The sequence below is a fragment of the Leguminivora glycinivorella genome, chromosome 17 (assembly GCF_023078275.1).
Source record: "Leguminivora glycinivorella isolate SPB_JAAS2020 chromosome 17, LegGlyc_1.1, whole genome shotgun sequence".
Lineage (NCBI taxonomy): Eukaryota > Metazoa > Arthropoda > Insecta > Lepidoptera > Tortricidae > Leguminivora > Leguminivora glycinivorella.
In genome coordinates this window covers 12,934,666-13,002,946 of record NC_062987.1, presented here as the reverse complement: position 1 = coordinate 13,002,946, position 68,281 = coordinate 12,934,666, and the positions used below count along the sequence as shown (strand labels likewise).

General features: G+C 36.7%; 6 protein-coding genes across 6 annotated transcripts; 1 reads left to right on the top strand and 5 right to left on the bottom strand.

The window, feature by feature from the left end:
* The first annotated feature begins 8,279 nt into the window (after positions 1-8,279).
* Positions 8,280-9,757, top strand: LOC125235457 (histidine-rich glycoprotein-like). The gene is made up of 2 exons (XM_048142027.1): positions 8,280-8,333; positions 8,730-9,757. The coding sequence occupies exons 1-2, from the start codon at positions 8,322-8,324 to the stop codon at positions 9,291-9,293; spliced, it is 576 nt and encodes a 191-aa protein (XP_047997984.1). The 5' UTR covers positions 8,280-8,321; the 3' UTR covers positions 9,294-9,757.
* Positions 9,758-13,622: 3,865 nt separating this feature from the next.
* LOC125235456 (transcription factor SPT20 homolog) lies at positions 13,623-15,505 on the bottom strand. Its single transcript, XM_048142025.1, has 2 exons — positions 15,447-15,505; positions 13,623-15,048 (listed from the first exon to the last, which is right to left on the bottom strand). The coding sequence occupies exon 2, from the start codon at positions 14,921-14,923 to the stop codon at positions 13,628-13,630; it is 1,296 nt and encodes a 431-aa protein (XP_047997982.1). The 5' UTR covers positions 14,924-15,048; positions 15,447-15,505; the 3' UTR covers positions 13,623-13,627.
* A 3,786-nt stretch (positions 15,506-19,291) lies between these two features.
* LOC125235318 (putative mediator of RNA polymerase II transcription subunit 12) lies at positions 19,292-21,574 on the bottom strand. The gene is made up of 2 exons (XM_048141856.1): positions 21,503-21,574; positions 19,292-20,847 (listed from the first exon to the last, which is right to left on the bottom strand). The coding sequence occupies exons 1-2, from the start codon at positions 21,512-21,514 to the stop codon at positions 19,360-19,362; spliced, it is 1,500 nt and encodes a 499-aa protein (XP_047997813.1). The 5' UTR covers positions 21,515-21,574; the 3' UTR covers positions 19,292-19,359.
* A 7,091-nt stretch (positions 21,575-28,665) lies between these two features.
* On the bottom strand, positions 28,666-29,788 carry LOC125235374 (pollen-specific leucine-rich repeat extensin-like protein 2). Its single transcript, XM_048141925.1, has 2 exons — positions 29,685-29,788; positions 28,666-29,573 (listed from the first exon to the last, which is right to left on the bottom strand). Exons 1-2 carry the CDS (start codon positions 29,694-29,696, stop codon positions 28,776-28,778), a joined length of 810 nt encoding a protein of 269 aa, XP_047997882.1. The 5' UTR covers positions 29,697-29,788; the 3' UTR covers positions 28,666-28,775.
* Positions 29,789-35,722: 5,934 nt separating this feature from the next.
* LOC125235269 (regulator of gene activity-like) lies at positions 35,723-37,516 on the bottom strand. The gene is made up of 2 exons (XM_048141773.1): positions 37,386-37,516; positions 35,723-37,299 (listed from the first exon to the last, which is right to left on the bottom strand). The coding sequence occupies exons 1-2, from the start codon at positions 37,395-37,397 to the stop codon at positions 35,965-35,967; spliced, it is 1,347 nt and encodes a 448-aa protein (XP_047997730.1). The 5' UTR covers positions 37,398-37,516; the 3' UTR covers positions 35,723-35,964.
* Positions 37,517-46,192: 8,676 nt separating this feature from the next.
* Positions 46,193-62,391, bottom strand: LOC125235607 (putative mediator of RNA polymerase II transcription subunit 26). Its single transcript, XM_048142205.1, has 3 exons — positions 62,335-62,391; positions 47,422-49,498; positions 46,193-46,938 (listed from the first exon to the last, which is right to left on the bottom strand). The coding sequence occupies exons 1-3, from the start codon at positions 62,353-62,355 to the stop codon at positions 46,193-46,195; spliced, it is 2,844 nt and encodes a 947-aa protein (XP_047998162.1). The 5' UTR covers positions 62,356-62,391.
* Positions 62,392-68,281: the final 5,890 nt, after the last annotated feature.

Genomic DNA, 68,281 nt, shown 5'->3' with positions numbered 1-68,281 from the left:
TCTACACAACTTGAATAGTTTGATGTGATTTAAGCAATAGAAAATTAAATTAACAAAATCTTTTGTATTTAAATACATCTATTGTATTAATTTTACTATAATGAAGTAGAGAAAATGAAGTAAAGTTTTGTAAATGACAACACCGGACAATAAATTACTGAATTACTGAATATCTTTTGTCGAAAATTGTATGACCGATCAAGCGTACCAACTTAAAAACAATGATAGTTTGTGTAATGTCACCGATAGAACACCTTTTGGCGAAGATATATGTTATCTGTGGTTAAATTATTTTCTCTAATCTATGTCATATTTACCGCTAAACCGCTCTGTTCGCGAAAGAATGGCAGATCCGTTTTTGTTTTCTATAAGCTCGTCATTAATTACGTGATCTACAATTAGAATTATTTAAATATTTGTTTTATTTTAATCGGCTTAAACAAACGACAGGCAATTCGGCGCCGACGCCGGTCATGTGCCGTCCATATTCGCCATTTTGTCATTTGTCCTTTAAGTAAGAAAATGCAAACAAAACATTATTTGCCCTAAACACGCGTTACTCTCAAATAATATTGCCGAATGCCGACAAAGTGATCTTGTTTTATCAAACTGAACTCCGAACTGCAATTGCAATGTAATTTTCCGATAGCGAAAGTGAGGTTATGAAATTGACATGACATTTAGTGAATGCAATGCAATGGACATGTGTTTTGTTGTGTTTCTCATCAAGATAATAGAAGAATTTAGTGCTCATACTCATGATCTAATGAGCAAACAGCCCATGCAAAGGATGTCTTATCGGGCTATGCCTCAATTGATAAAGTGAACTAATTGCCTACTTCAAAAGCAGTTTTGCATGAAAGGTAAGCTTTTGTTTTATTATTTGATGTGTTTTCAAACAAGTCGTCGTTTTCGAAACCCAGCAGAACATACTTGCGAACTACAACGACTAGACCGAATATATATGGTGAAATGTTGCTTATTTCATTGTTCTGTCGTCAGATAAGTTATTGATAGTAAATTTCCCACGTTAATTTCTGACTTTCACATTCCCTAAGAGGATCTAAATGTACGTGAAATAGGCCTAACTGTCAAAATAGATTTGTTACTTTCAATGAGGTTCATATGGTTGTTTGATTTTTCAGTCAACATCTAATTGGAATTTACAATGCCCGATATTTCTACACATCTGCCACAAATTCCATGGAAAACAATACCCACAGAAACTGAACATACCTTGGTTAACCGGTAAGCATTAAAATTATATCTTTGACTAATTTACTTGACCTAGGTCTCCTAACTGTACTTGGAACTTGTAATGTTGTTTCCGTTCCAACCAATAAAATTTCTCAAGCTTATGGATTATGGAAAGCAATATTTGTAGGACCTCAAATGAATGTCATGACATTTAAAAATAGGCATTGAATTTTATCTAAACTTTAATTTTGTATTTTTCAAAAATAAAACTTGACGTCTGATACTTAAATAAAATTATGTAGATTAAAAATCCAGACTTAGCATAGATTTTATTTCTGCTACATTGAGTTTAAACAATGTATGTATTAATTTTCAGTATATGAAATGGGTAACCATCCTCGAAGAACATCAACCAGCTGTCGGCAATGTGCAGGTGGACTGAGGAATTTTCCAGTGTATCCTTTATGGACTGTACTCCGTCTTAGCACTATTCTCAAGTAAGTACAAAAAATCATAGCCACTAAACAGCTACTTTTTAAACTTAATTAACTCTACTTAGTGAGTAAAACGACTCGGCAGGAAATTTTACATAGAAACATGGATATGGTTGTTCTTCTTTTTTTTTCTTAACCATGAATGGCCTAGATAAATATAAACAATCTTAATGATACATATTTACAAATAAGATTCCTTAAACATACATACACCCTTTTTTAACTAATCTTTCAATATGTACAATTTCAGGTTTTACCCGAGAGGCCACGCTTCAGGTTGGACCGTCTTCCATATATCTACTGACTTCATATAAATGAAAGGTACTTATGTTTTATTATAATAACACGTTCTAATTATTAAATTTAAAAGTGAACAGCTCATGGCATCATTATCTAGAAAATTTAAGTGAAGCGTAAAGCAAAACGGCGAGGCATGAGCGACCGGATAAAAATCAAACTTAACTGACTCATCATCATTTTATTGGCTAAGCAAACTTATTACTAATTTATGTCCTAGCTCATGTAGATATGAACTGCAAGGCAGGGGTTCTCAAATTTTTTTTTATTTTTAATTTCCTTTTTGTAAATTTTGCTGTATGCATTGTTTTTTCTGACACAATATTTCTCATGGGCGTGTCTTAGTTCCAAAAATTAAGCGACGCGCCCCCGTGAATAGATAAACGAAATAATATTGAACCCAATTTGGCAGGACCTAACTCTAAAACTAAACCCTTTTCTTACTCTATCTAATATTATATTTCTAATGTCTGACTATTTCCTTTCAGTGTCGCTGATCTGCACTACCAGCTCGTTCAACGTCACTGACCACAAAGTAATCCGACAATCAGATCGGACCTGGTCATGTTAGGTAAGTTTACATTCCTACTGCGTACCACATACTACATACGATTTCTGAACCTCAGTAAAATATGGTTTTATAAAGATAATAGTGCTTATTATTTATGCCTACTTAACAGGAATATTACAAATTTCAATCAATTTTCATGAAATTCATTAAGCAATTGTGACAATGATCAAGCAGTGGTGGAGTTAAGGTATGGCAAGGTACGACCTCCCAGATGCTGGTAATTTCGTAGGAAATCTGGTGACGATTGTGTAGCTATTTAACTTAACTAATAAAATATGTATGTTGGCATATGCCTGATCCGTGAAATATTGCGACAGTGTAAAGTTCCGTATAAAAGCTGTGTACACAATCTAAGTGAGATAACATGTCATGTGTACCAGTTGAAAATATTGTTCATACATACATACTTGTTTGTACTATAGCAAAAATATATACTTATAGAAAGTTGAAATTCGCACTGTGCATTTAATTTATTGAAATAATTGGCAGATATAGGCTACAGTGACCTCTCACGATCAAGAGGGACGTATGCTTGTTTACTACGGATATAATATGAAAATATATGATGACTTATAAGCTAATGAACTAAATTAGTCCTAACATGATTAATACGTATAACCTAACAGACAGACATTTGTTCTCATAGTGAAAATATTCAGTATAAAGACTTTGTCAATTTATTGTATGATGTATGAAATCCTGTGAGACAATACATATATTATAGAGTTACAACTGAAATGCAAACAAACCATCCACCGAAGGAGGTACTGTCATAGTATAACATGCGTGTAGCTATTCAGTATTCATAGAAAAATGGCGGGACGCCCCATATAATATTGTACTTCAGCGCGACAATGAATAATCGCGCCCCCATAGCCATTAGACTAGAGCCTATCTTCTTGTATTACTAGGTCTTAAATCTAGGGCTTAGGTATCCTAGGTTATCTGAGATAATATAGTCTTACACCTAGATTATGATAACGACCTACTTACTGTCCTAACTAGTAGTTATCCTGCCTATAAATGAAATTCTGTATAACAGACGTCTTCCAGGAACATACATAACATCAGAGAGTGTTCATGGACTATATAAGACAGCATCGAAGCTATCCGATCTCCAATGTAAAGCGCAAACGTGATGTAAAGCTTTCAAAATAGCCCTGAAGATGGCAGAACCTGCTATGAAAATGTACTAGACATATAGAGAACTATTTGTTTTAACATGAAATTCTATTGCTATTGTACATAGTGTACACACTTATGTTTCCAATTCCGGTCACTAGGTGGCAAACTCTTCTAAAGTGTTACAGTTCCGCGCCTCCGGCCTTTTATTTTAGGTACATGAATATTTTTTCTATAAGTACCTAGTATTTTACGTACTAGCCCTGCCCATCCCACAGCTAGAAAAACATACATTAAGGCACAGAATAAATAATAGTACTGCGCATAGGCGCAAAGGAACGTCAAGATGTGCCAATGCCAACAATTGCTACGTAGCAATGCAACCCGAATGGTGCTAAAATTGCCTAATCGGGACAATATTTAGTTCAACCACTGCGATTATGAGCTAATTTCCTAGAAATTAATTTTGTCTAACTTTACTACACTACTTTAATTTTATTATTTTTATTTTTCAGAATCCAGAGGTAGGAGATGAACATACAATTGATTCTGCATCGATGCATGACTTCGCTCGGAACGCGGCAAGAATTAACAATGGAAGAAAATACTACAGACGTGTTTATTAACAATAAAGTTATTTTTGTTTTTATGAAATAGCGATTGAATAAAAATATTAGGTATATGAGTTTTATTTAGAGATGAAATAAGTCAGAAATACAGCACACCCACTCGTTTTCACAACAACAAATGTAGCCTGGTAAGGCTAATAAAATAAGGTTATTAAAATTCTGGTTGCTCGGCACCAAAAGTAACCTTGCAACGGCTACTTCCTATTATTTATTTGTAAACCTTGGTATCCAAGATGTGTTCTACAGAGCACATCTTAGATCCCTTGGTCACGGAACCAAATGTAACTAAATCTCCGCTCACCTTTACTTATCTACTTACTTACTTGACTAACCATTAGTATAACTATCCCCCCTTTAAATATACCCCGTAAATTTGGCCTTGTGATCGTCTAGCGTGAATAAGTAGAACCCTTCGATGTGAACCGCGATAACCTAGATCCTTTAATGAGTATCAGCTGTATTTTTGACTAATTTTTAAAATTTTATTTATTTATATTTTAAAGAAGAATAAAGGTTATTGTAGCATAATAATATAGTGTTATAGAAGAGTAATTTATCAGATTTAGGCCTAGAAAGTTATATGTGAGAAAATTAATGACGTGATGAAGAAATTTTAGAATAAAAGTTAGTGAGTGAAACATACATGAAATAAATATTAAAAAATATTTTAGAAAACATCGGCTACGCTCTATTTTCGATTCCGGTTTGGGGTGAGAACTTGCGATACCGTCTGGAATCCTTAGGCCCAATCAAACCACATTATCGGGCATCCTAAGCAAGTAAGCCTGAAGGGCTATCTATCTACAAACTAACCCCTTTTTATTTTGTTTCTTTTTCCCTAGCTAAACCCCCCTTTTCCCCAATACTGCTAATAGACCATAACTTCTCGATCTTTCTAATGTTTTATCGAAACACCGAGCAGTTGCTAACTTTTATAAGAAATAAGTAAGTCAAACTTTTCTAAGCTTTAGACTTTCCATCAGTGGACGGCGCTCGCATGCCACTGGGCCCTATAACAAACCTATGCTTTTTATTCCAAAGAATAGTTTGTTTCTCTAACCAACTTGATAGAATTTACCTTGAAAACCAGTTAGCAACACTAAGTGTCCCGCAGCCACACCGAAAAATCAGAAATTGCTACCACAATTATTAATTTCACTCAAATAAATTAAGTAATAAGAGATTTTATAAATTACCAGTTTTACCACATATTTTAAGATAGTAAACACCACATTTAAAGTCCAATTAAACCATTTAAATTATTTCTCCACAATACACGTTGACCAATTATATTCCAAGACCAATCATAAAAGAACTCTACTTTCATAGAAATAGTGTGTGACTCTACCCTATTCCTATCATTTTCCCTATTCTAGCATATCTGAAACACAGACCGTCACTTACCATAGATCTTGTGTTCAAAATATGCACAAGTGTATCCCTACCATAAGCTGTACAGTTCAGCCAGCGAAGCTGAGATAGGCAACCTATAGGCTTGAGTTCTTATCCCCCCCTCTGCTCTTGCCCGCGGGCTAGGGTAGCAGAGAGTAGATCGCCCTATCCGTGTATATATCCAGTATTCTAGGACACACCAGTACCAGCCACATGAGAGACCCAGCTGCGATCAACTTTACTTAGATGTGGATCGATCACAACCGAAATCCCCAGCGACCAACGCCAGCATAGACTAGAGCACCGAGTAAATAAATATATATATATATAGGACCCCAGCCTCAAATACTGCCGACTTCAGTGAGCAAGGATTACTCCTAATGTCTTTCGTCAATCGTGAAAGTCCTCACTTCCATCTAACAGTTGGACTCTTTGAGACCGGTGAGAAAATACGCTTTTGTAAGTAAATAAAAGCGCCCAAGCCCTCCACTTGGAACAAAAGACCCCTAAACGCCTTATGTTTAACAGCCGCAAGGTATAAAGCGCTTAGCCGGACAACAGTCTGTCACAAACAATGATCTGGCTTATAACTTTCACTAAATAACCCCATGGAAAATTACTAAATTCAATTTTACTGACCAACTAAATAAACGAATGAAGTTTCCTTTACGTGCTATAATCTAAGCTTAGTTTTGCAAGAATTACTCCCTACAAAACCAAACACAGACTTATCTCCAAGCACCAGCCATACATCGACCCAGTCTTTGTATTGCTTGACGGCACTCATGAAACAAAGCACAGAAAACTTCACTATACACATCAATTTAAATGTAACACTACACTATAAATAGAACACTAAATTAACTCCACAACTGACAGTAAAGCAATTCCACCACAGGTCTAAATTCAACTGTACGACGATATTGTCCCCGCACAATCAAACAGAGACACAATTTCAAAGTTTACAATCACTTAGAATAATTTCCAAGTAAAAACAAACAGAGAAATAATAGCAGAACAACTTCACTCACCAGTATAACACACGAAAGCCAGAGACACTGTTAGTCTTGTAGATATTTTAAGAATGACGCGCGTCGGCTCGCTCCGACCCTTTTATAGATTCTATCTCCGACTTCCGACTTCCGACATCCGACTTCCGACTTCTGACATTCGACTTCCGACTTCTGACATCCGACTTCCGACTTCCGACTTCTGACATCGGACTTCCGACTTCTGACATTCGACTTCCGATTCGACATCGGACTTCCGACTTCTGACATCGGACTTCCGACAAGATGGCTACTCAATCGTGTGCTTTGTTTACTAAGTCTTATGCCCTATGCATTAGAGTTCACGATTAACACACGGATGTTTGCTTATCAACACGTGCCGAGTACACGTGTTTTAGAGAGAGACAGAGCTATTGATATTGATACCTATGTAGTCCAATAGTGGAGCGATTCGCAAATATTTTTACGCAAATATTATTTTGTGGAACATTCTTATTTATATTGTAAGTAATTTCGCAATGAAATATTTTATCTGTTACTAAATGTTACATTGAATGATATACTCAGGAAGCATAATAACCAATATTAGTCATTATTATTTCTTTGACTTGTAAATGAAATCCAGACATAATATCGGAACGTTACGCAGCTGACAACTGTCAGTGTCAGTATTCCGTCCATGTGAATGTAGTTTGTTGATAAATATGTTTTTCCAACCTGTTTTGCATCAAATAATAGTGAATTTTATGAGTGAAGACGTGACTATACATGTGATTAAACATCACAGATATTATTTGTTAAAATATCCAATGAAATCCCAAAGAAAATATGCACCAAATAGTTGGTCAAGGAAAAGTTGATTCGGCGTAAGTTTTATATGTAATAACGAGTCAATTTCCTCGTCATAGACGCTTGTTCTGTTACAAAGTCATTGTTATGTGTAAGAATTCTGTTTTCAATCAATACTTAAATTCTTACTGAATAAGAAGGGGCAGTAATTAATAAAAAGTCTAATAAGTTATGTGTCAAGATTATGAAACAACCATAATAGTATAAGTAGCTTAGTGTAGGTAGTACTTAAAATCAAGGCATCTTCCCAAGGTATCTTTGCCTACAAGAAAATGACGAAAAAAGCTCGTAATTCAAGAGCTTATTCGAAATATTTGTAGAAGAATACAAATTCTATGAATTCTAATTTACCTATTTTCTACGGCTCTATTGTCTTAGTAGTAATTAAATACCAAACTAACAAAAACAACCAAACAATACAAATAAACTCAATTATCAAAGTCTCTAAGTGAATCAATTTGAATACTTGGTGCCATTATGTATGCTAATCAGGTTCTTTGGATTCTATTACGGAACAATTACACTACAAGTGAGACGTTACATGATAATGGAAGCAAGCTCCTCCTAATGTCTTTAATCGACTACTTTTTCCATAAATCTCTCAACATTTTCTACCTATTGTTTCGCGACGCTTGACAATTCGAGCATACGTAACGATCACTCACACACTGCCGCAGAGAAACGAGGTATATAAGCGATGCAAATTACAAGTGCTAGCATTACCCACCACCCTCTCACACAGTAAGGTCCTCCAACCAGCATGCAGTACCACGTGCGTAACCCAGTGTATTTATTAAAGTGCCAGTGACGGTCGTGTAATCTAAATCAAACCGTGTTGTGAAACAGCCAAAAAATCTCGTTCACGAGCCTACATCCATATCAATTCTACATAAATTAGCGTTAACACTAGTGACTTCGTTATCAAAATTCATTTATGAGTGGATTCCATGTGCTTACAAAACGATCTTCCTGATCGGCATACATTCGAGTTTATAGGAAGCTTTTCCTTTCTAGTTATGTAACGCGTAGGGTTCCTTGCACTTCTCAGTGGTGCAAAACTGGTTTCAGCATTATGGTCGCGCTCTGTTTGTTTAGATGCATCAGATTGCAGAGGGTATTTTGGATATTTACTAAGGTCTTTTAATAATATCTAATTAATTATTTCCAGATTTTCTTGGGATTCCTGGCCGTGGTGGCCGCTTACCCCGGTGTAATCCACGAGGAGGCACCTCAGATCGAGGAGAAGTATGACCACCATGCGCTCATAGGTGAGTCAGAGCACCACCATCATGTGCAGCACGAGCACGCTAAGTCACATCAGTCCATCAAGTTCGAGCATTTCCACCCCGTCCCTGTATACGTGAAGAAAGAGCACAGCCATCTGCTGAAGCACCCCCTCGAAAAGGGCAAGCATGAGTCCAACCTGAAGCAGATCCACCCCGAGACTGAGCACAGCCATGGTCACGGTCTCGTACTTGAAGACCACAGGTTCGACACTGAGCATCTTGCCGCTGCTCTTGAGCACGGCGGCCTTGAGCACCATGGAGGTTTCGAGCACCACGCCGCCCTTGAAGGTCATGGCGGTCTTGAAGGCGGTTTGGAACACCATGGCTTTGAGGCTGCCGAAGGTCTGAAGGCGTACGCCGAGGCGCCCTCTTCCCATGAGGGTTACTACGCCGAACACGCGCACGCCCTTTCTGAAGACAGCGGTCACGGCTACGGCGGATACTAAAGTTTAAACTATAGGTGATTCCTTAAGGGCATGTCAAAGTGGAGCATTCCACCGACTGATATATTTAATTCTATCTTGCCTGTTGATTATTAAACTAAGATCGTAGCATTTAGTTGCATCGATCCGGCTTAAGCTTTGATAGTACGGCTTCGAACTCTGAGTGACAAATGTACCTGATGTAGATTTAGTAGTAAAATTATTAAGCGTTCCGTGAATTCTTGAAAAGTGATGGACATAACCAGTTTGTAAAGTTTCAAAGATATTTAAAATGTAAAGAGAATATTACTTGTTGACCTGTAAGTTGCAATAGACTTTAGAAAGTCCCCGGACTCACACTTGATTGACTGATTTATGTGTCACTGTAGTTGTTTCTGCGCTTAATACTCGTTAGTACTTAATTGTATAACTTGATGCGACCTTTGAGTCTCAGTGAAATTGTGATATTAATAAAATGTTGGTTTTTTAAATTGGACTTTTATTTGATGTGAAGATGTTTTGAATCAACTTCGTAACCTAAGAGTTAAGTGTCTCACGAGAGTCACGAGTGTTCTTTTCTGTTTGACTTGGGTCCCATTACAAATATGCACCTTTTATCAAATTTATTATCTGTTTATGGCAGTGAATCAACCAAAAAAGTTAAATTCGTGTTTCTTTGTATAGTATAATTAAGTTATTAAGTAATACCACTACTAGGAACACATAAAATAGACAAGTTGAGACAGCCCATTCAGACCATAATTACTGATTAGCAATGTTTACGGTCGGCCAGTCTGTTCAGTATGGACATAACTCACCCAGGAATTCACTCATGTAATACCAGTCCGTTATGTATAAACAAATGATTGAGAAATTTACATATTTATATATGTAAATTGCATAATTAGATTTATATTGTTGCCATTTGGCTACAATGCATGTATTTTTTAATAAACATATTTCTATATGTAAATTGCATAATTAACTAGACACAAATAAGTACGCGGCTCAGTTAAAATAAAGTTAATGTCTATGGAACTAAAACATTTTAAACTCTACTTGCGTACCTATAATCAAAATTTACCATGAATAATAAAACGGGTGAATTGCATAATTTCATTACCTACATTATGAAGTAAGTGTTGGAGTTGAAATTGCCCAATTTGCTTTTAAACTGTCTCGATTTAGCCGGCAGCATGGAAAGCTTTCCATCGTGTAACGAATCTTTTATTAAATATCTAAGGTGCATTAGGGTAATTCCGAAAGTCGCATAAAAATTACCATTATTTCCATTATATTAATATTCCCCTTTCGGAATTACCAGAGCATTTTTGTCATTCGGAATTACCCTAATGCACCTTACCTAAATATATCAAATTAAACTACAGAAAACTTTGGAACAGTTCGCCGAGAATGAGTTATGTACAAGTATTGCTGTGTGTCATTGAATTAGTTTTTGTGATATAATTTTTAGTTACCTCAGTTAGTCGATGACCACTTAACTAGGTAAACACGGAAAAAACACTACTAGTCCATTTTTTTGAAAAATGAGATTTTAATCTCAAAATGTAAAGCTTTAGTTACTACTTCTATTACCGTTGTATTTATAAATATAACTTACTAGTTTTTTCCCGCGGCTTCGCTCGCCTTAGAAAGAGACAAAATGTAGCCTATGTGACTCTCCATCCCTTAAACTATCTCCACTTAAAAAATCACATCAATTCGTCGCTCCGTTTTGCCGTGAAAGACGGACAAACAAACAAACAGACACACACACTTTCCCATTTATAATATTAGTATGGATTTTTTCCTTCTTTAAACACACTTTTACTCAAACATTGTGCCTTTCAAATCGTGATAATTCAAAATGTTGTAATGTTAATATTATTCGCTTCAAAATTTATTTTGCGAACCGCCAAGGAGTGGAATGCCCTGCCTGAGTCTGTGTTTCCACATGAGTACAATCCAGGTCTCTTTAAATCAAGAGTAAATAGGTATCTCATAGGTAAGCGTGCTTCACCGTAGACCGCATCATCACTTACCATCAGGTGTGATCGTGGTCAAACGTCTACCTATTCATACTAAAAAAAATATATTGATAGTTAATAATTTAAAATGTGTCAATCGCCGTTTCACTACACACCTTAAAATAATAAACATGATTGTGATGGAATATGTAATCGTGGTAATCGTCAACAACAATATTCTGCCAAGTTTATGTCTTAGGCAAACTATGTTACACAATTTAATTGGTAAGTAAATCGTTATCGAATATGCGGTGTTCTGGGCTTGTTGCCAACAGTATAACCATTGCAACTCGTTTCATAGTTATCTCTCTCTATCGCTTTTCCGTATTGGTGCTACAGTTGCTTATCGCTCGCCACGGAGCGTCAACAATTGTACTATTGGCCATAGGGACTCTGTTGTTCTTAAAGCAACATCATTAGAACACAATACGTTGAGTTGGGCCATCTTGGCCTTCACGCTATCGCCCGATGGGCGCACGGATGGTCCACATATCCAACAGGCAATCATTGTAAAACGCATTTTGTAAAACACATTGTTTATGTTACAACAGTTGAGATGTAGAATCTTAAATTTGCCTTTGAGATATGTTTCAAAACATGTGATCGTACGTTCATTTTAATACCTACCAATGCACGATTTTAAACTTACTTAAATTAGAAATGTAAAATTGGTTTTGTCTAATTATAGAACACCATAATTTAAGTTGATGAATTAGTATCATGCTTTGGTAATCAATAGGTACTGTAGGTTTAAAATTGCGAGACGTAACGCGCAAATTGTAGCACCCATAATCTGGGTCGTTTCGTATATACATACGCCTCAGTGTAGGTATTTGCACAATTTGCGACTAATATTTGCTTTATAAGAGACATCGCGGCACCAGTGTAACCATTTCGCTATGCTGCTAGCAATCCAAGTTTTCGATACCATAGACTTTTAAACTGAATGTGTTTAGAGTCAGTTGGCAAAGATTTTGACAGCTTAGCTGATGTAAATAATGTTATTTTAAATGTCAAACTTCGATTAAATTATGACATGACGTCTACCCTTGCAGAGGCGAGAGAGAGACTATCTTGGCTAGAGTCTAGCCTGCTCAGAAATACAATCAAACGAAATGAGAATGACTACATGTGATGTAATACAGTATAGATCTAAAAAAAATCGCCTTCATAAATAAGCGCGTTAGAAAACACGGAGAAACTAAAAAGCAAAAAATAATAAACCTTTGAACTCAGATTTCTTATCGGATTGCTATAATCTAGATTATAGCAAATTTAGCAATCCGATAGATTGGATTTCTCCGTGTATTCTGACGGGCTTATTTTTGAAGGCGGTTTTTTTTTAAACTTTTATTTGTTTCTCGATTTTTAGTGGTTCCTATTAGAATAGAATAGAATAGAATAGAATAAACATTTATTCGTGAACACAGACAAGACAAAGAACACATAATAACAACAAGACAGAAAGTAATGAAGTGCCACGAAATGGCCTCATCTCAGCGTGTTGCTGGTGACTTCCAGCGCTGATCTTCCGATGAGACCATCAAGTGAGAAAGATTCACGGAGGGTAACAGACAGAAGAAATGCAAAATATATGTGATACAAGAAAAATGGACTACAGTTAAAAAGAATAAAATTGAAAACATTACAAGAAAAATAACAACAGGCTGTGATATAAGAATATTGATATTGATATTATGATAGTCCGAATATGCGTACAGTAGTGAAATAATTATCCTTTAACTCCTAACCATTCAGGAGTTGACCTTCCATCACCAGCTCAGCCACATAAAATTGTTAATACCATCAGGCGTAAATAAAAACATTAATAACATTTGAAGAGCTCCCTCGATTTCTCCAAGATCCCATCATCAGACTCCGACTTGGTGCCAATGGGACCATCTCGGGGTTATACCCGTTAGATTAAAAAAAAAATTTGAAAATCGGTTTACGATTCTCGGAGATATCGAGTAACATATCTTCCTCCTTTTTTTGAAGTCGGTTAAAAAGTACATACTAGTATTATAGGCCGGTATTTTGTCATGATTATGAGTATTATGACATTTGATTAATATGCGTTGACTGAGTTGTATCTATGAGGACAGGATAGTTCTTATAATAAGGTAGTAATCGTGACGCCCAAGTAATGGCGATTGTGAATTTAGATTTACCCTGTACATTTGTGATTAGAAGTGCCTATATAAATGAAGCTGCACAAGTTTCGTGAACAGGGAGTCGCTTAATTTTATAGTAGGCGTTAGAAGCGTGGTAAAGAAAACAACACACTTACAATAAATATTTTATTTAACCAGTCTCAAAAAATCAGTCAACTTAAAAAATATATATATTATTGTTTCCAGACATGTCGTATCGTAACCTTCTCCGGTTTATGAAGACTAGTTCTGCAGGATTCTCTTTCCTAACTTCAACAGGAACGATACGTTTTACGGTGTGTAGTTTGTCGACAGGGATGTACACTTTTTTCCCGACTATTCCTCGTACAGGCTTTTCCACTGCGTAAAGCACGGGTTTTTCCACTTCCACCGTTTCCGACTTTACTATTGGCACTATAAAGTGTCTGACTTCTCCGTTCTTTGGGACTGGTATGAAAAGTGGGAATGGAATATTCACGTGCATATTGATTACATGAAGAGGGTTCCGTCTTATTAACCTAATGTCTTTATGAATGACAACAGGCGGTGATTTAGCAATATTTTCGGCATGTATTCTTGATGATTCTCTCTCTAATTTACTTTCCTGAAGTATCTTTTCAGGATCCATGTTCTTTGTGGAACTAGTATATGAAGCATATTGCTGATCATTTTCGTTTAGAGGGCTAACAATGGGGCGCCATGGTTCTTGGGTAGATAAAAACGTTTGTTGCTGGATTTGGTTTAAACCCTGTAGTTTCTGCTGAACATTTTTTTCTTCCATATTTTCATAAGGAAAAATATTGAACTTCAGATCTAAAAAAGGATCTTGCTGAATTTCTATGTTCTTTTCTTTCCCTTGTCTTATTTCTTCATCCAAATTTACAGAATGAAGTTCAGAGTGGAGTATCTCATTTTTTGTTAGACTTTCTGGCATCTGGTTTGAAAATGCATGAATATAAGCATTCTGATCCTTCAGTTTTGTGGCTGCATGTTCTATTAACTTATTTTCTTCTGGTTGCTGCTCGTGTCGATGTTGTTGTAGTTGTTGTTGCTGTTGTTGTTTTTGTACCTGTTGTAGTAGTTGTTGCTTTTGCTGCTGCTGCTGTTGTTGCTTCAGAAGCTCGACTTTAACATGATCTTCGTTTTCAGTATTTACCTCTACTGGTTGCATGTGAGAAACATGATTTTCTTCAGCTCTGGTCATTTCGAGATTAGCGTTTGTTTGCTGTGCAAGATGCAACTGCATTTCATTAGCTTCTAAAATGTCAAATGTATTTTGAACCACTTTTCCTTCTTCTCCATTAAGAGGTATTCCTGTTGCTGGGTTCTGCGGTGTATAAGCAAACGTGGAAGCAGATAGTGTGGTTTGTTCCTGCTCGTATTGGGCTTTAAGAAGTGCTTGTTGTTCAAAATTCATTGGTGGAAGCCCATGTCCTGCCTCATATTTTTTTATCTGGCTAGGAGTTAGGTACATGATCACTTCTTTGTATATCTGGGCATATTGCGGTTGTGCTCCTCGAAAGACTGAAGCCCCTTATCTTGAGGTCTAGCTTTGACAGTAACAGATCCGAGGTATAATATTGACAGAAGCAATTGGATCTGAAACATTTCACATAATTAATAATGTTATTGTTATAGATTACACTGAATTGCCGACAGCAAATAAATATGCGTCTACAAGTTGCAAATTGATCACGCTCCTTAGCGTATTGTATATTATATATATACTCGTAGCTATATCGGCATCGCGCTTCCGTTTTTATTTTAATGCGACAAAGCCAGTTGGGTTTCAATCGGCACAGAGCGTTAACGATTGTGACTATTGCTAGACCGACAGCATACTTATTTTTGCTTAGCCAACAATTTCGGATATACTTTCCCTTCTGTTTTTTATTTTTTTTATTTATTATAAACTGGCCAGTGATTGACCTTAGTCGTTACATATGTTTGGTGCTAATTAAGAATTCCATTTGTATATCATTTTTAAAGATACTCACGAAAATGTCCATGCCTGCAGCGCGGATGATCCTGATAGTCGAAGCGCGTTCGATCGTCTGTCGGATATAAGCTAAAACAACAAATTTTATACACCGCATACATATTCGAAAACAATATATCTTACCCTAACCAGCTCTCCATTTTAGTAATAGTGCTGTGACTGTGTCGATTAAATCACTGAAAAGAATTAAATCGACTGTTTATAACCTCAATGTCAAAAATAAAATGTGCTTTATACAAACGCAAAATATTTAAGTTAACAATTACCTTGTTAAGATGAGAAATAAATGTTTATTTTTTTTCGTAGTTTTTTTTTTATAACGTTCCTATTATTTACAAACTTAAGACGCAAAATAGCAGGGAGAAGAATATTCCAAGCATAAATAATACGTAATAAAATTCCCTAACGTCTTAAACTAAGTTAAAAATAATTGTGTTGAATGAAAACTCAATTACTGAAATTTTAAACGATTATTATTGTAGGTGTTTAACAACTACACTATACTTACGTAATTGAAATAAATCAAGTTTATTTAGGTATTTATTTAGTGGTTTCCTGCACGATACCGGAACAGTTATGTTTACTGGCTGAGAATATCGGAAGTAGGAGAAAACTGTAATGCCTAAATAAAATATTTAGAAATGTTAAATTATACACTACACTAATATCATTTCTTAATCACCTTGTGGTGAGGAGGATATTTTCATAGAGAGCTTTCAGCGGTTAGGTTAGTACAATTACTTACCTTTTGAATGAATGAAGAATGGATAAAACGGAAATAATATAGGTTCCTCATGTCCTGCTTGTATGTCACTTCGTTTAAAGAAAAAGTTCAATAAGAAGAAGAAAAAGACAAATAGTATTTTAATTTTAGTATTTATATTTTTCAGAAAGGAGATCTCCAGGAGAATCCAGCTCGGTTGGGCGGCATTCAATAAACTTGCGGACATCCTCAAACCCGCTGATATTCCACAGTGCTTGAAAACTCGCCTCTTTAATCAATGTGTCCTGCTCACCATGACCTACGGTGCCGAGACATGGACGCTCACTAAGAAGGCTGTGCATATGATACGAGTAGCACAGAGAGCCATGGAGCGCGCCATGCTCGGTATTAAGATGCAAGATCGAGTAAGGAATACCGAAATCCGTCGTCGCACTAAGGTGCAAGGCAAGACGTAGGTTTCGTTATTACCAAACTAAAATGGAGTTGGGCGGGACATGTTGCTAGGCAGAGTGATGGCAGGTGGACCAAAATGTTAACGGAATGGTGGCCGCTAACAAATGTAAGTGTCTGGCATCCGTTGGCTCGTTGGGTCGACGACATCCGAAAAACTGCGGGTCACAACTGGATGAGATTAGCCCAGGACCGGGAGAAGTGGCGTACTAGAAGAGAGGCCTATGCTCAGCAGTGGGCGATAAAGGGCTGATATGATGATGATGATGATTTATATTTTTCAATGTAATATACATGTGATGTGACACAAATCACAACATTCAATATGTATTTAAAAAATTTAATTATTATTAAATTATTCTCTTTATTCATTTTAATTCTTAGGCTAGGCTTTTTTATTAAATTATTATTATTTTATTATTTTTTTTTCCGCGGTCCCGGGTTCGAATCCCGGTAAGGGCATTTAATTGTGTGATGAGCACAGATATTTGTTCCTGAGTCATGGATGTTTTCTATGTATATAAGTATTTGTATATTATATATGTGGTTGTCTTGAGTACCCACAACACAAGCCTTCTTGAGCTTATCGTGGGCCTCAGTCAATCTGTGTAAGAATGTCCTATAATATTTATTTATTTTATTTATTATTTATTTATTTTATTTAAATTTAACTTTAGAATAATTTTAGATTTAATAGTTTAGTTTTATTTTAAAATAATATAATGTTCTTTAAGTTAATATGCAAATGTGTACGAAATCTTGTCTGAAAATAAAATAAATATATTGTTTAATAATAACAAACAAGGTACTAAAATGTAGTTTGATTTAATAGAATCGGAGATAATCGCTCTGAAAGTTGTGCCCCCTGTCGTTCCTCTCTCTGTTGAATATCGAAATAATAATATTATTTCAAGGATACATATATACTACACTATACAGTTCCAGACATTCCATAAGATTACCTACATGTCATCCTCCTTGCGTTAATCCTGGCATTTACCTTCTCATGGGAGCCTGGGGTCCGCTTTGAGAACTAATCCCTAGATTTGGCGTATTCACTAGTTTTACGAAAGCGACTGCCATCTGACCTTCCAACCCGAAGGTTAACTAGTTATTGGAATTAGTCCGGTTTCCTCACGATGTTTTCCTTCGCCGAAAAGCGACTGGCAAATATCAAACTTATTGGTACGAGCCCGGGTTCGAACCAGCGACCTCCGGATCGTAAGTCGCACGCTCTTACCGCTAGGCCACCACCGCTTACCTACATAAGATTATCTACATGTATTTGTGAAAATCAGCGCCACTCAACCACTCCTTGACTCAACCTGCCAATATTTAAAAAGGAATCGTATCAACTAGTATCAAGCTTATGAATACCATACACAATTGTAAGATAAGTAAAATTGAAAATTATTGCACTCATAATCTGGGTATTTTTTTATGTCTCGACCTATTTGCGCAATATGCGACTAATACACATCTTAAATAAATAAATAAATAAATATTGGGGGACACCTTACACAGATCAACTTAGCCCCAAACTAAGTACTATGGGTGCTAAGCGACGATATAGATAGATAGATAGATAGATAAGAACTTTATTCATTCCCACAACATACATGGTAGATAAAACAAAAGATAAAAGGCATGCATCTTAAAATAGAAATTAAAAGCTAATTACTTAGTTACATTTTTAAAAGAATACAAATTTTCAAAACCATGTGTCGTATATCTTATACATACTTAAATATGTATCATATACATACTTAAATAGATAAATACATACTTATAGGTATACATAGAAAACATCCATGACTCAGGAACAAATATCTGTGCTCATCACACAAATAAATGCCCTTACCGGGATTCGAACCTGGGACCGCGGCTCAGCAGGCAGGGTCACTACCGACTGAGCCAAATGTTTATTTTGAGTGATCTCCTTGAGTTCCTTGTACCCATTTTGTATGCTGTTAGCAATCCGAACTTTCTACATAACATAATAGACTACTAAACTGAATGTATTTAGCCTGCTTAGCAATTCAATCGAACGGAAGGAGGATGAATGGAGGTAAATACCTGAAAAAGTGGTTATCTGTGTATGTACTGGTCCGGTATTTTGTTATGACAGTTGATTGATAGGTATACTGTGTGCCTGTGAATTATGGTTACGTTACGAGTAATGTGATGTTGATAAATGTAAACGAGTATTTAACTGTATGTAATGTTCCCAAATAAACACGATACTGCTCGGTTAATAGTGATGGTGTCAGAAAAATAAAATATATCGTGTATTGTAACTCTGGCATGTGCCTTGAATAATTCATGGATTCCTAAGATGTTATAAGCATACATCGGGGTTTTGGGAGCGGGAATGAATTTGTGTATTTATAACTCTGTTTATAGTAACTTGAATTACTGAAATATAGATTAATCTATGTATCTGGCTCCAAATGTCTGGCTAGAAATGTTATAGTAATGTCTGTTGTTCATCGTTTTCACCCTTTTTGGGCTAGCGTAAATCATTCCCGCTCCCAAAACCCCGATGTATGGTTATAAGCAGACATTAAGTGCCTAGAGAAATCATACGGCGTAAACTGCGTGATCATGGGTTCTGCTAGTTTCTTCGTAGGCGTCAGAAACTTCACAGGTAAGGGAAATAAATGCAAGAAATATTTTAAGTCTTTTATTCAATCAGCCTCAAGAAAATAGTCAACTTATAAACTAGCTAACCTATAAATTAGTGTTTCCAGACATGCCGTATAAGTGTGAGCTTCTCCGGTTTGTGGACAGGAATTGCAAAGGGAATCTCTTTCCTAACTTCAACAGGAACAATACGTTCTACGGTGTATGGTTTATCAACAGGAACGAAGACTTTTTTCTCAACTATTTCTGGTACATGTTTCTCCACTTCATATGGCACGGGTTTTGCCACTTCCACTGCTTCAGTCTTCACTACTGGTACAGGAATATGTCTGACGATTTCTACTGGTACCGCGTAAGGTTGAGGTACCTTAACTTCTACGGGTTTCGGGATGGGTACGAAAAATGGCGCTGGGTATGGAATATTTACGTGCTTGATTACATGAACAGGGCGCCGTTTGATTATGCTAATGTCTTTATGAATAACAACAGGAGGTGATTTGGCAATATTTTCAGCGTGAATTTTTGCTGCTTCTCTCTCTAATTGAATTTCTTGAATTATCTTCTCAAGATCGATGTTCTTAGTAGGAATAGTGAACTGAGGAGCATATTGTTGTTGATATTCCTTTTGGGGGTTTATGATAGGACGCCAAGGTTCTTCAGCAGGTACAAATAGTTGCTGCTGGAGTTGCTTTTGACCCTGCTTAATAAGGTCATCTCGTACTTTCTGTTGAATATTTTGCTCCGCGATGTATTCATAAGGAATAAGCTTGAATTTCTGACGCAGTAAAGGATCTTGCTGAATTTCTATGTTCCTTTCTTTCTGTTGTCTTATTTCTTCATTAAAATTTACAGAGTGAGGTTCAGGGTGGAATATCTGAATTTTTTGTAGATTATCTGGCTTCTGGTTGGAGATGAAATTAATATAAGCGTAGCTTTTTGCAATCTGCTCCTGTTGTTTCTTAGCCTGTTCTAATAAGTGTTTTTGTTCTTGTTGTTGCTGCTGTTGCTGGTGTTCTTGTTGTTTTTGTAGCAGTTGCTGTTGTTGTCGCTGATGTTGTTGCTGATGTTGTTGTTGTTGTTGCTCTTGTTGTTGATTCTGCAGAAGCTGGATTTTAATCTGTTCTTCATTTTCAGCATTTGGCTCGACGATAGGTCGGATGTCTGAATAATGATCTTCTTCAGCTTTCGTTATTTCAATATTAGGATTATTTTGCTGCACTAGATGAAACTGCATTTTATTGGCTTCTAAAATATCAAGGGTGCTTTGAATAATTTGTCCATCTTCTTCATTAATTGGTATTCCTGACGTTGGTTTCGGTTGTGTATATATAAACGCAGGCGCAGGTTGTGCGATTTGTTCTTGCTGATACTGGGCATGTAGATGAGCCTGCTGTTCATAATTCATTTGTGGAAGACCTTGTCCTGCCTCATAATTCTTAATCTGAGAAGGAGTTAGGTACATGATCACTTCTTTGTATCTCTGAGCATATTCTGGCTGTGAAGCCTTGAATGTTTGAGGCCCCTTGTCTTGAGCATTGGCCTGGACTGCTCCGAGGCATAATATTGACAGGATCAATTGGATCTGAAAATTTTCATACACATACTTAACTATTTTAGAATGGGCACCAAATGATTAGAATTTATTAAGAGGCATTGGATATGACCTAATATTATAAAACCAAAAATGTTGTCGTCTTTCATGAAGTACGACATAATCATAAGTTAGTAGCTAGCTATTGTCACCTACCCAACAATATCAGATGTTGGAATAGATAATTAGAACACATAATCGTAGCAATTTAGCTATCTATCGTGTAATCTGTTGGCATAGGTACCTACATTATATTATTCATACGAGTACCTGCATCTGCCTTAGTCAATGGAATGGCCTAATATTATAAAACCAAAAATGTTGTCTAGTACTTCATGTAGTACCACATAATCATAAGTAAGTAGGTAGCTATTATTACCTACCCGACAATATCAGATATTGGAATAGAAAATTAGAACACATTTTATTCGTAAGTACCAATTTAGCTATCCATCGTGTAATCTCCAGTAGGTCATTAACATTTATGCCTAAATTTAAAAGTCTCCATTAGATCTATACCTATATCGATACCCTCAGAAGGTTCATTAACTTGTCCGTTATTCAGTTTTTGCTAAAAGCCTATACCCCCTAGGTTTCCTAATAGACTTCAATTTTTAATCAACTTTTTGTTCGTAAGGATACTCACGGAGATGTCCATGGCTGGAGCGCGGATGATCCTGATGGTCGGGGCGCGGCCGATCGTCTGTCGGAAGTAAGCCAAAACAACAAATTTTATACACCGCTTGTGTATTCGAAAACAGTATCAGAATCGTAACTAGCTCTCCATTTGAGTTAGTGTTGCGATCGTGTCGATAAAACTAGTTGATGAAATTAAATCGACTGTTTATGGTAATTTTTAACGTCAAATTGAATTGGACCACAATGTTAGCAGGAATAATAAAGATACAATAATTCGTAAAAGTCTTACAATGACCCGATAAAAAAATATTTTGATTGCATATAAAACTAATTGGTCACATGACAAATCAATGAGATCCTATATGGTACTTATAATATAAGTTTAACACTACACTCTATTTCAGTAATTAACATTGATTGTGTTTATTTAGGTACGAGTCTGCTATGCTGGCACGATACTGAAAAAGTGATGTTGGAGAAGAGATTTATAAACAACTGTTAATAAAGTTTGATTATCAAATTGATTACCAAAATATGTATTGAAAAATGTTTCAAAGTCTGTAAGGAATTTTAATTATTTCATTGCTTTGACTCTCTTGTAGTGGGGAAGTTACCCTTACCTTTTCTTAACGAGTTTACCATTTATTCATCACAGTTAAAAAAAAGCACCAATAAAATGTGTTAAATCATTAAGGGCAATTTCTTGAATAAGTCAGAGGTCTTGTAACTTAGTGTACTAACCTACATTAGGTACTTGTTTGTTTTTATAACATGGTTGTTGTTTAAAATATTTTTATTTTTATTTTATATATATTTGGGGCATCAACAGCGATACAAACAAACAAATGCTTAACATTTTAGAATACAATACAGTAAGCCAATGAAAGATGTCCACAAGAATAATAATCAACTTTTTTCGTTACTTCTTCATCATTCACACGGGGCTCATTCTAATAATATTCGATATGGTATTTTATCGATAACTATCGATACGAGCATGTTCCCAGCATATCTCTTCATAGATTTTATATAATATGTGTAATAAATGCGTTTATGACGCAATTTTCATTAGTTGACATCATTTCCCACTTCTCAAAATTCTACTTAATATTGATGAGGGTTAACTAAATGAATAATTAAAACTGAGTTAATATTTATAACCCAAAAATCTAATTGCATATAATTAAGTTCGCTAAGGTCAGTGTGGGCAAGACCGTCTACCCGGAAAGACCTTCTATTGACTATAACTTTTTTGTTTATATATTTACACCTCTCACACCTCTGGAGGTATAGCAGTTTTTCATCCTTAATCCATTGGTCTTCAATACATATCCCTAGGACGAACACTAGTTAACAATAAACTTGTTTCTCGTTTAGAACTCGAACATCGAGTTCAACATGGTTCCGCAAAAAAATAAAATAAAATAGAAGCAGCCGGAATATTTGTATATCATGTATGTAACGCAGTGATTTAATAACCGTTATTTCTGACTAGTACTATTATTCTACTCAAAACGCGCTCAATTTCTAGTTTTATGTTCTGAAATATGTAACTTAGAAATTGTGCCTAGTCAGAAAGTCCGGCATAAAAGAGAAAGGCAAGACCGGCATATGATAAACAAGGAGTTGCCAACCTTTTTTAGGCTTTATTGGAAATAAGTCGAGTGTAAACCATATCAATATATAGGTACGTTTTTGGCTTATGATAGTTGTACCGTTTTTGATTTTAACTTCGAAATACAGTTTTGATAATGATTCGTATGGTGTTACTAAAATCATTCGAAAGTATTAAGTAAAAATAAAATATATGTGACATTATTGTGAAGAATGATAAGAGGTTAACAGAAGTAAGCCTACACTGCATTATTCATCATCATATTTAAGTTGGTAGAATTATCGTAAGCTCTAACCGTTTTTTATTATTATTGTTTAAGTATATTTAGATTGTGAAACATGCGGCGACTAATATTTCAAAAGAGAGTTGGGTTTCAAGTTGGTTATTATTTTTATAATCAGCATTACCCAACAGGGACCGTATGGGTACCCTTTAAAACGGTTTTGACACTTTTGACCGACTATTTTACGGGTACCTGACCGTTAATTGACATTGCTGGCTGTCACTTTGACAAAAAGTCGTCATGGGTGTCGTCAATAGGTTTTCGGGGGTGGTAGCTCAAGTAGGTGGTAACTCTGGTAGTAACTATAGAAAAACCAAGCATTGCTAATAAATGTTACCAAACCAATTCACGACATCTTAATATCCTATTACCTTTGCTTAATAAAAAAGTTTCAAAAACAGATAAGTATTTGGATTTATATGAGCTTGTAATGTCGTGACTAAATTGTATCGCAGGTGTTCGTTGGAAAAACAGTATTATGCAATATCTGGACCTGAAAAGAAAAGGTTATGAACCCCATCTACGGGACATATGCCGGTCTTGCCTTATAAATAGAAAAATGCTTATATGTTCAAAATTTTAACATTAGTTTATTAATTATCTAGCACATTCTGCCCTGTTATTGCGTAAAATAACAATGATCATGATTTTGGAACCTAGTCTCATATGAAATTACGCGACAACAAGCACTAGACGGTCTTTCTGTACTCATCGCGGGAGGACGGTCAACCCGCCGAGCCTTATAAAATGTGATTTTTATGACTTAAAAGTACCTTATTTCACCAAAATATTATAAAATCTTTGTAAAATATAATATTTGCTATCTCATAGGACCATGCGCATTACGCCAGACTACATTAATTATAGAGTTTTATCCACTCAAACTTTATTTCAAATAAACTATGCCGGTCTTGCCCGCACTGACGTTATATTAGTCTAAAATATTGGCAAAACTCTTCATTTTGCAAAAAGGGTTATTAGAGTATAGACTTTCGGGCGCTATTTTTACAAGCATTTATTTAATTTTCAATGTATATAGAGGTACATATAATGTATGTAATGTAGGTAACTGAATCAAAATATGCCGGACAAAGAACGCTCTGATTGAAGACTATCCCCTAGGCGATTAGTAAAAGTACTTGGAGTTTCAAAACTCTCTTTTCTATCGCAAAACCATTGCTGGGCTGCCTAGGCCCCTAGGCCCGGGCCTGATGTGGGCCTAAGGGGAAATCCGGGGCCCTTGGATGTGGGACTGATTAAATAATAATACTTAACATACTGGTATAACGACGAAGAGGCAAAGCTTATTTTCCACTCATTAAATCTTTGATGATATAACACGTGGCGCCAGCTGTCGCCCCCATTTAGTGTAGGCCGTTTTAAAGAGGCTGAAAGACAGCTCTCATTTCCTGTGCATGGATTCAGTGCCATAACAACATTTCTCATAAGACTGTACTGATCAGTCAGTAAAATCAAAAATATTAAAAGTGCAGTCATTCTTTAAGAGGACATATTAGTTTAGCCTCTTTTCAGATATAAGAAATAATCAAAGGCGCGTTCGTAGCGAATAATAAGGACAGCTGCAGCTCCGTTAAATAATCTAACGTAAATAAATCAAAAGCCAAGTTTTTTTTCTTCTTCTAAAACCTGAAATCAGTGAACCTCTATCAGAGACTTAAAAAATTAATACAGTCTGTATAAAGGAAAAATCAGTTAAAAGCGTGTCGGTCTATGCTCAATGTAGGGTTTTGCTACCTGCTGTTTAGTCAGAAATGGCTTAGCGGTGGCTAAATATTGCAGTGAAGAAAAAAATTGTCCTGAAAAACATATAAAACTTACCAATTCTGTGTTCAGCTACAGGACAGGAGCTGAGCTAATTTTTCGGCATGACATAGTTTACCTAGGTCATTTGAGATTATCCTCCTTCAGGCGGCCTTCCTCCAAACGGGCGGGCTTCCTCCTCAGATTCAGATTCAGATTTATTTATTTCTCAAAATCCATACATATTTTTAATTAGAAACTAACAAAAACATGCACACATAAAGAGATCGTCAAGGCAGGTACACTAGGTTCGCATTAAAAGCTAACAATCTTACAAGTAGGTATATAACCATTTTTTTTTTTTAGTTAGGTTCACATTTACTAAGAATTATAACTTACTAATATAGACATTTAACATACATATATAATTTACTAATACTTAATTGGAAGTCACGAACATGGCTAGGCACATTAATATGTATTATTTAGGTATTCTTTTATGCTATAAAGTGTCTTGTCAAGTAGTAGCTGTTTTACTTTGCGACGGAAAGTGTTGAAGTTGGTCTCAGTTTTTATTACTTTTGGCAGTTTGTTGTAAAGTTTTTGCCCTATAATTTTAGGACACTTTTTAGCAATTAGCCTCTTGGAGACCCTAACCTAACCTAACATACTTTTCTGATAACAGTACATAATTATGTTTAAGGGTCACAGTTCTAACCTAACCTAACCTATTTTTCTGGTAGCAGCGCATTGTGTGTAGAGGTCACAGTTCTAACCTAATCTACTTTTCTGGTAAATGATAGATCTAATTAATTGTACAATTTTTTTTATTCTAACTGTGCTTTAGAAAGAATTTGTGTTATACTATACAATTTATTTATTATCGGAAATAAGCATTATACTCAAAGTATATTATAATACATGTTATTCGAAGAAATGATCATTATACAATTTGTTAGTATATTATTTGTTGTTATATGATTCAATAATTATATCAAATTATCGTTATAAGGACTAAAAATATATCAAAAAAAATTATATCGATCGATACGCACCCGGTAATTTCTACCAGCCAGCTCAAGATATCAAGTTAAAATTTGTATGAAATTACTTTGCACTCTTGTGTTTTCGAATAGCAAAGTAAGCCTTCACCAGTTGGTGTGGTGAAATAGTACATTTCGTTATAAGTGCGAGAAGTATGTGACATTCTCGCACGTGTGACGAACGACGTTTTTTAATACAGTTGCGAAAAAACACTACTACAACGAAATAAAACAATCCGAACTAACAATTTTCCCATGGACATTGACGGATTATTTGACAATTCAAAGGCGTATTTTTGAAGCTTTTAAACTTGCGTGCATATTTAATTTTTCGAGTTTGCTTTTCATCTAACATAATTTATTTCATTGGGTGCCATAAAAACATAAACATTTACGATTTCGGACGATTGTTTAATGTACAACTACATTTTAATTTAATCGATTCATTTATGCCCCGACGTATTGCAAATAACGTAAAATAATTATGACAAATCGTGTAACATATTGAGGATTTTGAACGTGCATTAAGTTAAAACATGGTAGACGCCTCTACTTTGACAGTAGAAGGCGCGTTTCGTTCCAATCATGTTCTGTTTACACGACTCATTATGACCGATTTTTCAAAGTATAAACCATTTTATAAATTATGTTTAGTATGACTAAAAGTAAACAATTACGTATTAAATATTAACGTTTTAAATATTAATCACTTAATAGTATGTTTATAGTTTTATTATGTCTTAGTAAACTAGACTAATATGAAAACAGCTCGGTAAGTAGTCGTAAAATGGAACGTATACTTTTTACGCACTAGTTCGTAAAATACAACTTCTCGCACGCTAAACAGCCAAAAAACGGGCACTTTTTGAGCAACTGTATTAAAAATTAATTTAAATGTTAACCTAATATACAAGGAAGACTGGTCTGTTTAAGCTTACTGGGGGCTATTATAACTAAGTAACTTTAATTCTGATTTATATTAAATTAGGACACTTTGTTCGGTTCTCGTTTGTTTCCTTTCTTGTAGTGAATATTTTAAATATATGATTTTAACTCTTGGAGACCATATACATCTCTAAGGAGAATTAGATTAAGTATACATTTTATCTTTAGTTGTGACATTTAGAGTCATTTGCACCTCTAAAGTAATTTTAGACTTTTTTGTATTTGTACTTTTATATTTAGAGTAGTTCTTGGTTTTGATTCGACATTTAGAGACCTTCTACATCTCTAATTAATTGTAGTAGAGTTATACTTTAGTTAGAACTTAGAATTAGTATAGTATCAATTGTAATTTCAATTCAATTTTAAATATTTTCTAAATATGTAGGTATATGTGACGTGTAAAAGTGCCCCTGTGGCCTATTTGCTAAATAAATTATTTAGATTTTTGATTTTTTGGAATTAAAATTAAGATACAGTGTTAGGACTCATTAACTAAAAACGTTGAAAATGTTGGATGGCAGTGGTTTTGCGAGTCACAGATTGCAAATCACTACTAATAATTTCTCTATCCCCTTTCTCCCCGTAGGTGTCGTAGAAGTCGACTGTGGGATATGGATTAAATTGTGGCGTAGGTGAAAGGCTGGCCAAATTGTGGATTTCTTTCAAACCCTTTTTGCCAAGAGTGGCACTGAAATTTAGTAGTTCGTGTGCTCTGCCTACCCCTTTATGGGATACAGGCGTGATTATGTATGTATGTATGTATGTATATTTGTTCATAGGTAGGTACATGCTATAAATAGGGTGACTTAAGTATGAACTATTTTCGGCTATTTGAATTGTTTGAAATCTATAATATGAAATCCCTTGGTTCCCACAATACTATCAGGAGGATAGTAGCAAAAGAAACTCGTTGTTTTTCTTTTAGATAACTTGTGTTCTAAATAAATAGTAATATTTGTCTAGTCTAGACCGAGTCGAGTAACTTGTCAAAGCACTACAACAAATTGGGACCTTTTGCTTGGATGATACCTACATATGATTAGATATTATTTAGTGAGAATTGTTTTTGCTTTATATATGAGCATTTTCAGAACTTGGCACCCCCCAATTAGCGTAAGTTGTTGACAAAAGTTAACTCACTGTCAGTTTTGTGACGATAATTAAGCATGAAATTTCTATAAAAATATTGTTTTTTTTGTTAATAATAATAACATAAACTTTAAGCAATAATCTACGTTCAGAATGTGTAAGAAGTAAATTTTTAGACAGATTTTATGCTTAATCTCGTCACAAAACTGACTCGACTGAATCGAGTTAATTTTTGTTAACAACTAACGCTAATTGGGGTGTCCCAAATTCTGAAAATGCCCATATATTTACTAAATATTATACCCCCGTTCTCAATGCCGTATGTAATAGGTACATACTACTCACATTTTGTGATTATTAGGTATTTGTGATTATGTTACTGCTTTATTATATTTTAACTGACGGAAACTTGTTACAAACGAAAACTATGAAACAATTGTGTAAGGTATCTTTTATTACGTATATGTACATCTTAATACTATTATTTACAGGACTATTGACTATTTGGTATGATCACGACTATTACATCCTATGGTTGTAGTTTTCACCAACCGCAGCACTTCTTCTTTTGGTAGTGGGTGACGTGTTTGATGATATGGATGTGGTACGGCTTCCAGATGGCCACTGGGACATGGACGTGTTTCTCGATCGGGACATGGACCTTCCTGATCACTTCGTAGGGCCTGTCGACCGGCACTGGCACTTTCCTGATCACTTCAACGGGCACTTGTCTCACAACTTCATAAGGTACTCGCCTCTCTACCTCGACGTTTTGCGTTTGGTACACGTTGTACGGCACTTGTCTGGGGACTTCAACCTGGACTGGGTAGGGCTGGGGCACTGGCACTCTGACTTCCTGACGAACGGGCACGGGCACGGGTTGCGGGACCGCAATTTGAACGTGACGCACTACTTCGATCGGGACGCGACGGATGACGTTTTGCACGACAGACTGGAGCTCGTATCTCGACGCTGAAGCGACGGGTTGGCCCACTTGCACTGTCGTTCCGATGACGCGAGGCTGGCCGAGATTGAGAGATCCGCTCGACACTGGTGGCGCTGGAGCCGCCGGAGGGCGGGTCTCGTCGAGGATGAGGCTGCCTTCCTGATCAGCGGGCGGGCCGTAAACGGGCTGTGGCGCTGGTGGCAGGTTCTGTGCCAAATTTAAACTGCCTGAAGAATATGGAGTGCCATATGACGTCGAAGGAGGGCCATAGGATGTGGACGGTGGTCCATAGGAAGCCGATGGGGCGGACAGGGCCGATGCCGTGTATGAGTCATGTCGATGCGGTGCCTCGCCTCGACATACATATACTAATGCTGTGTAGAAGAGAATCCTAACCTGGAATAGAAAAAATACGCATTAGGTAAAGTGACTTTAACTTGTGATTGGGCTTCAATTAGCAAATTCTAGAGATGACATTTTTAAAATTTCATATTATTATCAACTTACTATAAACGCCATGGCTTTTAGCTAAACGCTATAAAAGCCAGCCTAAAAAAATAAGCTGTTGTTGTCTCTTCTAAGTTTCGGTGGTTTGTGATGCGATAACGCAACTGTCCTCATATTTATACAACACAAGAAGTTCTTGGCGGTGATGCGACATCTATGAATAAATTAATTGGTCGGATATCGTTGCGTTCAATACGTCATATCTGTTGGCGGGCGAACTATGTCCGGCCGAAGATAAACATGTGGTAACTTTTATGCCTTTGGAATAAGGCGAAAACTGTATACATATTTCTGGTGTCGATTGTTCATACTCGTAAGTAGGTGAATCTGTTTTCAATAGGGTCACAGGTTTTCTGAGGTTATGCAAGTGACTTGATTTAATCTTGTGGCAGACTGCAGGTCGGTCAACGAAGTCATCTGCATTCAAGGGAGTGGAAGTTTTCGGAATATCTAATTTGCTTTAAATCGCTAATATAGTTTTTCGTAATAAAATTAAATGTCGTGGAAATCTGCTGACATTTAAATAAACCGATTTGTGTAAGAAAATGGTAATATTTTAAATGGTTTTAAAAATATATTTTTTGAAATTGTGTCAGAGTTTTCGATGTTTTTGATGAAAGATACTGCAATTGGTTTCTTTTGTTCTGTTGTTTATGGTAAAATTATGCCAGCTTCATCAGCAAAATCACGTCCTGTATTTAAGTGCTTTTTCTGAAGATTAGCATTGCAGAGCAGTTAAAATAATAGGTATGAATAGGAATCATTTGACAGGGAATTGAGGAATTCAGAAAAATTAAACAAATGAGGTTTTGTATGTTCGTATATAAAAGACATCAACGCATTGATTGTAACCGTAGAACCAAGACTCAGCTTGGCTACCACGGGCTCTTCATACGTTACTCGACAGCATATACATCTCGAAAAAGGACATTCATTTTATGGAAAAGTGACCAGTTCAGTTACTTTTTTTTTCTAGTCTGTTTGTGTCCTACTGCTGGGCAAAGGCCCCCCTTTCTTCCGCCACCCATTACGATTTGCCGCCTGCTTCGACCAGTCACTGCAAAATGCATCGAGGTCATCGCGCCATCTTTTCTTTGTTACTATCTTTTGTTTGTTAGTTACTTATCAGAACTTGTCAGAACATAAAAATACTTAGGTATGTACATACATTTTCCGTGACGCTGTCATCCGTGACCAATTCTGAAACGTCATAAACTCATGGTACCTAGATACCATGATCTCACAAAGAAATATAGCAGGACATTGGGCACGTTTGATATTTTGCACGTTCATAGGGTTCAATAGCAATAATAGCAAAATTGTAACCTTTACATATAGTTTTATATAGTATGTTATAGTTTTTGTCCATATGAGCCATTATACTAAGAAACTGTAAGCAATTGTATCCAAGTAAACGGCTCGCCTGGTGGTAAACAGTCTCCATAACTTATGGACACTTGCGACTCCATCAGTGTGACATGCGCGTGGCCGACCCTCCGCATCCTCATTAGGGTCACTTTTCACCGGCAGAACACTATGAGGAAGATAGCACTCAAACTACTCAAAGTATATCTACCTAAATAAAAAAATGAGTTTTTTTGCAAAAATTAAATTTTTGGCACAAGCTTTTATCGCTGACTGTACCTTTCTTTCAACAGTCACCTACTGTTCTCCGAGACGTTTCTAAAAACCCCTTCTTCGATGGGGTTACGACGTTTCATAACAGAGTTCCTATGACCACCTTTCTGCTCCATCATCAGATAAGCTCCATGATACCATAATATTGCATTGTCACGTGATTTACATATGTGTGCAAAATGGCAGCTCAATCGGAAATCGGGTAGTGGGTCAAATTTTGCTTCTACGTTTTGACCCAAACTAACATACCAACAAGACAAGTTGAATAAAAACTTGTAAAAAAGCAATGATTCATTCATGGAGCCTTTTATATACCTAATACATATATAGCCTCCATAATTATTTTACTGAACAACACAAACACACAACATATAAACATATTGAGTAAATTATATACTTAATATGTTTTAGTATGGAAGTAAAACATGTAATTGTAGCTGAAAGGCATATAAATAAATAAATAAATATTGGGGGACACCGTACACAGATCAACCTAGCCCCAAATTAAGCAAAGCTTGTACTATGAGTATGGGTGCTAGGCGACGATATTCATAATTACATAGGTACGTATATAGATAGAAAACATCCATGACTCAGAAACAAGTATCTGTGTTTATCATACAAATAAATACCCTTACCGGGATTCGAACCCAGGACCGCGGCTTTGCAGGCAGGGCTGCGTCAGACCGGTCGTCATATAAATACATAGGTTAGATCCAAAAGTTAAGACATAAAAATCAAAATTTGCTCTCAATTTAATTTAATTGTTATTTCAGGTAATTTCGTTTGACTGTTGTGAACTTTCACGAATTATTTCGAATGTTTTTGCTAAAGTCAATAAAGAGTTTCATAAGCCGATATTATCAAAACGACATACGTGCCGCAAAGGTACGCCCTTTTGATTGCTTTTACAGCTTTATGTACTATTTAAAGAGATGGAACCCTTTATTATGCGTGACACACATTTGGCCGATATGTTTTTATCTCCTTTACTTCTGAAACTTATCAATTCATTAGATGTTTCGTTATCGTCATAAAACTATAATGGGCCTACAAAAATATATCAACATATGAATATTTTGCGTTTATAACGCATATAAATGAATCATAATCAGATTGCATAGTTAAACAGTTTTAGTTTTGAAATGTACATTCAACATAATGTATAGTATATTAGAATTTTGTGGCAAAAACCAAACACTAATTTATTGCATAAAAAAATACAATGTATATGATTAATTGATTAGTAATAGCAATTTCAGGCAAATACAACAACAAGTTCGCCAAACCTGTCTCTTGCGAAATGGTGCCCATAATGCTGGCTAGGTATATTTTCCCCAAAATATATCATATCACAATTGAAATTGAAATATCATGAAATATAATATGCATCTTAATCAAATCTGATTGCGCCTGTTTGCTTCAAGGGGAAGATTCGACGCGCTATGTATGTGAAATAATTATGTAAAGATTATGATTATGCTCATTACTTGATTTTGGTATTCACTAATTACAAGAAAATGAAAATAGCAGCATTAGCAGCTATGAACATACTAGTTTATCAAATATTAGTTTAGGTATCATAGAATAAAAGTAATTAAATATGGTAAATATCTGAAACATGAAAAGTGCACAGCACAACTGGTTTACGCTACACCTAATTTAAATCGATCGATATTATTGACGACTGTACCATTTTCCATTTGACCTCCGCAAAATACTACACTTTTGATATATAGCGTGAAAAACCATTGCGTCACACCATAAGGCCCACCGATTCGAAGCCATTATGTAATAGTTGTCACTCGTTTATTAATAGGCCTACTTTGTTAGTATAATTCTTATTTTTTAGTTTTCACCGGCATTAGGTATTTATGCCATCGGCGTAAACGTCGGATTGACCGAGTTTGCCGGAGATTTCTTCCGTTTTAGATTGTTTCGTAATTATTACGAGAATGAGCTTTTTAGGGTGGCCCAAAATTACGTTGACAAAGAATGGGGAAATAATGTTGTAATAAACCAAAATATCGTCAGTTACCGAAAATATTTTTTGGCGGCTATATTTGCATATTTCTAACCCACCGTGGATATTTCAACAGCATTAGCATGGATATTTCGCAAGGTTTGTAATGTAGACCAATCATGTAAAACATTTTTTCCAGATTCATAAGTCGATACTTTCATACTTACGAAAATGCACCTTACTTAAAACTATAAATATAGTTTGTAATCAATCTTAAAACCCTAGACCGTTTATTGATTACAAAAATTAGGGTATTCTACAATTTATAAGTGCAATAAGTCAGACGAAAGTCACACTAGAGGTGAAATATCGATAATTTTTGGCTGTTCCAATATTTGCGTTTGTACTTCAAAGCCAAAGGAGGATATTTTGAAGACGATTCGATTTATTCGGTCAAAAATTATTAAGGGTTCACATTTTAATTTGTAAGACAATCATTCGTGTAAGGACAGAAAAGTAATTATACAAACGTTTGTCAACGTATTTTTGGGCCATCCTGTAGTTAACTTTCCAATGATATAGTATAGTATACAGTATATATAGTTTGTGTGGGCAAAAAAATAAAACCTACTCTACTTTCTTGTTCAGCTTTTCATTTCTTTTTGCTACAAATATGCAAGAAGCGGACGAGGAAAGGATAAAAGTAGATTAAATCCAAACACTGTTTTTCCGATATCTGTCAGCATTTTCAAAGGTACATATATTGTGCTCTGTAAAGAGAAAGACCATAAATTTCGCCTTAAGACAAAGTCGTGCAATATTCAAATCAAACTTTAACAATCTAAACAAGAAAAGTTAAAATATTGCCCAGAGCAATACGAGTACATTGGTGGTACATTGCCGATCTGTGAACAAGCAGTGTAGTGATATAAAATTTTACGACTTAGCCCTTCCTCATCATATCTTATCTCAAATGCTTTTCAATATTTGCTTTCTTGTTTAACGGTTGAACAATTCAATTCGTGAAATCAAAATTCTTATTCAGAATTACATAGTAGAAACACTGTAAGTAATTTTGAAAGATTGTCAGATTTATTTCAAGTAGAGTAGAGTATTTGTTTAAGTTGTGATCTCAGAGGTGAGACTGTATCTTTGTTAACAGGGGTTTTTAATTGTGTTTATTTTTTTTTCATTATGTAGTACGGTGTACGAATATATGTACCTAGTGGTATTTGTGTAAACTAAAGGGTATCTGTATTTTGCTCGTATGAGTATTAATGTACTTGTAAATAACATTGTCCAACTAGGGAATTTTTTTCTTTAGTTTGGGATTCAGGAACCGCAAACAAAAAAAGATGTGTTTGTGTATCTCTATTAGGTATATAGAATATTATACTTCTATCTGCGAACTCTACAGATTTACGTAGATCATCATCATCATCCTTGCGTTATATCGGCACTTGCTTCGGCTCATGAGAGATAGGGGTCCGCTTTCACTAATAATCCTAAGATTTGGCGTAAACTCTGAAGCGACTGCCACCTGACCTTCCAACCCGAAGCTTAACTAGCCTAACTACAGATTTATGTAGATAAATAAAAAAAAGTTTTTTAAGGATGTCAGATACTTTTGGTACGCTGTCTCATCGGCTTTTATTTGCTGACTATACTAGTAGTGAAGACGCGGGCTTGGTTTTCATCCCATCTTCTTCTATTTTTGAATAGTGCATGCACGATCTATACGAAAACTGTTTCACTGATGTATATATCAACATAAAGTTGAGACCCCCAAATAAACTAGCAAGAGCGGACATCTCGAAAGTCATACAAAATATCAAAAACTTGTGCCAAATATAATCAGCTTTTGTTCTTGTATAACCGTCATATCACTAGGATTAGCAGATACCGACTGTTCCGAGGTATAAACAAAAAATAGGACCCTTTTATTTTTCCCTTTTCCCTTACGGCTCATAGGGTACGTCCGGGGAGTTCATGTTCACCTCGAAAGTAAAAAATTGTGTTACAAGCATTTCTGTTTATACCTAAATTTTGTTTTATTGCATTGCCTAGTTAGAACGTTTTTAATATAAGTAAGGCTAGTCGGCTACCATCAGTTGGATACTGGCATATTTGTGGCGTACCATGCTTAAAGGGTCTTCATGCTTTATCTGAAATATACTCGTATGTATGTATTGGGAAGACATTGGTCTGTTAGGATTTCAGATGTTAAAGTTCTTATTGAACTTAACGTAAGCAACCTTCTTCTGTATTTAAAAGCCACATTTAACATCGTGTACTAAAAATACTAATTTTGTTTTATATTTTTCTGATATACTACTAACAGTAATAAACATAGATTTATATGTATTATGTTGGTTTAGAATCATAATTATTGTTCAATGCTTTAGGTGCAAGGTGTATGGCAAATAATACTAGGATGTCTTTGGATATTTTTTGTATTACAGTAATATATCCCTTATATTACTAAATATTTACAAAAAAACTTTGTATTATCCTAATTAATGACTTAGTTATCACCCTAGAGTGCAGCCCCGATGAGCTAACGTTGCAATGATATGAATATTTACAAAAGATGTAAAACAAAAAATGAGGTTCTTTAAACTTCAGTCTTCATGCTATGGAGAGACCTCTGAAAACAAATGAGATTCGATATTTTCTATCTTAGTTCCAGCCATGATGGTGATGGTGGTCAATTCCTTGGTCGAGTCCGAGGCTGCCGTGGTCGTGCAGATCGTGTCCGTGATCGTGGATGTCGTGATGGTCGTGGTAATCGTCATGAATGTCGTGATGGTCGTGATGGTCGTGAAGGTCACCGTGGTCATGAATGTCATAGTGGGCGTGAGCATGAGACTGACCATGCCAGCCGTGCGAGTGATGGTGCTCCACTGGCACCGCTTTGTGGTGCACGGTCTTGAACACAGGAACAGGGTACTTCTTTACCACGTGGTAAGGCACCTTGATCAGCTTAACTACTGGCACTTTCACTATTTTTTCAATAGGAACACGACGCTCCACAGGAACCTCTACTACCTTCTCTACTGGAACTCGGACAATCTTTTCGACTGGGTAGGGTACTGGCTTGTCAACCTTGACCTGCTGGATCTTTACAACAGGTACTGGAACGTCCTTATACACTGGTACTTGCACGGGGTAGGGCTGTGGGACTGGAACCTGTACAGTTTGCGGCACGGGCACTGGTACTGGCTGGGGCACTCGGTGGATTTGTTCCCTGAAGACTTGGTAAGGTTCCTCCCTGACACGGTATTGGGTCGGGGCCCCATTGCCATTAGCCAGTCCGTGAATACTTGTGATGACTGGAGCCTTAGGTCCGGGTGGTGGAGGCTCACCGCCAGGAACGGTGGGAGCGGCTCCGTCAACTGCACCTGCGTTTGATAGAGATCCAGTTGCGGGCAGAGGCAGAGATGGAGCGAGTGGAGCATAGTTTGAACCGATTCCAGAGTCAAGAGCAGGTGCACTGAAAGAGCCACCGAGGGGTGCTCCCAACGAGCTACCTCCGATTCCTGATCCAATACCTGATCCGAGAGAGCTATCAATTCCAGATCCAATGGAACCTCCAATACCGGATGGGATGGAGCTACCTAGGCTGCCTCCTCCAAAAGATCCGAAACTACCACTGCCGAGTGATCCGGTGTAGGAAGATCCTCCAAGGCCAGAACCTCCGATGATGGATGACCCGCCAAGGCCGCTTGAACCGATGTTACCCAGGCCACTGGATCCAAGATGGCTCGATCCCAGACTGTGGCTGATATGTCCAATGGATCCACTCGAGCCGGAATATGTAGCTGAGGGTAGAGATCCAGCGGGGAAGCTGCTCGGTGAGAAGCTCGAGGTGGCGGGCAACGGTGCGGGAGCAGAGAGTCCACTGCTATACGAGTTTCCAGGTGGGTAGTGGTATCCTGAACCGGAACTATGACTGTGCCACCCTCCTCCTGCATAGCAGCTGCCTACTAGGATGGCTAACATAGCCATATACTTCTGAAAACAAAATAATAAATTTGTTATTTCCATTCCATTTTGCTATTCTATCAAACTTTGTTGATCTTGTTTATTTTGATACTTACAAAAGTAGCCATGTCGATTAGCTAATCGCTGGCCACCCAAAATTGTTGTGTCTTCTACAACAAGCTGAGCTTGTGTGTGCGGTTTTGGAGATTTTCATCATATTTATATAAATGTCGCGATAAGGCGCGGGACGGCCCGATATGCAGATCGAGAGCGGAAACTGGTTTTGATCATCTTTTTGGTATTGAAATCCATTCATTATGCATTTGAATGAATACGGTTGGTGAGTTAACATATGAGAGCAATAATAGTGAAGCAGTTTCTGACTGTTCTTCGCAAAAACTAATGATAATTTCAATAGTTTCATTAAGAAATGATTTCATTATTTTTAAACAATTACGAAGAGTTATTATTTTCAGTTACTAAGAGTTTTCATTGAAAGTTATTCTCTTTCTCGTCTAGAACAATACGTGTCGAGTAATATTTTCATATGTGAGTGACCCGGTTAATTAATATACTTATAATAGTTATCATGTTAGTGTCTTACTAAAGCTTCGTTGATAAAGTGTAAAAAGAAGCAATTATCGTATGTATTTAAATATTTAAAATAAGAAAAAACAGTCACATAAGAAAATGTCCGAATATTAAAATATTTGCCATAAAGACTAGTGGAGGATTATTTTATCACAATATGCAATGTCCTATTTATATGACATAAAATGGTCTAGCTTGAAAACGCATCACTTTCTGCACTTTTATTCAACATAAACAATGCCCCTCTTTTAGAGCGTAGAACATTACTTACTTATTACTTAATGGTAGGTATATATGTCACTTACAAAATTTGCACATTGCTAGTAAATAAGTATTTAGGTAACCTCGTAAGACAAAGGCCAATTTTTCGATTTTTAATTGGGAACTTTCTTTTATTTCTTTATAGAAGAAGTCTATGAGGTTTGTAATCAAATTACAAAGTTCTTAAGTTGAAATCACGCAAAGTACTGAACTCCTTTATTAACACGCTTTTATTAGGTCGTCGTGTATGTAACTATGTATGTAATGGAATCTGCGGAGGCTAATTTAACCATCTTCCAGGAGTCGTAGCGTAATGAAAATTGGCAGCTATATGTAGTTCCGATGACAATACAATAATATGGTACTGTTGAGCTGATCTGATGATGGAGTCGGAAGATATGAACTGGAACTACATGATGGAACCTCGTATCATAGCCGTTTTTGGGTTTCTTAGAAAAGTCTTGTAATGAACTTTGACTACAATTAGGTTTCAAGGTCTGATGATGAAGCCGAAAGATATGAACTGGAACTACATGATGGAACATCGTATCATAGCTGTTTTTGGGTTTCTTAGAAAAGTCTTGTAATGAACTTTGACTACTATTAGGTTTCAAGGTCTGATGATGGAGCCGGAAGATATGAACTGGAACTACATCATGGAACATCGTATCATAGCTGTTTTTGGGCTTCTTAGGAAAGTCTTGTAATGAACTTTGACTACAATTAGGTTTCAAGGTCTGATGATGGAGCCGGAAGATATGAGCTGGAACTACATGATGGAACATCGTATCATAGCTGTTTTTGGGCTTCTTAGAAAAGTCTTGTAATGAACTTTGACTACGATTAGGTTTCAAGGTCTGATGATGGAGCCGGAAGATATGAACTGGAACTACATGATAGAACATAGTATCATAGCTGTTTTTGGGCTTCTTAGAAAAGTCTTGTAATGAACTTTGACTACGATTAGAATTCAAGGTCTGATGATGGAGATGGAAGATATGAACTGGAACTACATGATGGAACATCGTATCATAGCTGTTTTTGGGCTTCTTAGAAAAGTCTTGTAATGAACTATGACTACGATTAGGTTTCAAGGCCTGATGATGGTGCCGGAAGATAAGAACAGAAAAAAAAGGGGGGGGGGGGCTCGAGGGGGGAAGCATGAAAGAAAGATCAACGTAGTATTTAAAATAAGTTGGGTTAGCGTTTTCTTGTGACCTTTCAGAGCAAACAAAGGGGGGCTCGGGGGGCGAAGCCCCCGCATAAAAGAAAGATTAACGTAGTATTTAAAATAAGTTGGGTTAGCGTTTTCTTGTGACCTTTCAGAGCAAACAAAGGGGGGCTCGGGGGCGAAGCCCCCCGCATAAAAGAAAGATCAACGTTGTATTTAAAATAAGTTGGGTTAAGGTTTTTCTTGTGATCCTTAAGAGTAAAGAAAAGGCCCCCGCATGAAAGAAAGATCAACGTAGTATTTAGAATAAGTTGGGTTAGCGTTTTCTTGTGACCTTTAAGAGCAAACAAAGGGGGGCTCGGGGGGCGAAGCCCCCCGCATGAAAGAAAGATCAACGTAGTATTTATAATAAGTTGGGTTAGCGTTTTCTTGTGATCCTTAAGAGTAAAGAAAAGGGGGGCTCGGGGGGCGAAGCCCCCCGCATGAAAGAAAGATCAACGTAGTATTTAAGATAAGTTGGGTTAGCGTTTTCTTGTGACCTTTAAGAGTAAACAAAGGGGGGCTCGGGGGGCGAAGCCCCCCGCATAAAAGAAAGATTAACGTAGTATTTAAAATAAGTTGGGTTAGCGTTTTCTTCTGACCTTTCAGAGCAAACAAAGGGGGGCTCGGGGGGCGAAGCCCCCGCAAAAAAGAAAGATCAACGTTGTATTTAAAATAAGTTGGGTTAAGGTTTTCTTGTGATCCTTAAGAGTAAAGAAAAGGCCCCCGCATGAAAGAAAGATCAACGTAGTATTTAGAATAAGTTGGGTTAGCGTTTTCTTGTGACCTTTAAGAGCAAACAAAGGGGGGCTCGGGGCGAAGCCCCCGCATGAAAGAAAGATCAACGTAGTATTTATAATAAGTTGGGTTAGCGTTTTCTTGTGACCTTTAAGAGCAAACAAAGGGGGCTCGGGGGCGAAGCCCCCGCATGAAAGAAAGATCAACGTAGTAGTTAAGATAAGTTGGGTTAGCGTTTTCTTGTGACCTTTAAGAGCAAACAAAGGGGGGCTCGGGGGGCGAAGCCCCCCGCATGAAAGAAAGATCAACGTTGTATTTAGAATAAGTTGGGTTAGCGTTTTCTTGTGACCTTTAAGAGCAAACAAAGGGGGGCTCGGGGGGCGAAGCCCCCCGCATGAAAGAAAGATCAACGTAGTATTTAAGGTAAGTTGGGTTAGCGTTTTCTTGTGACATTTAAGAGCAAACAAAGGGGGGCTCGGGGGGCGAAGCCCCCGCATGAAAGAAAGATCAACGTTGTATTTAAAATAAGTTGGTTTAGGGTTTTCTTGTGACCTTTAAGAGTAAACAAAGGGGGGCTCGGGGGGCTTCGCCCCCCGCATAAAAGAAAGATTAACGTAGTATTTAAAATAAGTTGGGTTAGTGTTTTCTTGTGACCTTTCAGAGCAAACAAAGGGGGGCTCGGTGGGGCGAAGCCCCCCGCATAAAAGAAAGATCAACGTTGTATTTAAAATAAGTTGGGTTAAGGTTTTCTTGTGATCCTTAAGAGTAAAGAAAAGGCCCCCGCATGAAAGAAAGATCAACGTAGTATTTAGAATAAGTTGGGTTAGCGTTTTCTTGTGACCTTTAAGAGCAAACAAAGGGGGGCTCGGAGGGCGAAGCCCCCCGCATGAAAGAAAGATCAACGTAGTATTTAGAATAAGTTGGGTTAGCGTTTTCTTGTGACCTTTAAGAGCAAACAAAGGGGGGCTCGGGGGCGAAGCCCCCGCATGAAAGAAAGATCAACGTAGTAGTTAAGATAAGTTGGGTTAGCGTTTTCTTGTGACCTTTAAGAGCAAACAAAGGGGCTCGGGGGCGAAGCCCCCGCATGAAAGAAAGATCAAAGTTGTATTTAGAATAAGTTGGGTTAGCGTTTTCTTGTGACCTTTAAGAGCAAACAAAGGGGGGCTCGGGGGGCGAAGCCCCCCGCATGAAAGAAAGATCAACGTAGTATTTAAGATAAGTTGGGTTAGCGTTTTCTTGTGACATTTAAGAGCAAACAAAGGGGGCTCGGGGGCGAAGCCCCGCATGAAAGAAAGATCAACGTTGTATTTAAAATAAGTTGGTTTAGGGTTTTCTTGTGATCCTTAAGAGCAAACAAAGGGGGGCTCGGGGGCGAAGCCCCCCGCATGAAAGAAAGATCAACGTAGTATTTAAGATAAGTTGGGTTAGCGTTTTCTTGTGACATTTAAGAGCAAACAAAGGGGGGCTCGGGGGGCGAAGCCCCCGCATGAAAGAAAGATCAACGTTGTATTTAAAATAAGTTGGTTTAGGGTTTTCTTGTGTTCCTTAAGAGTAAAGAAAAGGGGGGCTCGGAGGGCGAAGCCCCCCGCATGAAAGAAAGATCAACGTAGTATTTAAGATAAGTTGGGTTAGCGTTTTCTTGTGACCTTTAAGAGTAAACAAAGGGGGGCTCGGGGGCGAAGCCCCCACATAAAAGAAAGATTAACGTAGTATTTAAAATAAGTTGGGTTAGCGTTTTCTTGTGACCTTTAAGAGCAAACAAAGGGGGGCTCGGGGGCGAAGCCCCGCATGAAAGAAAGATCAACGTAGTATTTAAGATAAGTTGGGTTAGCGTTTTCTTGTGACCTTTAAGAGCAAACAAAGGGGGCTCGGGGGCGAAGCCCCCCGCATAAAAGAAAGATCAACGTTGTTTTTAAAATAAGTTGGGTTAGCGTTTTCTTGTGACCTTTAAGAGCAAACAAAGGGGGCTCGGGGGCGAAGCCCCCCGCATGAAAGAAAGATCAACGTTGTATTTTAAATAAGTTGGGTTAGCGTTTTCTTTTGACCTTTAAGAGCAAACAAAGGGGGCTCGGGGCGAAGCCCCCGCATTAAAGAAAGATCAACGTAGTATTTAAAATAAGTTGGGTTAGGGTTTTCTTGTGATCCTTAAGAGTAACGAAAAGGGGGCTCGGGGGCGAAGCCCCCGCATGAAAGAAAGATCAACGTAGTATTTAAAATAAGTTGGGTTAGGGTTTTCTTGTGATCCTTAAGAGTAACGAAAAGGGGGGCTCGAGGGGCGAAGCCCCCAGCATAAAAGAAAGATTAACGTAGTATTTAAAATAAGTTGGGTTAGCGTTTTCTTGTGACCTTTAAGAGCAAACAAAGGGGGGCTCGGGGGGCGAAGCCCCCGCATAAAAGAAAGATCAACGTTGTATTTAAAATAAGTTGGTTTAGGGTTTTCTTGTGATCCTTAAGAGCAAACAAAGGGGGGCTCGGGGGGCGAAGCCCCCGCATGAAAGAAAGATCAACGTAGTATTTAAGATAAGTTGGGTTAGCGTTTTCTTGTGACATTTAAGAGCAAACAAAGGGGGCTCGGGGGCGAAGCCCCCGCATGAAAGAAAGATCAACGTTGTATTTAAAATAAGTTGGTTTAGGGTTTTCTTGTGTTCCTTAAGAGTAAAGAAAAGGGGGGCTCGGAGGGCGAAGCCCCCCGCATGAAAGAAAGATCAACGTAGTATTTAAGATAAGTTGGGTTAGCGTTTTCTTGTGACCTTTAAGAGTAAACAAAGGGGGCTCGGGGGCGAAGCCCCCACATAAAAGAAAGATTAACGTAGTATTTAAAATAAGTTGGGTTAGCGTTTTCTTGTGACCTTTAAGAGCAAACAAAGGGGGGCTCGGGGGGCGAAGCCCCCGCATGAAAGAAAGATCAACGTAGTATTTAAGATAAGTTGGGTTAGCGTTTTCTTGTGACCTTTAAGAGCAAACAAAGGGGGGCTCGGGGGGCGAAGGCCCCCGCATAAAAGAAAGATCAACGTTGTTTTTAAAATAAGTTGGGTTAGCGTTTTCTTGTGACCTTTAAGAGCAAACAAAGGGGGCTCGGGGGCGAAGCCCCCGCATGAAAGAAAGATCAACGTTGTATTTTAAATAAGTTGGGTTAGCGTTTTCTTTTGACCTTTAAGAGCAAACAAAGGGGGCTCGGGGGCGAAGCCCCCGCATTAAAGAAAGATCAACGTAGTATTTAAAATAAGTTGGGTTAGGGTTTTCTTGTGATCCTTAAGAGTAACGAAAAGGGGGGCTCGGGGGGCGAAGCCCCCCGCATGAAAGAAAGATCAACGTAGTATTTAAAATAAGTTGGGTTAGGGTTTTCTTGTGATCCTTAAGAGTAACGAAAAGGGGGGCTCGAGGGGCGAAGCCCCCAGCATAAAAGAAAGATTAACGTAGTATTTAAAATAAGTTGGGTTAGCGTTTTCTTGTGACCTTTAAGAGCAAACAAAGGGGGGCTCGGGGGCGAAGCCCCCGCATAAAAGAAAGATCAACGTAGTATTTAAAATAAGTTGGGTTAGGGTTTTCTTGTGACCTTTAAGAGCAAACAAAGGGGCTCGGGGCGAAGCCCCCCGCATGAAAGAAAGATCAACGTAGTATTTAAGATAAGTTGGGTTAGTGTTTTCTTGTTACCCTTAAGAGTAACGAAAAGGGGGGCTCGGCAAAAAAGAAATACTTAAATTTTGTTTGAATTAGTTGAAATGTGACAATATTTTCTAATCGAGTCAAACAAAATCCCACTAGCTGAGAGCTTCAAAACAATGTATGGCGAAAGTATGTCTCTCTAATGTCTTCAAAAAGTCCGCGATGGCACATGTCTATATTGTCTATCTTTTACGGATAACTTACTAGGTATAAACATTTTTATGATAATACCGTAATAAGAAGGTAGCCGCTAGTTATATTTAAGTAGCAATTAGCAATAAGTACACGTTAAGCCACAAATGGCATGTAAAATCCGCCTACTTGAAATAATTTTATGTATAAATGTTAAAAGGTAATTTATTTCATTATTAATGACTAAAAAGTATAAAATAAATTAATAGTTTAAAAAACACTATAAAACACGCTTTTATAAATGCACGTAAAAGCCAAAAATAAATTATGGATCGTTCAAGTTGTCTCTATTTGTGAGCTGAAGTTTAAAAACTATGTGCTTTTAATTATAATATTTGATTGTAAAAGCGTGGGGCGCTGGAACAGGAAAGACTTTCTTGTAAACAAATACTAATTCGAACTTCCTGGCGAATGAAGTTGCATAAGAACATAACGTTTACATATGCCGCCTAAGGGTTACCAAAGAGAACCAAAGATATCTCGTCCACGAACAAGAACTCTGCATCCTGTCACTGTAGACACTTTCCCCTTTTGTACTTTGATTACCGGAAAAAAGCGGCGTTCTAAGTGTCGGTGACTGTCGACTCTCCTCGCTACTAGCGCATATTTTGTCTGAGTTCGACAAACTGGTACCTACTTTGAACACTGACTTTTAATTGATTTGACTGTTTAATGTAGAACCTACTAGTCATGCTGCAACTCCAGTTAGCGCGTCAATCTGTGTAACCTCCTTCCCGTAACATAGCATAATTTGATTTATCAGCAAGTTATACTTATATATTCTGTGGTTATACAAAAAGTCTTTCCTGTTCCAGCGCCCCACGCTTTTACAATCAAATATTATAATTAAAAGCACATAGTTTTTAAACTTCAGCTCACAAATAGAGACAACTTGAACGATCCATAATTTATTTTTGGCTTTTACGTGCATTTATAAAAGCGTGTTTTATAGTGTTTTTTAAACTATTAATTTATTTTTAATTAAGTTAATTATTTACCATTTATCATATAATCTTATTCATTCTCATCCTAATCTAATTTATAACACCTGTTAAGGCAGCTCCACATTTGCATCACACGCAATAGACGCAACAGATGTTCGAAAACCTCATTAAGAAAAAAGCCGATGCGTTTCATAATTTGATTCGATCGTAAACTCTTGGACGATTGGTAACAAAAGTATGGGACTTCGCGGGCAGAAAGCGCGACACACGCGATGCTCAGACGCAACTCAAGCCGCGATCGAGGCTGAATTCAACCACATAAATTTACTAGTAATATAATACCAACTGCGCATCATTTCTTTGCACTTGCACATACATGACTCTGATGCAATAAAGCATCTTCTGAATTGTAAATATCATTACCTGTTGATATTACAATGCGCATTTAAGAATTAGGTCCTGTTTCGCTGCACTAATGGGCCAATATCAACAAGATTGTTGGCTACATCAAAACTGACACCTCGTTACTTTAATTATTTACATTTATTATCTCCAATTATTCTTTAGCGAAATTTATACGACGCGTGCAAAAAGGTCTATGATCTGTTCATCGATTGCGTAACCTTGAGGACATTCATCTTTGTAATCGATCATTAACGTTACTTAAGTGAAATCAGAGGAAAATTTCCCAGCCTAGTGGAATCTTAACGTGTTATGATGTCATCTCATTTCACTATTTAAGCTTATGAATCTAATTAACTGCGTTTTTAGTGCGCACACGCAATGTTCGATGCGCTGTTCTATTTTCTCGCATATCTTTAGTTCTTCTCATTAAATTGTTTTTTTTTTGCTGAGTAAAAAACCACAAATATTTTTAACAACAGATTTATTTAACAAAACTTAATGCTACAAGGTACACCACTTATATTATAAAAATACTCATAACGATGACTTATCACAAAACATTTTTCGTATAACTTTTAGAATTAGATTATATTTACAACTTATTAATTATTTTGTAAATAATTGTTTATAATGTAACAGTCGATTTGGAAAACAAATAGGAAATATATTTACAATACAATCGTTTCAGTCTTAACATACGCAATTGTTTTAAGCGAATCCCTAAATTAAATAAATGCCAATCAAAAATATATATATCTACTTATTGACATTACTAATTATCTGAACACAACAAACAAAACAACACATTATGACTACGCATATAATAAACCAAATTCTTATTCACTATGAGAAACTGTTATGTCTGAAATTAAGTAGAGCACCAAAGTTTATTGATGAATTAAAATGTAGGTACATTCTACGTACTTTCCTCTTCTTCACTGAAATTATCAGATTTCGCTTCTATAACGGGAGCTGGAGGTCTCAGTAAAGCCATTGCAGTATCCACCTCTTCCTTTGAGGTTTCAGCTTCAAACAATGGCTCTGTTCTCAATATTCTCGTAATTTTAGGTTTGATAATGCGGCGTCTGCGGCCGTACCTGCCATGGCTTCCTCTGCCTTTGGAATGTGATGGAGGAGGTGGTTTTAACAGTGGGTAAGGTTCATCAACACCTTTAGGATATTTTCTTGGCGGATGATGACCAGGTAAAAGTGCATTCGGATGTCTCTGCCGGTCTCCTCTCGTTAAGTGCGGTCGTTTTGGTTTATCTTCTGTAAAACTATTTAGTGTATCGCCACTCTGTGCTGTTAAATCGATAGTAGACATGCTCTCGTGAGCGTTTAAAGAATCATCCGTTTCTATGACCGCACCAATTGGGTAGTTGTTTGAAGCATCTGCTATGGGCAAACTTTCTTCTTCTTCTTGACTTCGTGAGTATTTTACTCCCTGGTAAGGATATCTGCCAGAGTTATAAATATCAAAGTAAGGGTTACTGTAAGCGTTTAGGTTGTCGCTTACTGCTGATAGGCCACCATAATTATCATTTTTAAGCAGAAGTTGCTGCAGTTGAGACATGTCAAGTTTGATAGGCGTTGGTTTCGTAAACTGATCTCGTAATCCCAATAAATGTGTGTCGTCGCCTGGTGTTTTACCTTTCAGCATTTCTGCAACTAATTTAAGATCAACGTTAAATGGATTCGCAACTCTGAATCCATTTATGGTTGATAGTAAGCCACCATTTTGAGTATCAATATCAGGTCTATTTTGATTATAAGCTGATTGTTTGGCTATTAGTTTACTGAGTATTTCACTACCAACATCAATTTGGTGAGTAGCAACATTTTGATTTAGTCGTCCTGGCAGAGGTGTTGGAATGTTCGTTTGATCGTAATTATTACTGTGAAGACGTAAAGCTTCTGTCGATAGTCCTTGGGTTAATTTATATGGAATGTCATTTAATTTTAAAATGCTTGCTATATCTGTGGGAACTTGGCTTTGCGGACGCTGAACATTAGGGATGTTTGCGGGTGACTGCAGATTGTCTTGATAATTATTAGATGCCTGAGGTGCGTAATTTATTACACTTTGTCCTTCTATGTATCGCTTATTATCATGACCGTACGGTGGGATTTGCGTCGGTTGTTTACCGTAAAAGGGGTTTTGTTCATCTGCGACATCCTCTGATTTGCTGCTTTTTATGTTGTAGCCATAACCAGTATTCTTATCTTTGTAATATGCGTCAGTTATTTGTTTATAATATTGCTTCAAATTATGTTCGTTTATATCTTTGTTGTAATTTTGTAGGGTATATCTGCTATTGCCATCTAAATGGGGCGTTTTTACGTTATCAGAATTTGGAACTACATTAGAGACGTCAATAGGCACTATATTTTTTAATGCTTTAGCATGGTCAAAGGGTTGTTTTGGTTTAGAATCACCGTTATTTTCTCTTCCATTTTGGTAGTAAAATGGCGACGCTGTAATAAGATCCTGTTGGTTACTTCCATACGGGATCGGCTGCAAAGATTTTTTGTCATTTGTGTTGTAATAAGAGTTTCCTTGGTTATTGTTATTAAACGCCGATTGATAAAGATCATACATTTGTTGTTGTTTCAGTTGTTCATGAGCTTTGGCAGCGGCTTTTGCAAATTCTTGAGTGTCGTAATTGTCTGGAGCCGATTTAGAAATCTGATCATAACTGTATGGTTTGCCAGTATCCATATGAAACGACATTTGACTAACGGCCTGTTCAGGTTGTAACCCTATAACTTGCTGCCTCGGGAAGTTCCCTGATGGGTAATTGTCATGGGAGACAGATTGTCTCTTATCGCCCATTTTCCACCCGTAGTCACCATGAGAGTAATAGCCCGGCTGTGTAGTTTCTTGTTCTACATCTCTGGTCCGACTGCGTATGTTACTTAATGCCTGGTAATCGGGTTGGACGAAGTTCATATATACGTTATTTGCTGATGCCAAATTGCCTATACGGTGGGTGTCACTATTTGTATTGTCGACATTATCGGATAAACCTTCCTGATGGTTATTGTATGGTGAATTATTATATTGTGATAGAGAAACTTCTTGTAATGATTTAGTTAATGTATTAACGCCAGCATTCACAGCATTTTGCCAGTTTTCACGTACGGGATCCGGATAAGAAGACGATGATGGCGACGGTGTAGGTGTTTGATATTCGTTCTGGTACTGTTGTTGGTTTGGGTATCTGATTCCATTAGCAGAGTTGTCATAATGATCTATTTGCATTTTTTTACCTAAATCATTATTTTCATAATTAAATGGATTGCTTAATGTAGACGTAGGTCTATTATTATTGTAATCAAGTGAGCTGGATTGAATTGCTACAGGGGATGATACATATTGTAAATTAGGCTGGCTGGAGAGAAACACTGGCGATGAGCTAGATACATAAGTGTTTGTTGGAGTGCCAACATACTGATTATTAGGTAACGATGTAGATACATACGACGGAAGGGGTGAGGGGGTGCTTTGTACACCATCATATGAATATGCATTGTGACCATTAAATTGGAAAGGATTATTGTTGGAGTGGTACTGCGAGTGTGACATTTTTGGTTCCAGCTGTGGTATTTGATTGGGACGGTTATTTTCATAATTAGAGGGTTTGATTGTCGAGTATTGGTATTGGGTTTGCGGAGTTACAGTGTAACTTAGATTGGGTGCGGGAGTAGATACATATTGCTGCTGATGTTGCTGTTGCTGCTGCTGCTGTTGTTGTTGTTGTTGCTGTTGTTGTTGTTGTTGTTGTTGTTGTAAATATTGGTTCTCTGCCCTCATTTGCTGTAAGAACTCCTCAGGGGGCAGAGAGTACTGCATTGCCGCATACTGGTTGCTAGCCCCAGAATCGCTGTCCTGTAGAACCTCGGTCTTTTGCCCGTCATCCTGCTCCAACTGACGTTGAAAAGGATTTTTGATGCGGTAAACTTTCCTAGATCTTCCGCGATCTGCTCTGTTGAATTCTTCGTTTTTCTGTGCGTCGTCTGTCAGGTGATACTGCACACTGACGGAACTCACTGACTGGCTGCTCGGGTCTCTCTGGATGATGTTGGTACTGTAGCTTGTGATCGTCTCAATTTGACCATCGTTGGTTGCGAGTTGCTGAAGACGAAGTAGGTCCTGATCGCTAAATCCATCCTGACAGCGGACGTTTTCGATGATTAAACTGGTTATGACTAGTATCCGTATCTGAAAAAAAAGATAAAGACTGTTAAAAACGATATTCGATACCTAGTAGACTACCCACAGAATTAGATTTACGTAGAAGAAACAAGTTCATCTATTTGTATGGCGGCCGAGCGTGTCAGATTTTGTACTGAAGTTGTTACTTGCCTGTGATTTTAAATATGTCTCAGGCCCTTGAGTGTTCATAATTTTTGTGTTGTATCAATTAAATATCACGTAACGAGGCATTTTTAATGTTTATATTGACTTCAACTTACAAAAATTTACGCCCGAAAGCTGCAAGCTGCGATCAAAGACGGACAACTCAGTGGATTTCACTGAGTTCATTTGACACGCTAAGTAGATACATTTGCTTGATCTATGGTATATATGACATCTATGAGACTACCTATAGTTATTGACTGACCTAAAGCTTAAACAACCAATTTAACGATGCCAGAAAGTACCTTTGCGACAGCAAAGTAAAATACAGTAATGATCATAAAACCCACGGTGTGAACTAAGCAGAATCCTGACTAACCAGTATTCTAAGTGCACCTAGATCACACAAAAAAGACAATTTAAATCACTGAGTCACCTGACACCTATGAATAAAATATAATTCCAGGAAAGTTAGCTATCAAGTTACACAAGTGGTTCATAGCGGTCCATGGGTAATTAGTTACATGTTGGTAGTTTTGAGATAGTTCACAAGGTTGGGCTACCAAGTTTCTCTTACAGGTTTTGCCATGTCGGGTGTTGAGGTTACGCTAGGGTCTTACGCATCGCAAGATAGCAATTAGGAACTAGTTATTCGCTTTCGCTCCTTGAATTTTACACGTTCATAATGACGGGTTCCTAAATAGTTTTAGTGTAAGATTTTCTACTTGGTAGGCATAATTTATAGGCAAAATGGCATTATTGAGGTAGGTAATAATGAATTTAAATTTTATTAAAAATGTTAATTTTTTGCATTGGTATTAATGTGTCGTAAAATGAAACGTAAATGCCTTCTCAAAACATGTTATATCGTAAAACATACCATATGATGGTAAACATACCACATATTCATATGATGGTATACATACTTCTTCTCTATCCATCTAGGGTTTTTCTACCTGTCGCGTTTCCTATATTACTAAATTACGGCACAAGTGCGGAAAAAAGGAGATCCGAAACAAGAAGTGATATAATATTAAATAGGTACGTCCAAAGGAAGTGTTTTACATCGAGACGACTTGCGACACATCTCCTTGCACGTGTATTATGTCTACAATACGTTTTACAGTCAAATTTACAACAAAAGTAGCGCTAGCGCCATGAATAAATTAAAATTAATCTTCAGTGCACCCATTTCCATAAACTAAATATTAACGCTGACAATAAATTTTTATTTTCAAAAAATAATTATGATAATTTTACCTAAATAAATAACAAAGCTCAGATAGGTGTTAGACAGGATATAAAAGGAGGAAAAATGTAAAAGTGCGTACGGTTAGCGACGCTCTGGTATGTGGGATTGGCGTTTAGTGACAAGCGCGTGGCCCCTCAGCCGTAACTTTACTGGCCCCGTAGCCGAATGGCATTTCTCCGACGCCAAACGAAAGCGATACGCCGCTGGCTCTGTCGCGCCAATACGCAAGCGCGATAGAGATAGATATCTACTAGCGCTTCATTTCGTGAGCGTTTCGTGAGCGATTGTGCCATTCGGCTAGCCACCCTGTTCTCTTTGCACCGTGATTTATGACAACATTCAACTGTTATTTCGCTAATCAGTGTACATCAACATTATTTTCATTTCACATTCATGATAAACTTTTATGATACATGAGCGTTATACGGTTTATTATCCGAAAATTATTACTTATTAGATAGGTACCAACCTATTCAATTTCAATCAATTTCAAATCATTAAATTTAACAAGGATCAGACCGCACAGGCATAAACTGATGCTCCAAGAAATGTGTAATAGAATTGTAGCGATGAATCGTGAACGATTCGCATAATGGGTAGAAAGTTGGATCGAATGTGCAGGGTAAATCTATCGTGCGGGTCCGAGGTGAAAGGGCAACATTGCCAAGTTGTCACCTACGCGATTATGCCGTGACTCATTATGGCGAGTTGCGGCGTAGGTTATGTAATTATTCAATGATTTTCTCTATGTAAACCTGAAAATGAAAGGGCAAGTGAGCGCCTGAGAGGTTGTACTGGCTTGTTGTGATTCATCGTAGTGATTGCTAGGGAATAAGGTTATGCAATGGTACAACAATGTTCGTCACTCGAATAAACCTGAACTGAAAGTCAGGGGTAAGTGGATGAGTTTTAATTGTGAACTATGCGTTCATTCTGAGACTTCTTAATCTTATTATTGTATAGTAAACTAGCTTTTATCCGCAGCTTCGCTAGCGTTATATTCGAAAATCTCAGAGTGCTCCACACAAACTTCCGGGGGGTTTAAAAGAGACAAAAAGTAGCCTATGTTACTCTCCATCTCTTCAACTGTCTCCACTTAAAAAAACACGTCAATTCGTCTCTCTGTTTTGCCATGAAAAACGGACAAACAAACAGACACACACACTTTCCCTTTTATAATATTAGTATGGATAGTATGTTCTATTTATGATGGTTACACTTATCAAAAGAGATTTACGAAAAATCAACGGAAAAATGTGACGCCAAAAATCGCTAATGTACCTACGATAACTGTTAGAAGTAGGTCGTAACTTTAGTCACATGTCACTTTGATACACATTTTCCAATACAGTTTATAATATCACATGTTGTTAATTAGTTTCAAAACCATATTTAATAGTATTTTATGCAACAGGCGTTTAAAGGAGGTCAAAAAAGACGAGTGGCGTGAGTAACAATTTGAGGCGAAGCCGAAAATTGTTATTGAGACGCTACGAGTATTTTTTGACTCAGTTAAACACCGTTGCATACAATACTTTTTCTACGACCATGCACTTCGTTTTTAATAGTTTTCTTGAATAAATTTCGTGAAATTCACACTGTTTCCTGTATTTTGACTCAAAGGTTTGTACTGTCAGCTCGGCTGCGCAAAGCCTTTCCGCTCACGCCCGCAGTGTCGTTATAAGGCGTTGCCATGGTTACAGAGCCAAACAATGCGTTTTCAGTTTTTTCGATACTGCGCGCATGCGCGGAAAGCCGGCGGTCGCTGGCTTTGGGGAATAGACCTTTATGTAGGGTTTTAAAGATCTATGCACGACCCTGTAAATGACGAATAACAGTTCGGGAGTAGAAAAAATAAATAACAAAACATATCTCTCTCATAGCACTTAAAAACTGCTAAACTAAAAAGTTACCACATTGCGCATATTTCTTTCATTCTTATTAATAGTCGTTTAATGTACATTTCAATTCAAATCTATTTATAAAATCGATTAGCAGTATTTCTTAATCGCATGTGGAAGCTTACTAAAATTATCTTAAAGCTAACAAATCGATACACTTAAAATGCATTAAAATCTAGATCATCTTTGATACAACAGGTGGACTAGTCTAACAACTTATTTGTTAATTTTATATGTTTTTGCATATGAGATCCAAGTGATTTAAAGTTTTATATATACATATTAAAATAAAGCTCAGCATTATGAATAAAATGAACACTACATTAACCTTTAACCCTGAGGTCTAGTGTATTCATCGGCGACACTAAGTTCCTACGTGCATACTAATCAATTTCCAATTTGATGAGGTTTAATGTGCATGCAAATTTCAATGGCCTTTGATAGCTCTGCATAATCTGAAATGATCCAACGGCTTAGCATAAGATGATACCTTTATATTGCGTATCGCCATTAGCATATATTTTGTATTTGTGAGAAGCGACTATATCTATGGGTAGTTAAATACGAACTACAAGTAGGTACCCAGCCTGTATTACTCATTGGAAACTTTTAATACCTCAGATAAAAAATAATCATAGGCTATTAACCACCACTTGCACCAACGAACATTTTATATGGAATTTGACAGCTGTCAGCCCACTAACCCTGAATTAAATGGTTTGTGCAAGTGGGCCTTAAGGGATATCTTCCACCTAACCTTAGTAAGATACATATATTATTATCTAACTACAACCTCGGTCCTAGCTGAAGATAAATGTGTATCATTGATACCTAAATAAGTTTTTTTTATAAGATACCTATAGATACACGTGCCAGTTGGGTAACATTGTTTAGATTTTTTTGATTCAACAAATATGCAATGTGACACGCGAACGATTAAGTAAGTCAAGTTATTTGCATTAATAAACACCCAAAAGGAAGAAAGGCCTACGAAATACGAAATCAACTCGTTTTCGTTGTGACATCTGGCCTAGAGCGACCGGATTGGACGTAACAGTGTTTCTATTAATTTATGACTTATGCTTAAATAATGTAAATCAGTTCCGATGTACCAAAACAGGCGTGTGCTACTTCGTAAGTAGGTGTGAAGAGGATCGAATTCAGTTTTGTTTTCAAAATATGTTTTCCTAAACTTAGTATAGGTAAGTACTTAGTGCTTTGAATCATGAGAGGAGATAATCTTTTTTATAAGTATTTATTTATACATACATACATACATACAATCACGCCTGTATCCCATAAAGGGGTAGGCAGAGCACATGAAACTACTAAAGCTTCAGTGCCACTGAAAAAATGTTATTAATATAAAACAAAGTCGTACCTACCGATTTAAATACGTTGCAAAGTAAGCTGATTATACCATATCATTATCCCGGCATTTGCCACGGCTCATGGGAGCCTGGGGTCCGCTGTGACAACTAATTCCAAGATTTGGCGTAGGCACTAGTTTTACGAAAGCGATCTGACCTTCCAACCCAAAGGGTAACTAAGCCTTATTTGAATTAGTCCGGTTTCCTCACGATGTTTTATATCATATGACAGCAGAAAATATATAAACAGCACGGATTCGAGTTTCGCATGATTTAACCATTTCTAGTAATGTGATGCTAAATTGCAAATTGTTTAATAAATACCGTCAACTTTCGCCGCCAGTTTATAAATTAGATAGAATAACAAAGCTATCTTCACATCTTCCCTAAAGGTACCGATTACGAACAGGTTAGCTAACTCATGAAAGCCGTAACTATTATTCTGAAGTCAGAGGTCACGCGACAGGGACTCAGGCGCATGCGGGATGTTTCTCTGCCCTTTTACTGGTCACGTTTCACCCGATGCGCGCAGGGAAAGTGGCTTCCGAGCTTGCTACCTTCCTAGGTCTTTGACTTTGATGGAACGTGGGAAGACGAAAGGGAAACCTATGGGTTTGAGCTTTGTTTTACGTAATAACCTGGCATTTGCGTTTCCGGTATTACTAACGTTTGCGCGGATGTTGCGATTTTTGCAATTTATAAATAAATTAGCCGCGATAGATGATGCTGGTTCGAATCCTTTACTGCTTCGTATTTTCTGCTTTAAATTACATTTATTTCATTTTATTACTTACATTAAATTAAGCAATAATGTCATAGTAAATAAGAAGCTTAACTGATGTGTCATTAGCTATATATTTAGTGACGAAATTGTAAGTTTGGTGTCTACCTATATGTCCTACATAAAACCTGTGTAGGAAATGGTTTTTTACGTAACTAATAGAAATTTTCTAATCTATGCCATCAGCATCAGACTTGTTTGTTAGGATAGATCTATATTTAAGTAGATATGGAAATTCACTGATATCATGCACGATAAAATTAATTTAACTCATACATCATACGATAAATAATTTAATCCTTAAGTGCAATTTGAATATTTATCATTAATCAAAATATTTAATAGGCTCTACTTACTTTAATTTATCTACACTATTTACACAATTAAATTATCAGGGCCCATTGTTTTCTTTATCTATCTCTTACTAAATTCACTATACGTTAGTTAATAGAGTTCAGAAATCGGGCCTATAAATGTCACCGACCAAATAGCTTTCAGAGCCTCTCCTATGGGTTTTGACATTTCAAAATACTTTAGTTATTTTACTTAACATCATTTGTAATTTACGATTCTAAAGTATCCGTTCAGGGATGCTGTTTAATTTCTCCATACAATGAATGCTGAAAATATCGTGGAGAGATCGAATAACCAATGTAGAAGTTTTACAAAGAATGAAGAAAAAATTAGAACTTAGCAAAAGTAAAGAAAAGAATATTTTCATATTTTGGACATACAGGAGCAATGAATATCAATTTCTAAGGAAAATAATAGAGGGCAAGAGAAGTAGGGGAGGAAGGAGGCTAGCTTGGATGAATAATATTAATAGCTGGACCAGTATAAGAACGCTGCCATTCTGAGCAAGGAATGAGGTCCGAGATATGGTCGCCGACGTCCGCTGAAGACATGGCACAACAAGAAGAAGACAATGAACGGTATTTTCGTGACGTTTGTATAAGCAGGGTTAGCGTATGATTGGCGCGAGATACGTGATAGTCCCGATACCCATTCTTACGTCATTGATAAAATTTGAAAAAAAAAAAAAATATAATTGATATATTTTGCGGTGAGATATACAGTCAGATGTGAACCGTCAAAAGTCATGGTAAAACCTCAGAAACTAGACAGACAGACAGAAATGTCACCGACCTCGCAGCCTACAGACGCAATTGACGTAACACAACGGTATTGTATTACGCCGAGGCACAGAGACTACAGTCAATGTTATGTTATGACTCATGCGGTAACCGACGACGCGCGTTACGCATAGTGCTCGGGTCAATTGTAAGGTTGTGCGATATGCGGTAAGAGAGGGCCTACCGCGAAGATCGAAGTTCGCTTTGAAATGGTACATTACGATACAAGTACGTAAAAAAGGAAGTTCGAAACGAGTGGCGATAAATTAAAACATGAACACGAAATAGTACATTAAGATACAAGTGCGTAAAAAAGGAAGTTCGAAACGAGTGGCGATAAATTAAAACACGACCGAAGGGAGTGTTTTAAATCGACACGAGTTACGAATTTCCTTTTCGCACTGTACCGTACGACGTTTTTCAGTACAGATGATCCTCCGAAGTTTCGACCTGGCATATAATGAATCACTTCTCGCACTAGTGCGTAAAAAAAACACCATCTGTACTGAAAAATATGTCGAAACTTTGGAGGCTCATCTGTACTGAAAAACGTCGTACGATACACGTGCGAAAAGGAAATTCGTAACTCTTGTCGATTTAAAACACTTCCTTTTTTACGCACTTGTATCGTAATGTACTAATATTTCAGTACCGATGGTGCTTTTTGCCCTCACTAGTGCGCAAAGTGGTTCATTCTTCATGTCAATGTTGGGTCGAAACTTCAGAGGGTCATCTGTACTGGTAAACGTCGTACGTCGTCGTATTAGGGTTCTAAATTCGTTAAAGTTATCAATCACACAAATACATCGGAAAGGGACAAACGAACTTTATCGGCTTGATAACTTTAGAGTACGTTTATGAATAAGGGGGTTAAACGTTACAATATATATAGTTGTTATTTATTTTTTAAAATTCTATATTTTACGCTCGTAACGAGCAACTGTTGATATTTTTTTAAATATTGAACACCTTTATGTACACAGCTAATACAATAAATAAATTACTTACGATACACGTCACCACGTGCAAAAAGGAAATTCATAACTCGTGTCAATTTAAAACACTCCCTTTGGTCGGGTTTTAATTTATCGCCCCTCGTTTCGAACTTTTTTCCGCACTATAATATCTGATACTCTAATTAAGCAAAGCGACTGCATGTCGACTTCTTAGTTAAGAGTGTCAAACTATCTTTGAAGGTGTCATTACTTGTTACATCATCCTATCCCGGCATTTGCCACGGCTCATGGGAGCCTGGAGTCCGCTTTGACAACTAATCCCAAGATTTGGCGTTACATAAATTACTTTTCCCCTCACTAGCTCGGAAACACGTGTTTTGTCCTTTAATACCAGCGGGTAAAAACGCATTTTATCCACTAGTGGGTAAAGTAATTTGACCTTGAATAAAGTCAAATTAACTGCTTTAAAATTGATAAAAGTAGGTGAATCTAGTAATAAAGATGATTTACCACCTGTGGAACTACTGAAGCAGTGATAAACGCATTTTTTGCGTTGTAGTTTCCTCGCTATAGTGAGGGGAAAGTTTTGTGTTACACTCGGGTGCAAATGTATTTTACTTCTCGTGTATTGAAAAACTCGCAAGTTCAGGATTCTATTTCGAACCACTCGCTTCGCTCGTGGTTCAACTATAGAATCCTTTCACTTGCTCGTTTTTCAATTCCACACTCGACGTTAAAATTTGCCCCTTGTATAACAACTTTGCCCCTTGTATAACAAATAACTATTGCATTTCCAGTTAAGCAATAACAAATCTCTAACAAGAGTTATAAATTTACTAACGCGAGTAAATTACGAAAGCGTTATTGATTGACTTATAAACAAAAACGTGACAATGGTTATTCTAAAGCAAAAAACAGAACCAATAACTGTCACACGACTGAGTACCTATCCAATGTGACAATCGCTTACGAATCGTAAGCGTATGTGTGTGTCTTATTTGTTTGTCCGTCCACCAAAACGGAGCGAAACGCTAGTATTTAAATTTGTCTCATATAAGCGAAGCTATCGGCTATAAAACGAACAAAAGATAAGTGCTACCATGCAAAAAAAGAGACACGGCGATATTGATAGCTCACCGCTGGCGAGTAACTATAAACAGCGCCGTGTCTCTTTTATTTACACGGGAGTGATTATCTTTTGGCCGTTTTTATAGCCGATAGCTCATAGTTTACTAGCTCGCGGTGGGACTAGTGCCTATTGTAGCCAGCTCTCCCTATCGTTCATCTGAATTGGCGCAACAGTGCCAGACTACGTTTCAATCACCAAATAGCATCAACGGCAACGATAGTTATAGTTACTACGGCTAGGCTGGCAGTACCAATCACTGTCACATTACTGATGTGAACGCCGAGTATTGACTCAGTGTTAATATTCATGTTTATGTACCAGGCCTGTACTGTTGTGAGTAATGTTTATAATCCACGAAGGGGAAAGAGGAAGAAAACAAGTGCAATTAACAGATAGGAACTGAGAGCATCCTGTACTCAAATGGTTACTTCGCATTTGTACCTGATTATTTAAATTAGTGTTAAGTAATCGGAAAACTTGTTGGTCGTAGTTGTGATAGGTCGTTAAAAGTTTACGTTATTAAAATGTAAATACTTATATCTCATTTACACAGGTATCGGTTGTTACAGATATGTATATTGGCAGATGGCGGCCGGCGCCTAAAGCGCGTATGAATTTTTAATCCGGTGATATTAAGTATCAGTTTACTAATGAAAGTTCATCATTAAAATATTTTTAATAAGCAAAAATTCGTTAAACGAGTGAGGTTGTCAGCTAACTGGATTCCGTTCAAAGTTTCGATAATTAAGTTAAGAACTACTTTACGTGCTAGGGCGGTAAAATAGCACCATATGTAGATATTTTAAAGCCTTTTTTCAACCCACTATTACAGTAAATATCTAGAGTGTGATTACAGAAAAGAAAATATGTAATTTCAAGTCTATTGTATTTGAAACGTCTACAAATGTAGCATGAGCAGATATCATCAGTAAAAGCTGTTAATGCCTTAATTACGTGCGAAAACGAAGAATAAAATTATAACCAATCATACACATAATCTACTTATCACGTTATAATTCACTGTATTAAATTATACATTGGAACTCAGAGTACGTATGCCACTGCAATTGAATCTTTAAACTCATAAAAACATATGTGTCTCCGACTTAAAATGAGATAAGTCGTTTTATAATCAATCGTTTATAAGGTTCAGTAATGACACTTGATAGATGGTTGACAAGTGTATTGCTAATCGATGAGTTTAATTCAATGTCTGCAGACAGTAATTCATACGTCGGGTCATTGCTCTGAAGCTAATGACTTTAATGACGGCCTGACAGTCTAGAGTGGTTATTTAGTATTGCTGAGCATTACGCTGCTATTGAGAGTGTAGGAAGCTTGGACTGTCATTTTCTCTTTTGAAAGGTTTAAATGATTGCTATAAACGTAATTGGCTCGGGTTGTAAAATTTTACAGTATCTCTGATGATATATTTCATGAAGTTGTATCTAGTTTTATCCGCTGAAGATGAAAATCCGAGTTCGATTCTTTTCTCGGCCAACGGTGGACACGGTCGCTTTTTATTTAGTGTAAGACATCTATTTAACTTAATACGTTTTATGATAACATAACATATTGTTAGTCTGTTTATTACTCGTATTGTCGTTTTTTTTATTATTCAGCTGTCCGAGTTCCGTATGTTATTACATACATCATGTAACAGATATTTGTCTAACTTCCTACCATATTGTCGTTGTCGTGTTTTAAAGGAAACAATATACAATCCTAGGAAGTGTGTTATTATTTTTTGTGGCGCTAATCTACAGATCAACAAAACACTAAACAGATTATGTAGTTAAACAACACAATGCTAAGTAAACAATTATTTTAGGCATAGTACCAAAAAGCCATCGCTATAGTACATTACAAAACAAGTGCGTAAAAAAGGAAGTTCGAAACGAGTGGCGATAAATCAAGACACACGACACACGTCACGAGTTACGAATTTCCTTTTAGCACGTGTATCGTACGACGTTTTTTAGTACAGATGACCTCTGAAATTTTGACCTGACAAGAAATTAACCACTTCTCGCACTAGTGCGTAAAAAAAACAACATATCTACTGAAATAGTACATTACGATACAAGTGCGTAAAAAAGGAAGTTCGAAACGAGTGGCGATAAATTAAAACACGACCGAAGGGAGTATTTTAAATCGACACGAGTTACGAATTTCCTTTTCGCACGTGTATCGTACGACGTTTTTCAGTACAGATGAGCTCCGAAGTTTCGGCCTGTTATATAATGAACCACTTCTCGCACTAGTGCGTAAAAAAAACACCATCTGTACTGAAATGATTTTTTATGATACATTAGGAGGCAAACGAGCAGATGGTAAGTAATTACCGCCGACATGCCATGCCAACCCATGAAAGTTAAAAAAAAAATAGTTTTATTGTCATAAACACTTATGACTATAATGTCTTGCATGTTTTTAAACTATAGCGTATTCGTGAAAATTTTTCGTTATTTTCTTTGTTACTATGCATTTATATTATTAGGTATATTATGTAATAGTTATGCATGAGTTATGTCAACAGTTTTCTAAAATATGTTATTAGGACAAAACGACTTTTTTCTGACTGTCATTCGCATCATTCAGCTCAGCCTCAATTGATGAATGATCCCAACTTAAGAGGATACGGTAGCGAAAATGCTAAAATGGAAAGGAGCCCCCCTTTAAACTTGGGAATTTTAGTTAAATATACAAGTGTTATTAACTAGATTTATCGAAAAAAAATTTTCCATTAAAAACAACTCAGTCAAAAGATATTTAAAAAAAATCTTTAAAATCGAGGTTCCGCTCTCGACTCTTTCCTCCTTCAAAACTTAATCAATCGGAACGAAATTTGAGAATCTGAATAACAGTAAAATAATCTATGTCGGACCGTTTAGCTTTTTTGGTTAATTGTTACCAATCTTGAGTATCACACCTTTTTTTGCGCCACAATGAAAAAGGAAGTTATTGGAATTTTTTGATTGGCTCTAGAGTCTTTAAAAAGCAGAATATCAAAAAAACCAAAACGGTCCGACACAGATAAAAATAATAACAATCTGTGTTGAAGAAATCATTGCCCTGTCTTCAAAAACCAGGGAGGAAATAGTCGAGAGCGTTTGTATGGAGAATTGATCCCTACCGTATCGTCTTAAACGTAAATTTCAATTCTAATTTTTTTAGCCAAGGTTTAAAATATCAAAGTAGGTGTACTATTAAATTTAACGAGAAGAGGCCACGAGAATTCTTCAGAACCGCTCTGTTTTCACAACAGAAGCAGAAAAGCATGCAATGCTCGTATGTAATGCAGTGTTCGTGTACCTATTCATGGTTTTTAATACTAATACTTTTTTATTTGTTTTCTCCTATTTCATAGACTGCTTGATTTTTAATGTTGGACAAATAAAAATGCTGTAACGTTTTTTGATTGGTTTGGTTAAAGAGTATTGGTAGGGCTTATTTAGGGAGCTGATTTGATTGAGTGGTCATGTTCAGAATTTGGGTCCCCTCAATTAGCGTAAGTTGTTAAAAGAAATTAATTCGCTGTCAGTTTTGTGACGACAATTAAGCATAAAATCTGTCTAAAAATTTACTTTTTTCACATTCTGAATGTAAATTATCGCTTAAAGTTTATGTAATTAACACAAAAATAATATTTTTATTTAAATTTCATGCTTAACTATCGTCACAAAACTGACAGTGAGTTAATTTTTGTTAACGACTTACGCTAATTGGGGGGTCCCAAATTCTGAAAATGCCCTAGTATATCTTTGAAAAATTTTAAAGGTACGGAAACCAGCACCCACAGGTTATGTTGTCATTTCGGTGATTTTAAAGTAACCTGTGCATTTGGCTTACAGATGAAGATAATATAGTTAAGGTACATACTCGTATTAAAATATTTTTTGGCCGTTTTTTTTTCAGCAAAGTGTATGTTTAGCTAGTGCATGAAAAAACTTTTCCTGTCACTAACATAAAAGTGCCTTAATGCCTTTATCGTAAAAAAAAAACACCTGAATGAATAAAATTTATTTGAAACCTTCCTACTTGTATACCATGAAAATCAGTTTTTCATCACCAAATCAAAAATTTAAATTCTAAATATTCCGATTGCAGTATTTCAATCTACGTGCACACTACAGATTGCAGTATTATGCGTGCGTGTAAAAAAGTCATCCTCACCGTTTGCAGTACGGCCTTCATCTTCACATATAAACAACACTATCTCCCAAACAGTCAATCACATGTTCCGCACTTCACGAGTACTGAGGGCAAGGAACGTGGTGCAAATGAAGTTCAAGGCTAGTTTGCGAGTGGCTTATATACGGGGGTAGCGGACCGTGATAGTGCGGCTGTGTGCAACGGGTGCATGTGCATTGCACACTTGCAAGTGGGTCGGTGGTGCTCAAAGTGTAAGCTGGGCATAGTATTCCCCATGTCACTAATGTGCGTTGACATCAAAATAATATTATATTAATAGTGATATCAGGCCCCGTAGCCGAATGGCGTTTCTGCAACGCCAAAGGCCACAGAAATGCAGTCTGGCCCTGTCGAACCAGTACGCAAGAGCGATAGATATATTGCATTTCTGCGGCATTTGACGTCGCAGAAATGCCCTTCGGTTACGAGGCCAGATCAGTTAGGGTCGTCCTGTCTAATGGAAGTGGTGAATTACTCGTATATCAGGTAGTTATTTTTCTGTCTGATGGATGTATTGATGAAATAATTACAACACATCATCATAAATGGTGGAGGGTAGAATAAGTTTTCTGCCAACAAACTGCTGTGCAGTTTGGCAGATAAGTTTAAAACTTTACTGTAAGTATCTTTTCTTGTAATAAAAATAAAATAAATTAAATTAAAAAAAACATTCTGGCAGAATTTAGCATCGGAGTAGTTGCAAACAGTCAGCACTCTTGTCATGCTTTCCCGTAAACAAAGCTGTTGGTATACCTAATCTTTGCAGTTACAGGGACTTATACATATTTATCAAGGCTTGAGGAGCTGATTCCTACTGCTAATGCTGTTTGATGAAACCTAGTGGTTAAAACTGAGATCACACAAGTTCCAACGTATCTTATAATCCGTATCCGTATCTCTTATTATCTGTGCGGCCTACAAAAACCAAGGTACACTTATTTGTATTCTTATAGAAGTGCAACCTGCATAGTGGTTATTGCAGATTTTTGGTGGTACCATTTGAGGATTATATTAATAAATATTCCGTAAATGATATTCAGGTAAGTATACTGTAGTTGACAAACATGAATAGAGTCATACTAAGATTTTGACAGCCCCGCTAGTGAAAATATTTTTAGTGCTAAAACTATGAGTACTAATTTTACTTAACAGGTGCACAGTTAGCGATTAGCGTCTTGGCTAGGCCGGCTCTTGAACAAAGTTTGACAACCGCAGCGTATCAGACGGACAGTGTGAGTTACCCCCGAGCCAGAGCAATCGCTGCATAACCCTTCCCGTTTACACCCTCACACTGTCTCTCTCTACTGCTTTTCCATGTTACGTGAAGACCAGTCAAATATAAGGACTGGTAGCCTAAAGAAGGTTCGGTCGTCATTTTTGTAAGGATTTTGTTCCAAAAACATTTGTATTACCTTAATACCATTTATTTTAAATTATTATCATAAACCACATAGTACTTAGTTTATTATTTCCAAAGATTATTTAATATAAGTATTCTTCTTAAAATATTTCGGCAGTACTCAATAAATAATTACACCATTTCTTACGTATACTTACAAATACGAAAGCAGAGCACATGGAACTACTAAAGCTTCAGTGCCACTCTTGGCAAATAACGGCTTCAAATAAACTGAAACTGTGACATTGCAGTGAAAGTTTGCCAGCCTCTCGCCTACGCCACAATTTAACCCACCATTTCTTAGTTTATATAAATATCCTTTTTCATGAGATATTAAGAGGTATTTACAGGCGAAGGAAAAAAACATTTTGAAACCGCGATATTCCTAAGGAGACCAATTTTTAACCCCCGACGCAAAAACGAAGGGGTGTTATAAGTTTGACGTGTCTGTCTGTGTGTATGTCTGTCTGTCTGTCTGTCTGTTTCTGTCTGTCTGTCTGTCTGTCTGTGTGTGTGTCTGTCTGTGGCATCGTAGCTCTCGAACGGATGAACCGATTTTGATTTAGTTTTTTTTGTCTGAAAGCTGAGTTATAGTCTCTGGATTAGCAGATAAGATAGTAGACTTTCGGACTTGCTTAAATTCTTTCTGACATTACCGAAGCCGAGCCCGCTTATATGTATGCTTCCAATTTTATCACTTATCCCGTGGATAAGACATCTGTCACTCTCACACTGACATACTTGCCAAAGCGTGACGGATACTTTATCCACATAGATAAGTGATAAAATTGGAAGCATGATACGCCGGCTGGGCCCTTAATGGTGCTCACATACTGGCTGTTATAAATGTTATATAATACCCACCATTAATATCAGCAATTTAAATACGTACCTACTTATTCAAAATGAGGAGAAAATAACCAGAACCAAGCAAGATAAAATTAACACTATTATTGCCTAGTATATTTCAATTACTATGCAATTATTATATGCCAATTATCATCATAAAGAAATTGAGAATCTTCATTATGACTGGTTTAAGCGCTTCTTTATGACATCCTGTAGTAATAGTAACCAATGTCAGTTCAAAGGTCGGTAGAATTGTGAATGGTAATACTCGTAATACTCGTACGGGTGTTGTTCACTATTCGTTTGTGAAATTCTTAACTGTTATTTTATATTTGGTTTACCTTTGTTGTCATGTTATAATGAAGTTCTTATTAAGTAGGTAGTTACGTACTTTAATGTAGTGACTAATTAACAAATTCGGCAAACTTATAAAGTAACGATTTTGTATGCACACTAGTTTGGATCTAAGTGTTATGTCAATAAGGGTTAGTTTAGATAATCCTACAAGTGATTGGTACATGGTTTATAATTATATAAATATAAGAACTCCAGTTATCAGGAATCCCTACAACACTACAACATCTTATCCCTAGAAAACAGACGCAAATTAACTGACGCGACAATTTTATTTAAAATTATAAATAATCTAATCGACTCCCCTACTTTGCTATCAAAAATTAAACTTTCATGCAGTACTCGACCAGCCCGCTCCTCACGTAAAAAATATCTGTTTTCACCCCCTCACTTGAAGAAAAAATATACAAAAAATTGTTTCCTCTCCCGCGCGCCTGAAATGTATAATAATGTCTTTATGCATATAAACCCTTTTAATGTATCTATTTCAAAGTTTAAAAATGATATATCTAACTGCCTGTTAAATTATGCCAATCAATAAGTCATAATGGCTAGATCTCCACAAACGTAATAACTATAACTCAGTAACTAAGTAATATACCGATATATGTAGGTATAATTATAATGAACTTATCGATCGTAAGGTATAAGAACAAATTACTATAACTGAAGTTATTAATTAATTATCATTTAATATTGTCTGTGTTACTGGATCCCGTAGGCAGCTTAACTGACAGCGTTTATAATTTATTTATTATTTGCACATGGTACAAGATTATCGGTTAAAATGTAACGCTGCCGGTTGGGTTGCACGCAAAATCTATTTCTACCGCTCAGTATCAACTTTTATAATTATTGGACAATACCTATTTGTTAAATTTTCGGCACTGTTTGTCTTTTATGTATTCCATCTATTGTATCTTTTGATGTAATGACTGTTTGTTGCCATAATAAAATAAAATAAAAAATAAAATAAAAAATACATACGTAAGGACGGTGAATCCTGACCCACCGTAATACAGTTCACACTAGTACGGGGATCAGATGACACTTATCTTTTGGTTTTGTACCATGATAGTAAAAAGTTAAAATTGTAAGTAGAATTAAGCACCTCTATTGACTCAATAAAATATCTTTTATCTTTTTATCTTTTTTTTTTTTCATGATCACTTTTATGAAAGAGATAAATTTGTCAATCATTTTGTCACTTATTTTCCTTCTTTACAAAAATTATAAGTATAATTATGATTAACAATGTACAAGTAGTATATGATATATGATGTATAAATTAAGAAGAATTTTGGGCTTTAATTTTTTAACCCCGACGCAAAAACGACGGGGTGTTATAAGTTTGACGTGTCTGTCTATCTGTCTGTCTGTTTGTCTGTCTGTGTGTGTGTCTGTCTATGGCATCGTAGTTCCCGAACGGATGAACCGATTTAGGTTTAGTTTTTTTTGTCTGAAAGCTGAGTTAGTCGGGAGTGTTCTTAGCCATGTTTCATGAAAATCGGTCTACTATGTCGCGGTCGGGGTTTTTTCAAAATTTTAATTTTGTGGTTATTATAAATATTAAATATTGTTCTCAATGTCATTGATGCTTCACTGTTGATGACTGCTTGCTGCCACGAATTATATAAAACAAAAGTTGCAATAAGTCCATTACGTCTTTGGATAATCCTTAATGTCTAGTATAAAATATTAGTACGTACGGAGAACATACCTAACGACAGACAGACAGAGTTACTTTCGCATTTATTGTATGGAAGTATGGATAGTATGGACTCTTTAAATGGATGGATTGTTCAAACAACGAATATATTAGGCAAATTGCCAAAAATATATAGATAGGAGTCTCATTCGTACTCATTTGTACATAATTTTGCAATATATCTGGATCTATCTATATTTAATGACTTGACTGTACGCAATAATAGGTACAGTGAGCTGCAAAACAACATGGCGAATTTATCAATGAATTTATTCGCTATTTCTCCATACAATTCGCAGCGCACTGTACCTACTAACAATAAGTTATCGTTACCTATTCAGGAATAACCTGAAGCTTTGCAACGTGTGTGATAATCGGTCTGTAACTCTCAGTAACGGCTTCTTATGGCTTGTTTATGATACAGGAACGAACTATGAACAACCGGACCGAGTTATCTCAGCAGCTCTAAAGCTTCATCTATAAAGTTAATAATTGCAAGAGCATTTTCATTTTCCTCTAAACCTAGTAGGAAGTACACATATCATTCATTTGTTGTATTTGAAAAAGGTATAAGCGCCAATAGTATGCTGTTGAAAGGCGATGAAAGGGAAATGCATCACGATGGAACGCATTTTGAATTATTATTATAATAAAACCATTGTTTTTGGCGCCATTACTTTCATCAACCAAAATTCGATATTCCTCTTTTTATTTCATTTAAAAGTAGCTGTGGTTGACTGTTATCTAATCATTCATCAAGAAAGAGAAACTTGAAGCAATCATGATTAAATCAATGTAAAATTCTGGTCCTGTTCCAGAGTAAATATCGGCGCGGTTCGGACTTTACAATACGTCAAATATTAGCTCTAAATACGATATGCATGGACATTTCAGTGTCAAAAGTGATACTAAAATATTAGTAAGAATAAACGTCTCTTTTGAAACTGACTCATCCGATTCATGTCATATCGTATCTTGAGATTATTGACGTGTTTGAATCACGACATCAGGTTTGCATATTATGCAAATTATATAGGAGTCAGCAAGACAGTATAATTATTACTTGTATATAAAGTTAATCTGCATCCAGACTTCAGCATTACTGTTGCAAATTAGCATGGCTGTTTTGCTACCGACTGAATTGTTCACGCCAGAATTCACTTTACAACTGCCGCAAGTGACGGATAAGACGGTCAACATCCACTCTAATTTTATAATGGGAAAGTATGTATGTCTGTTTGTTTGTCCGTCTTTCACGGCAAAACGGAGCGACGAATTGACGTGATTTTTTAAGTGGAGATAGTTGAAGGGATGGAGAGTGAGATAGGCTACTTTTTGTCTCTTTCTAACACGAGCGAAGCCGCGGGCAAAAGCTTGTTTAGACATAAAATTAAAACGCAAGGCTATATCGATACCTAATGGCAATCTTTACTGTGAACCGCATAAGAACTCTAGTTTTAATCTTACCAGACGTCAGACCCTTTAGCACAACTTGTCGCGCGCGAGTCTATACATCAAGTGCGAGTTCAAGTTAGTGTGACCTTCTCAAGAATAAGTACGAGATTGTGGTCACTGGATCTAAGTACGAAATTCGCTTCTAACTTTATATGAATAACCTG

Excerpts from the sequence above, each read along its gene's own strand:
- LOC125235456 (XM_048142025.1), bottom strand. The coding sequence starts at position 14,923 with ATGTACCTAACTCCTAGCCAGATAAAAAAATATGAGGCAGGACATGGG.
- LOC125235607 (XM_048142205.1), bottom strand. The coding sequence starts at position 62,355 with ATGAAGGCCGTACTGCAAACG. Across the intron at positions 49,499-62,334 it reads TGAAGGCCGTACTGCAAACG|ATACGGATACTAGTCATAAC; the intron begins GTGAGGATGACT and ends CTTTTTTTTCAG. Across the intron at positions 46,939-47,421 it reads TGAACAAAACCCCTTTTACG|AAATGCTGAAAGGTAAAACA; the intron begins GTAAACAACCGA and ends AATTAGTTGCAG.